The following is a 70,336-nucleotide window of genomic DNA, read 5'->3' as shown; positions in this document are numbered from 1 at the left end:
GCTTGAACTGAATTATTTGCTGAACATTTAAGATTGATGCATTGGAAGAAAATTTAAAGCCCCAGCATTCTGCAAATTGTTAAAATCCATTTTTTTTAACCATTTTTTTAAATTTACAGATGGAAAACATTATTTAATTAAATGACGTGTGAGCCTGTTTCTCTCAGGTGTGTGTGGCCAGGTGGAACAGTGAGGCTTCATCAGACTCTCTGGTCAGTCAGGACCTTGTCCAAGGTGAAGGTCAAGCTGTTGATGTTGGGGACACAGTTGAGGTGGCCTATTCTGGATGGCTTTTACAGAACCATTCTCTAGGACAGGTGAAACCATTTGCAACCTTTTAATTGTCATATTCAAATCACACTTTACATGCATTATGGTATTTTGTACAGACAAATGTCTGTTGTGATCCTAATGTCAGTGTTTCAAAAATATAAAGATTAAATAAATATTTATTTATTTATACCCCCGGTTTCACAGACAAGGCTAAAGCTAGTCCCAGACTAAAATGCATGTTTGAGCTGTTTTAACTGAAAGCAACTTGCACTGACATATCTTAAAATACGTCAGTGCCATTGTTTTGTCTCAAGATGCACACCAGTAATGTTCTTTTCTAAGGCATGTTTATAAAAGCTAATTAAATGTCCTAATTGACCTAAGGTCTAATCCTGGCTTAATCTAAGCCCTGTCTGTGAAACCGGGCCATAGTTTCTCATAATTTTGAGAATTTAATGTCTTAATAAATTAAGTGGAATCACTGCTTTTCCTTAATGTGCACATAATGGTCTTGAATTTGTAGCTGAAATTCTTTACTCATAATTGAGCACATTTAGCACAGAGCAGCTCACTCTGCACATTCTTGTTGATTAGTCACGGCTCAATAAAAGTCATGCCCCCATTGAACTAATCAACCCGCTGGTAATTTAAATGGCATGTTTGCTGGAGATCTATACATGTGAAAGTTCAGTGTCTCTGTCTGTCTTTTTCCCCCCAGATATTTGATTCTAATCTGGGAAAAGAAAAGCTGCAGCGAGTAAAGCTCGGAGCAGGCAAAGCTCTGAGGGTGAGAAGGATGACGTTTTTAATGCTGTTTATACTGTATGATTGTGTCGTGTTTTTAATATGCTTTAAGACAAACCATGTGCAAATTCATCAGTCAACACCATTGCTGAGTATTTTCTCCTTAAAACTGCTTTGTACCAAAGACAGTCTGAAAAACAAGGTTTGAAACCACCCGTTTCCTACCGTCACAAACATGTATCCAATCCCATCAACGTGTAGGGCAGGGCTTTTCTCCACTATCTTTCTATGATGTTCAAAGCGTTTCTAAGGATGCAGATTTTTAGAAGGAAGCGGTCTAAACATGGTTCGTGTAACATTAGAAACACATTTGCTATTTGATAACGTAGTCAAGATAAAGGCTAATCATATCATTTAATATTATGTGTCTGACGTTGTAGAGAGCAATACATAAAAAGCATTAGGCTACCATTGATACGTCAACTTGTAGACGACCCTGTATAGTTCACTCTTCCACTTCTTCTGAATCAGTTTCTGGTTCAAACATATATGGCTGAATAAAAAACAACATTTCCACTTGTCATCGTGTAGCATTTACTTCAGTTAACCGTGATTGAGTGGAGGCGGGGCTATATTCATGTATTCACTTATACTAAATGAAGCAAGGGTGTAGAGTTATGTTTAAATATGTCATTATCAAAGATTTAAGGCATACAATTATTGACTGCAGAGGGACCTTACAAATGATGATAAAAGAAAATGTATAATAGATTGAAACTGGTGGTTCTGTCTGCTGTTGTGCCATAGAGCTCTTACCTTGCCTTTTCTCTCAGGGATGGGAGGATGGGATGCTTGGTATGCAGAAAGGAGGTCGACGGCTCCTTATCGCCCCTCCTTGTATGGTTTCAAAGGGCGTCCCTAACCATGTGCCAGAAAACAGCACTCTGGTCTATGATGTAGAGATTCATAGAGTAAGGCACTGATGGTGTGAATGTAATTTAAGATACTAGAGCAAACTTCTCTAGTCTCTCTCACTACTTTTTAAAAATCTGTCTATTTATCTGCATGTAGGTTAAAATCTCCAAAGTGCGACATAGTGGGGGTTCATTTGACACCTTCAGTATATCTCCAGGATCCTGTCCAGACACTCTGAGTGAAGAAAACACCAGGCAAATGGTCACAACCGATACAGAGGAGTCAAAGTGTGTACAGACAGCAGAAACTATGCACTAATTGTTGATATTTTAAGTGAATCCCATTTGTGAAAAATGCAATGTAAAATAATTCTCAATTATTTAATTTTTTAAAAAATGTAAGCGTCAGTAAAACATGATAAATTGGCTTAAGAAGGAAAATTGTTAAGATAAGACATTTTCTGTATAGAATATCTTGAATTGTGTTTATTTTCTTAGGTTTTTTTTCTTAGGTTTATGCTGAGAAGAAAAAAATGAAAGAAGATTCAACTTAAACAAATTCTTAATCTTTTGCAGTTTTTTAGTTTAAAGTTCATTTATAGATATTTTGGATCTCATTAATACTTTTTTTTTTTTTGCTGTGTACATAATGAGAGGTCAAAGCAAGGATGAAGATAATGTGATAAGGGTGTTTTAATTAAGTGTCTCTGGGCACACATCCATGAGCTGATTCCTATGAATTTGTACAATTTATTGATCATTTGTTTTTAGAGAACAAGCTCCTAAGGGGAAGGTTGAATCTGTTGTTGAATACCTGACAGTGAGTAGTTTTTCCTTTAGCAACTAGACAGATGCCATAAGCCTAAAGTGGCCAAAATGCTGAAGCTTTTTTAAATGTATTTTTCTTTCTTGTAGACATCAGGTGCATCTAAGGCCAAGCTGATCTCACGTATAGCCAAGGTGGGTCAACCCATGCTTCCATTTCTCACTGGAGCCATTCCATCTCAGCCTGACCCCAGTGACTCAGAAACCGAGGTCAGGAGAATTGGAGATTTATTTTTTATTTTTATTTTTTGTTTCCTGAATGTATTATGAAGTAGAACTATAACTCGCAGATATGATTTTGTGCAGGATGCCAGTGAGTCTGAACATATCTGTGATCTCTCTCCTTCACATACACCCTCCCCAAAACCTGCACAAATGCCCTGCAGTCCTCCATCTTGTATGTGTGAAAACAATCACAAATAATCACCTAATCAGTATCAGTTTACTCTTCCTTATATTAGAGCTGACTGGTTCTTTGCTGTCATGACTGATCTTTGTTTTAGTGTTGTGCCAGCCTGATGATGTTCAGAAACAGGACGCAGTGCCACCTCATGCAGACTTGAACACTACTCAAGGCTTTCAGGTGAGATCCAATGTAAAAAAAAAAAAAGAAAAGAAAAAGATTGTGTGTGTATGTATGTATGTGTGTGTGTATATATATATATATATATATATATATATATATATATATATATATATATATATAATATTTCACAATAGTGCTGTTTTTTTTTATTGAATAAATGCAGGCTTGATGAGCATTAGAGACTTCTTTCAAAAACAGATGTTATGTTATTTACCACCGTTCAGAAGTTTGGGGTCAGTAAGATTATTTTATTTTTATTTTTATAATGTATTAATTAAGAAATTAATACTTTAATTCTGTAAACACTGATAATAAATATGTTTCTTAAGCACCAGATGAAGAATCATGACATATTAAAGAATGTTGTAATGATGCTGAAAATTCAGCTTTGCCATCTCAGGAATAAATTAGATTTTAAAATGTATTACAATGGAAAACAGCTTTTATTTTAAATTGTAATAATATTTTACAATATTACTGTTTTTATCATATTATGTTTGATCAAATAAATGCAGCCTTGGTGAGCATAAGAGACTACTTTCAAAAAATCTACTGACCCCAAATTTAGAAATTTAGTGTACATGTTTGTAAGAATTTATTTATTCATTTTTTGGGATCAACAGCCATATTCCTTTGGACAAAATCCATATGTTCCATCACAGCTAAATTCATTTCCCTCAATCTACCCATCCCACATTCCATACAAAAGTAAGACCTGAGCCATGAACTCTCTCTCTCATACAGTACTTCCATAAAGAAAATGACCTGTTTTTCACTAAATGCAAGAGTTCTGTATTAAACAATAGCTCCTGATATTACATCATTCTTGATGTCTGAGGCCCGTCAGCACAACACAGAAATCCTGCTGGCTATAGAAAAGGTGGCGCACAGGATGGACCAACTCACTTGCAAGGTATATTTGTGCAAAACAGATTTTTTTTTGTATTGGTCCTTATGGTTATTGAAGTTTATTAAAGTTTTATTAAAAATGTTTAAATTGTTTTTTAGGTGGACGAGTTGCAAAAAGATGGTCACTTCTCTTTTGGACTCTCCTCTGTCTCCTTAGAAACAAACATGATCCTACACAACATTCAGAGAATCTTTCAGGTTTGGATTGAAGGATACTTTCCATCATTTGAATTGTTTTTAGATGTAAATGGATTTAAATGACATCTGTATTTTATTGTGTAAGGAGAGCATGTGTCTGAAGAAGGAGGTTCTGGAGAAGAGTTCTCAGGTGGAGGAACAGAACCCCAAAATTGGGGAGCTGAGTGGACAGAATAAGAGGTGTCCCACCCCCCTCTTCACACTCCAATTTCCTGCTTTCCAAACAGAATAAAGGCAAAAATCCCCCCATTGACACACTACTGGTTTTCTCTGTGTGTGCAGGTCTATGGAGCAGCAACACACTCAGACTTGCCGCCTTCAGACTGAACAGGAAAAGGTGTAGCGCAGATTTGCTAAATTATGCTATGTTAGTTTATTGGCTCACTATATTATAATGTGATTTAACTTCAGACTTATTTGATTTATGTTTAATTGGTTGATGTGTTTCATTTTGGTCTTCTTGCAGGTGTGTGCTGGTGAACTTTTGTTGTGAGGCAAAGGCCTTGAATTGTTTGTTTTCTTTCTCTTCAGGTTCATTTATCTGGGGGATTGAGTTCCTCCACCACACAAGCATATCAGCTGCAGCAGGAGATGGTGAATCTCCAGCAGAGGGTGACAGAAATCCAGGCTGATCTCAGTGCAGCCCTGGAGGACAAGCACAAGCACTGTGCTCAGATCAGCCTTCTGGAGGAACAAGTGAAAGGTGATCCCGAAGTTTCATTCAAGATTTTACTCGGATTCAAATTTGGGGTACTTTTAACCATAAAAGTGGTAGTTGTATTGTAGGACAAAACGCGTAAACTAGCACACATTTTCTACAGTGGTTCTTAACCTTTTTTTGGCTCCAAGGCCCTCTGTTGTCTGCAATAATATTCAAAGGCCCCATGACTTTTCCAGTTCTTTGAAATTTACTGGATAAGGAATATATAAAGTATTTAAAAAAATATTTTTTACTCACAATTTCTACCTGTTAAAATAGAAAAATATATATTCATTATAAAAATGTTTTAGTTCTAAGATTGTATTAATTTACATCACTTATCCAGACATAGAAATCACACTTTTTAAAATTAGGCAACCTCATTTGTCCAGGTTTTTCAAGACACTGATTCTTCAAAACAAAACAAAAAAGGTTGTTGGTGGGAGTGAATTAAAATAAATAAATACATTTAATTTATTTTAATGTGTGTTTTGTCTCATGTTAAATAATTTGAGTCATATTGAAGCCCCTAACAGTTCCCTGGTTGAGGAGCACTGATCTGATCTGAAGTGTTTGGTGCAGTTTGTAGGAGTGTCTAGATAATGTGTGCTTTTAGAGCTTGTGAAGCAAGAAGAACAGTCTGAGCAGCGGTGGAGAGCAGAGAAGCAGAAGTGCAAAGAGATGGAAACAATTATACAAAACATGGATGAGGAGATGCAAGATCTGAGGGCTGAAAAGGAGAATCTGCATCAGGTGTGTATAGTTTGTAGTAGTTTGAGCTTAGCTGGAAAACGATGTGTGTTGCTGCACTGACAGGACAGAAGATGATGCTGGAAGGAACATTTACTGTACTGCAAGAACAGGCTTGTGTAAAGACGTCACACTGATGAGCAAAGATGACCAAATGTACGGGCATAAAAAAAGACAGGGCATAAAAATGTATCATAAATGATATGGTGTATTGACAATTGAATAACTTTTCCTAAAGTAATAGTTTGCCAAAAATATGTTTAGTTCTTAAAGGGATACTCCTTCCAAACATGAACATTTTCTTAATATTTACTCACCATCATCTCACCATCCCAGATGTATAGGACTTTCTGTACACTTGCATTATATGGACTAAAAATCTTTGTGTTCATCTAAAGAAAGAGTCAAATGCATCTGGGACAACATGAAGACGAGTAAATAATTAGCGAATGTTTTATTTTTGGGTAAAGCATCCCTTTAATCTCTCATTTACCTTCATTTGATATTTTTTAGTATGTGGATTTAAAGAAGACATCACAAAATAAGAAAAAGCAGTTTGAGAACCAGTTGATGGTTCAGCTGAGGGGTAAAGAGCTGTTGTTTTGCTATAGTCTAAATTTAAAACTGAGCTGTTGTATCATGTGCAGGTGAAGCGAGTGATGAATGGAGTCTTTCAGTCCCTCAGGACAGAGTTTGATCCGCAGGAGTCTTACAGTGGACACACAGTGTGCGAGATTCTCCAAAACACTATCAAGGTACTGTCCAACCTATTAGGAGAAGCCTATGGACTACAAAATACACCAATTAGATAATGGTTTCCATCTTGTTGACATCTATTTTTCCTTTGCAGTGTATCACCATGAAACGTTGGGAGATTGAATCAGGCGTAGATAAAGTGAAAGAAGAGTATCTACTAAGATCTACTGAAGAAATGTTTTCAGATAGAAAACATTCAGAAGGAAAACCATGAAATGAAGGAAAAAAGGCCAACATTAAAAAGGATGGTATTTTTGTAGATCAGGAAACCTGCAGATACTGTACATGTGGATAAAGCACCGTTGAACCACAAGCATTGCTGACCCTGAGAGGAGAATTTATACTGACCAATCACAGTTTAAGAGGCTAAATAATGTCCAATAAATGATTCTTCAGTCATTAAACTGGAAGAATCCTAATTAGTTCTGGTCCATAGCAACAGTGTCCTTCAACAGCACAACAGTGATATGACTAATAAGGTTATAAGCATGGGCTTAAAAGTAACTTTTTGCCACACTGGCCAATGACACCAAAATTGTAGATACTTGTGAAAATTCACAGTTCTATATTCCAATATTCAATACCACAGCTAAAGCTACTTGCCTAACTAATATACATTTAAAACATTATTAAAGACAAATAACAGTAGTTTTCAGGTAGAGACATTGAATTAAAGGTGCACTGTGTAATATTTAGGAGGATATGTTGACAGATATGCAATATCATATACATAACTATGTTTTCAGTAGTGTATAAAGACCTTACATAATGAACCGTTATGTTTTTATTACCTTGGAATTAGCAGTTTCTATCTACATACACCGCGGGTCCCCTTACATGTTAAGTCGCCATTTTGCGACGTCATGTTTCTACAGTAGCCCTAAATGGACAAATGCGTTCCGTCACTGTTGTTCTACGTGTGAAGAAACTAGCTAAAGTCAGAGAATAAAACACTGACTCGATGAACAAGTAACAATAATATTCACAATAACATTTTGTTTTACTGAATAATTAAAGGGATGGTTTGGAGTAAAATTAACCTAGGGTCCTTTGCACCATGACCTCGAGCCAAACACCCCCCCCAGAAGCCTTTTTTCCCTTGGTCGAACATTATTAAAGTTGGAGCTTATTTAGAGATATCAGCCTTATGGCTTAGTGCAGGCGCTAATGGATCCTAGGCTATATCTCGTAGATTATCCCACTAATAATGCCCAGAATGGTACCAAACTTCTACAGTAGTACAAATAGGTCCTGTACTCATAAAACGAGGCATTGGAAAGTGTGTAAGTACATCAGGAGTTTATTTAAATGACACTTGCCTGATGGCTAACGCTACCGCTAACCCGCACATCGAGGTCACTTCCGTGATTTGGGAAAAGCACATAAAAGTCCTGGCAGACAGTGATGCATAAGGATGTAGTGTAACGACGCCAGTTTCCAGGAATGTTGGTAGTACCAGTTTGCAACAATTATTAGTTAACACTAAGTTGTCAACCCTTAATAAGAAAAATAAGAAAATAAGAAAAAATGTTGGATATACTGGCTTTCTGCCAGGATGGCAGGATTTTACGTGCTTTTCCCTAATCACTGAAGTGACCTCGACGTACGGGTTAGCGGTAGCATTAGCCATCAGGCAAGTGTTATTTACTGATGTACTTACAAACTTTCCAATGAGTACAGAACCTATTTGTACTACTGTATAAATTTGGTACCATTCTGGGCATTATTAGTGGGGTAATCAACGAGATATAGCCTAGGATCCATTAGCGCCTGCACTAAGCCATGCAGTTGATATCTCTAAATAAGCTCCAACTTTAATAATGTTCGACCAAGGGAAAAAAGGATTCCGGGGGGGTGTTTGGCTCGAGGTCATGGTGCAAAGGACCCTAGGTTGATTTTACTCCAAACCATCCCTTTAAGTAAACATAATTTCTTACTTTAACTTTGTAAAGAAACCTCATTGCTTAACTGTCTACTCTCTGCTGTCTCAGATGACGACATCTTTTCCTATCGGCCACCGTAACTTCTGTTGGTTGCTGTTCACAACCTCACCACTAGATCACAAAATCACTAAAAATCACACACTGCATCTTTAAGTAATCAAATATAAAATAACACTGGATATTCTTTACTGTATAAATTAAACTAGATTAATCCTTATTAAAGTTACAAATGTTATTCAGCCATTTAAGAGCAGTGAGAGATTTTCTTCTCTTTATCTTTTGTTGTTTGATAAACATTAAAAACTCAGATAGCAGTAGAAATATTTGGCTTCTGTCACTGTAAGACTGATGCACATACTCATGCATTGTCTTTCTCTTCTGTTTATGTTCACTTAAGCCATAACGGACAATGTTTACTTGGACACTCTTCGAGACAGGCATTTTATGACATCATTTTGTGTGAATTTGTCCGTTACTCAATTCAGTAGTCGCACGCTGTATGAGACGTGGCTTTCTGGGCGTGCGCTTCAGATGTGTGCACACACAAAACTTCTCACATAGCGTGGGAGTAACTAATTGAGTTCCTTTTCCCGTCTTCTTGAGCTTGAATATTTAAATTGGTAAGGCTTAATATTTTGTGATGATGCAGTACTTGCCCGTCAACTGTCCCGAACGTTGTTCACGTTCATATTCTCACAACACTGCTTTGTTAGAATTCATAAAAAACTGATCGGCCAACTGGTGAGTGACGCTGTTTTATATACTCACAGATGCCTATTTTCACTTGAATTTGGCAATTGGTGTTGAAAAATGGTGTTATTTTTAGGCTCTGGTTGTAAATGTTAACTAGATGCACACAAGTGTAATATTTACTTGTGCATGTTGGAACAATTTTCTTAAAAGAACATCCTCTCATTTAGTATTTGGGTTGTATTTATAATAGAGCTGTCAAAAAAGAAAAATCTGTAATTAATCATGATTAATTGCACCTAACATTAAAACTTTCAATAATTTTAAATTGTACTAATTTCAACATAATATTTCAAATATTTTTTTTAGGGCTGTCAAAAGATTAATCGCGATTAATCGCATCCAAAATAAAAGTTTGTGTTTACATAATATATGTGTGTGTACTGTGTATAATTAAATTTGTATATATAAATACACACACATGCATGTATATATTTAAGAAATATTTGCATACATATACTGTATATATATTTATATAGTTTATTTTATATATAAATATAATTTTTTTTATATATAAATAACACATTTTTCTTAAATATATACATGCATGTGTGTGTATTTATATATACAAATTTAATTATACACAGTACACACACATATATTATTAAAAACAAACTTTTATTTTGGATGCGATTAATCGCGATTAATCTTTTGACAGCCCTAATTTTTTTATATTTTAGAATCTTTTTACAAAGTACAATGAATGAAGGCCAGCATTACCAATACTGCTACATGATGACTCTATTGAATGGAATTGTTTCTTAATTTTAGGCATTCAAAATTAAAGTATAATTGAAAGCCATAATATTTAACATTTAATACTCACTTAATAATATTGGGTTAAAAATAACCCAACTGTCACAGAATGTTTTCATTCACATCATGTGTTCCTTTGTTTAATTTTCTTGCCACTCGTTGTTTATGTTTGAGTCACTAATTCCTCCCTCACAGTCCTTCGGTGTTCGGTCTACGTTACATTTAGTGTGTTGCCCTGCCTGTCTGAGTATTATTTGTACTGTTATTAAACTTTTTATTGGAACTTTATTCTTCATCTATAGGTTTCTATAGATATAGATTCTGTAGAATTGTTTGCAGTTTCCAATACGGATAACCAAATATAATGAATACTTTTTACATTATAATTTATCTCAGCTGATAACCAAAATGTATGTGTGTGTGTGCTTGTTTATATGATTTATTAGGATAAAAATTTGAAGTATAATGACATGGGTATTACAACATAAACATGGTTTATGAACACATTTCCTGAATCCTTGTAATTAAAATGGCTTAAAAACAATGTTTTATTAAAAATATAAAAATGGTTTAGGGGTTGTATGTTGCTTTACGACTGTCCTAATGCCAGTGACAAGTAATATCTTACTTGTTCATTAAATATACATGTTAAAAAGGTACATGTACCATGTGCTATGCTAGCTGTTAGTTTTAACTCAGATAAGACTGATTCCATGTTGAAATTTGAAGTTGTCATAACTCAAAAAGATTTATGCAGACTGTTTCATTAATTTTCTGTTGAGTCTAAACAACTTTTTAGAGTTTAATATTTGACTCAATGCAAGTAATGTTACACTAACTTTGAGGCTAGAACTCTCTGCTCATGCTACATCTTTTGCATTTATCATTGTAACTCATCAGTGACAGTGTCTGTATAGCATCTAAACCCTTTTAAAAGTGTTTCATTAAAACACTCCTCATTATAGTTATCACACAAAATATGTTGTTCAAACTGTTTCCCATAAAGAGAAACATTCTTTCAGAACATCCAGTCATCATCCTCTATTTGCTTTGACCATCATAAATCAAACATTTAACGTCCCAGCTTCAACCCTTTAACCAACAAACTTTGCCTTTCTTTGCCAACATTCCCTTTACTTTCAAAACACCAACTTGAGCCTTTAGTTTAATCAGACACCTTTTTAAACACCTTCAGCTTTTCTGATGTCACTAGATTACCTGAGATCAGCTTTCTGCACTGTGAACATATTTAGCAATCAAGTATTACTGCTTCTACTTACTTGATCTTAAGACACTCTTTTAGTTGTCAAGTTCTCAATTTTGTCATTTAGCTTAACCTCTGACTGCTTCATAACTGTAGAAGAATATCATCTGACCCAGTTGCCATGCTACTCACGGTATGTACAAACAGATCACACTCACACTGCTTTGTTTATAGTCCAGCAAGGGGAAGACACCTGGAGGGAGGGTTTTCAACTTCATCCTCACGTCAGTGGCCCGAGTGACCTGGAGTCATTCCACCCTCCTGACTGTGCGAGAAACAATCCCGAGACTCTGACTGTTTGATGGGGATAACAGTTTCTGTGTTATTCCATCCTGCCAACTACGCCCAAATGTTAGATTGGATGGATTTCCACATCAGAAAATATCAGATATATTAGAACCGACCCTGGATGCCGAATCCCTACCAGAAGATATCAGTCTTCTATCAGCCTGAGAGTTTGACTATAGAAAGTCAGGGAAGAGCAGAAGCAGGAGACAAAGTGATGATAATAAAAAAAGCTGACTTTATAGAATAATAATAGTTTTAACTCTGAATGTCTCAATGCTCAGACTTAATCTGACTAGTACAAATCCAACACGTGTTATTATACCCCAGCAAAACAATGGGAAATGACTGCTTCACAACACTGTCCTGTGAAGCTAAAAACCTTGAAATGGAGATTCTCTAACTCGTGAAGAAAAGATCCCTTGAAACCACACAATCAGCATTAAACAACAGAAAACAATAAGTACTATAAAATATCAGTGACAACTAAATGAAAAAACAAAGAAAATAAAACAACACAGATGTATGGTTGCTCTTCCAAAGTAGCACACACGGGTTACCATTGAGAATCCTTAGATCCTTCAACTGTCATAGATAAGTCATGAGCTAAGATGTAAAGAATGTTCAAGGAAAGGTTCAAGCGGGACTAGGCAGTGATGTCTCCAACATAAATAGTACCAGGCAAGGATTTCTCCAGACATAGATAAGCAGCAGGACAATACACACAGCTAGATTATTTTTCCTCATAACTGAGAACTGAAAGCAGGTTTCTACTTTCTTTCTCTCTCTCACTCACTCACATATACCAGTTGGAGCTCTTTATAAAAGAGAGCTGAACACTTACAGACCTCACTGTGAGCAAATTGTTCTTGAATTGACATGGCGATGCAGAACTACCCAGCAGCTGGCGGGATCCCGATGCAGGACAATAGAGTCTACACTGCTCAGCCAGTGATACTGTCCATGCCTGAGCAAAAACTCAATGATGATATAGTTTTTTCCACATTCAATCTTCACTTCTGTAACCCATGCTGCCTTGGGTTTGTGGCCTTTTACAACTCCGTGAAGGTAAGCAATTTTAATATGTTTAATGATAAAAGTGTCCTGCTGCTTTACAAATACCTTAAGGTAATATACGTTGTATGTGTGTCAGGCCAGGGACAGCAGATTGCTTGGAGACTACGCATCGGCACGGTCTTATAGCAGGAGAGCTCGACGCCTAAATGTTGCTGCCATCATTATTTGTGCCTCTGCTATTATTATCCTCATCATCGTTGCTGTCACATTGATTAATCTCACAAGTTATCGATATTATCATTAACTCCTCCAAATAATTAATGTCTGAATGTTTGTATTGACCTGTATGTACTTCTTTTGTTTTTTATTAAAACATTGATATCTCTTGAAACTTTGCATTGTTCTTTTTTGATCATTGTTACTGACCTGGTCTTGCAACAAGAAACTGACTGCTGTGTGTAGTATAAATATAAGTGTGTGTGTATACTGTATATGTAATAATAGTAATAATAATTCGTTACATTTATGTAGCGCTTTTCTGGGTACTCAAAGCTCTTTACATGGAAAGGGGAATCTCCTCAACCGTAATGTGTGTGTGTGTGTGTGTGAGAGTGTGTATATATATGTATGTGTGTGTGTGTGTGTATGTATATGGATTATAAAAGTCATATGCAGTTGCAGTATGCAAAAATGACCTCGTAATTATCAAAGGACACTAGAACACACTGTCTAGCAGGTTTATTTTGCAGATGTGTGACAGGCGTGATAACTCACACTCTTAAAAATGAACTGGCAATATTTCAATGGATGTGATTGGTTGGGTACAATTATAAAAGCTAAAAATACATATAATAATACATTATATTATGAATATGCAGCAAAAAAAGGAAAACATGTAATGGCAGCATATATGTGGTAAATGGATGTAACATTGAGATTTAATCTCCCTTAGTCATCAAAGGTAAGGTGGCATTTGTATAGTAGAAATGACCATAAAATGTATCAGTTCTTATAAAATAAAATAAACGCAGGATGACTACAGTGCATACATAGGTTAAAAATAACCTGCCATCAGAGGGTAATTTATACAGTAACTCCTACTATTACTAAGGTCTAGAAGAGTTGTTCTTGGTACATTGTCATGAACTGATTGCACATTCTGCTAAAAATTCTAAAGCTTTCATCATATTTTTTATTTAATGACAGATGCAATTTGAGCTGCACAGCTAATAAAAGACATATTTGTCCAGTCCAGTCCATACAGCATAAACGAAGCACACAAAGCACACAGATTAAAAGTTTCTGATGTGAATTATCATGCTGATAAACACTTCAAGATCATTTCTTGAAATATAAATGAATACGAAATAAAAATGAACATTGTTTCACCAACAGGCATATACATTTTTTTTTCATTCTGCACATTTGACGAGAGAAGCCGACTTGCATATAAGAGCACTTGGATGAAGACAGACATACACAGAAGTAATTTAGGAAACACTATTGCGTGCGTGCAATACTTGAAGTTGCTGAAAATGGTTAGTTGACAGTGACTGGCAGAGCTTTTGTGAGGTTGTGTGTTTTGGTTGTTATATAACAAGTACAGTGCCTTTAGAAAGATTTCACCTTCAACCTATTATTTCCTATTCTGCTGTGTTGCCAAGTCAGTTTAAACTATTTAAATGTAGACGGCTCAATTCTGTAAATCAAAAAAACTATTTAGATTCAAATTTATACTAAAAATGTCAATCTTAAAAATGACTTTAACACCCTGGATTGGTTCTCTCTGGTGCCACTGCAGAGTAAAGGTCTGTTCACACCAAAAATGAGATGTATAAAGATAACTATAACCATAACTTAAAATCCACACCAACTAACGACAGTGTTCTGTTTATTATAAGCACGGCACACACTGCAGTTATGTCAGCTGCCACATTAAATGTTTGAGCTCTTTAATTTGGGGTGGATTCTGATTGGCTGTCAATGTTTTTTATCCTTCATCAGCTGAAAAAAAGAAATGTACTGAAAGTGATTTCAGTGATATCATTACTCTGTCGTTATAGTTACAGATGTGGTGTGGGCTTTCCTATTCTCATAGAAATAGAATGATTCAAACTTTATAGTTATTGTATTTGGTGTGAACAGCCCTTAATGGTGATGCAGTTTGGTCGACGATGACACTAAAACAACATTGTGGGCATGGGGGGACTGTGGTGTGTGGATGAAGATTTAGCTTTACTATGGAGAACATGCAGATATTTAAAATTCAGTGGGAGGGGGAAAGAGTTCACATTAAATACAGAAAAGGCACAAGTGCTTAGAGCAGGTACATCAAGGGCAATACTAAGACTCAACAAGTCAATATATTATAGTATATCTATTCTATCTATCTATTTTTAGTTAGATGAACCGTTACCAAATTCTTTCTTGCTGTTAATTTATTGGAATGTGACCACTTTATGATGAACAAATGGACAAATGTCTTGCTGTATATGTTCCTCTTTGATTAGCTATTTGTAGCAGTAGTGGGAGAGTTATAAAGTGCTTGAAGGTTCACAGACTACGATTTCATGCAGCCAATGGGAGGAAGGACCAATATGACACGTGAGGTATGATCCTGACCATGGAAAGACTCGGTGGACGTTCGTCGGCTTCAGCCATGGTAAAGGCGGACACGCTGAGATATAGAAGCACGGCACAGAGGGCAGGACAGCAGGGCATCGCTGCAGGTCTGGCAACAGCATACGTGTCCACACGGCAGGAAGATCACATGTGACTACACAGAGCAGAACAGGGGAGGAAATTTAGTTGTTTTTTTTAAGCTGCTGAAAAGCTAAACTGTAACAGCTGTATTCATTACAAACCATACTAATAAGTTAATATTTCTTATAATAATCTAATAGTTAGTTTAGTTAGGTAGGTTAGTAGGTTAATGTTTTATTTGATTAAAAATATTTACACTACCTTTCAATTGTTTCGGTCAGTAACTCTTTTTAAATAAATTCATAGTTTAATACACAATACATAAACAATAAAGACTACATTGTTAAAAAAAAATCCACTTTAAATAAATACTTTCTATTAACGCAAAATTAGATATTAAAAAATCGAAAACAGTATTTTAAATTGTTATATTTCATATTACTGTTTTTACTGTATTTTTATAAAATACAGACTTTGTGATTATGAGATTTCTTGCAAAAACAAACAAAAATAGTACAAATTAATTATTTAATGTCTTCACTTCTAAATATTTATTTGAATACTTTAGTCACTGTTTTAATTCAAATTGTTACTATTTGCATTAATAATTAAGCTTTAAAATGAAGGGAAGGCATTACCTCATGTTCCATGCACACCACACACTCGGAACTGCTGAATCTATCAGGACCTGGGGCAGTGGGGGTGAGGGGGGTGTTGGGGGTGTTCGGGGTCAGTGGAGGAGTGAGCTGCTGTTGAGTTGGGGCACTTGGAGTGGATGGATCAGCTTCCTGTATCTCTTTCGCTGATTTAGGCAATGCTGAAGGGACAAAAATGTTATGATACTGCAATCACTGAAAAACAAAAACACTGAGCAGAATTCACAAATTTCACTAAAGTAAAAATAGTACTGTATGTCCTCAAGGGAATATGTTTGCTCTTACGGTCAGACAGAGTGCGTTCTCTGGCCCAGTGGAGAAGAGCTTTCTGCACGCCAACCTCACTGATCCCCAACTGTAAAAAAAAAACAGAAAAGAAGTTGATGAAAGAACATTTTAATGGACATAAATCTCTGATGACAAATTCCTAAACACACACAATTTCAAAAATGTGTTGAAACACAAAGGGAAAGATAGCAGACCTTTCTAAGGTCCTTTGTGGTCATGTGTCGCAAGGCCTCAGCGGTGATTCGGTGGTGAGCTATGATTGGCAGATAGTGTTGAGCAGAGAGTTTACACAGAATATTCCCCAGATCCCTATCCACAGCCGCTTCCTGAGGAGAAAGGAAAGGACAGCAAAGTGTCAGTGATTTTGTGATTTGAACACAGGATCTCAAGGCCTGTAGAAGAGCTGCTCTGACCTGCATACGCAAAGACAGCGGTTTAGCATCCAGGAGCCTCTGATATTGAATCATCCAGTAGTTCTGCTGATTGGATTCGCTCTTCTGCTCCAGCTCCATCTAAAGAGCAAAGAAAAAACACCCTTAGTGTCATTTCTGATACATTTAGTAAAAGTCCTAAGCAAATATAAACACTATGAATTATCATGTCATTATTAGAAATACATTTTTCCATGGGGTTTTCAAATTCTGTATTTTTTTCCTACACAGAATAACAAATATACACACAGAATAACAAATATGCAGACAACAGAAACATTTGCATCAAATGAAAATTCTAGAGTACTATTTCCCAAATTAACAAAGCTCCAACAAAGGATAGATAGAGAGATGATAGACAGATTCGATTCGATTCAATATTGATTATTTTGGAAATCAGGTATAATACATGGCAAATTTTCTCAAGGAAAACAAATCTCTTAACTAATGCTGTGAACTATGGGAGTCAGTTGTAGACTACGCGGCTTCATTAGCCTACTATAATATTGAAGGTAAAAATTAACTGATTTGTATACACTTAAATTACACTTTTATTTATTTTTATAATAATAAAGTTATATGAAATATAAACATTTAAATGGTGGCTGTCATAAAAACTTGCCAGATTTATTCAAACATGCATTAAATATTGAAGAACATTAAAAATTATAATGAATATGTAATATGGTGCATATACTGTATTTAGCAAAATGCTCCTCTCTAGAGTTAATTTTTCTAGCTGACTAACGAGTTTATGGTCACTGGATATGGTTTTTCTGAGGTAAATGTGACGTTACATGACATTGTTTACAAGCTGTTTTACTGGCGTCTTTCCATGGTTGAAACACTGATTGAGCGATTCCATGTGACATGATACGGATTTCGAGAAGTTGTACTCTTATCTTTTAACACACTTTCAGATGCTCATTCATGTTTATTTCGCACTGTAACTGGTATTATTAAGGCGGAAGAGAAGATCATGTGCGCTCCGTGCTGCTGCTTCACTTGAGCTGAGCTGCGCCAGAGCGATCTCACGCCACAGCGCCAAAACGGTATTTATGTTTTTGAATTTCGTAAGAAAATGGACGTAATTTGAAAGACTTTGTTTCATATCAGTAGTAACAAAGCCCAAAGATTATTGTGGTTTATTGGATGGGATGCATGCTATAATGTTCCATTCATTCATCAACTGAAAACAAGATGACTATAGCCTAATCGATTCTTGGGATTTAAGAATCGATATTGGTTCGTAAAAATGAGAATCGATTAAAATAAAAAAATCTATATTTTTTTAACCAGCCCTAATAAATAGATAGATAGATAGATAGATAGATAGATAGATAGATAGATAGATAGATAGATAGATAGATAGATAGATAGATAGATGGTCCAGAATCACTCACCAAGACCAGCTTGAGCTCCTCCTCCCTCTGGTCCTTCTGTTTGAGTAACTGTTGCAGTAGGTCACTCAAAGCGGCCCTCTGGTCAGCCAGCACCTCCTTCCACACACACAGTGAATACAGTAAATACACACACTCAAACAATACAAAATAATCATACTCCCAGAATGCTGTGATAACTCATAGAGGTATTGTGAGCATGATACTTAAATAGGAATGGGATGAAATGGCTAGGTAATCAGAGAGAGAAGGAGAGACGCAAAAACAAACAAGAAAAGTGACGTGCAGCAACAAACAGAGTGATGGTTTCTCCTCTCTACACTCCACAGCATGATGAAGCACTGGAAGGAAAGCACCACATCATCTACTGCTGCTACGTACCTGCAGGTTCTCAGTGTCCAAATTCCTCCTCTTAACCTCCAGCTTTGTCAACTGCAATAACTCTGCCTCTATGAGTTTAATCTATGGATACAAGCATACAGTGGGGGTGTGAATGGCCCCATGGAGACATGATAAAACAGCCATCTTTTGGGTTCTGCATCCAATGAGAGGTGGGATGTGAGAAGCATGGGCTGACTGAAACCAAAAAAGCTTTTAATGGCTAGAATGACTACACAAGACCATCTTACACATTATTACTTTATAGACCTTATGTAGCCCCGCCCCTTTTCAGCACTGCACTCATTGTGTTCTGATCTGTCTTCTGGTTTGTATTTTCACAGCATGAAGGTAAGATCTTACTGATAAACCGCTTGTTTAAAAGCCTTCCTGGTCTGCTGGCTGCATTTGTTATGACATCCGTTTCAAACAACAGTGCTCATGATAACTTTCATCAACTCTACAATAAGAAACTGAAGAAACATATGACACTGAAGACTGGAGTAATAAATAATGATAAATGACATTGGTCACAGTCTTGTCACGTTTAGTTTTTTTAGCTTCAGTTTAATTTGTAGTCTTGGTTTTCCTTGTCACTGTCTTACCTGTGTTTAGTTATCATTTTTAGTTGTCATGGTTTCTGATTAGTTCCCACCTGGTTTTAGGTCTTGCATTAAAGTAAAATGTTACGGTCATAGTCTTATTTCCCAGAGTGTTTATTAAAGTTTATGTGTATTATTATTCATCAATCTGTGTCACACATCTTTTCCTTTGGACTGTTTGATATTTTCAAATATACTGTATTAGAAAACAGTTATTTTAAATTGTAGTAATATTTTACAATAGTACTGTTCTTATTGTAGTTTTGATTAACTAACTGCAACCTTGGTGAGGATAAGAGACTTCTTTAAAATACATTAAATCCCATAATCTGTAAGGCTCTTATTGGCTCTTGGATCTTAAGGGAAACCTCAATCTTCATACCTGATTACGAATATAAGCATGCACACTGTCCTTCTGAAGCTGGAGGGCTTCAAAGGCGGCCTTCTGCATTTCCTCCTGCAGACAAAGAGCCAATAAGGGTTAGTTCATCATTTTAGAGCAATGCACCACCTGTAATATTTATAGTAGTTCATTCATTAATTACGTATTTTGCCTGTGGAGTGAATGGGTGGATGGAGTGCAGACTACTTTTTAATACAGAATACAGATCATGTACATTGTAAGTTAGTAAATTGAATAGTTACCTCTTGAAGGATCTGACTAATGGCTTTGCTTTTGTCTAGCTGCTGCAGGGACAACACTTGGTCAAACTTCTTATCCAAACTGTCCAAACTAAATGAGGAAAAAGAGAGACAGAAGGACAATCAAGCATTACAGTTTAATATTCTTTATGAACAAGCAGAACATTGACATAGTAAGTGATGGATGTAATCTCAAAATCAGAGAATGTGTCTTTGAAATCTGTTCACATGTGGTCACAAGCGATACTTTTGAGATGAATGTTAATACAGCCTGACCACGTGTGATCAGATCAACAAGACGAATGTTGATACCAGGTGTAAACAGGGTCTGGACAGAGTTCAAAACCATATGTATTGGTAGGAAGTGAAGCACCTCCTGCAGGTCTCAGACACCAGCATCTGCGTCTTGGCTTCCCTGGCCTCCTGCAGTAACCTTAAAGACAAGCTCTCTGACAGCATCCTCTGCATGGCACCTGTGAACATGTATATATAGACTTACATAGACAGTAGAGGAGTTTAAAAAAATACTGGGGGAAAGACTGGGACATGCTGCAGGTCTGATTCAAACTACAAGTACTAAACATGTCTGAAGCATGTCACAGCTCTGAGAAATAACAAAGATTTATAATGACTTGCAAACTAAATATTTAATTATGGAACAATATGGTAATTTTAGTGATAAATTAATTTTCAAAAACTCACCTGCCACTTCCTTCTTCCTAAGAGAGTTGGCTTCTTCCTGTGTGATGGCTGCAAGGTGTTCCATTCGAACGCTAAAAACAACAACAAAATATTCAGAACTGTATCTCTATTAAAATAAAAACAACATCAGGGTAAGTTTAAGATATCACCATTTGCTGTGTGTGAAACTTCTATATACACTACTGTTCAAAAGTTTGGGATCAGTAAGATTCTTTTTATAGAAATTATTACTCTTATTCAGGAAAGAATGCATTACATAGATTAAAAATGACAGGCAAGGCAAGGCAGTTCTTCTGAACTTTATCTCTACTTTGTTTTCACACACACAAAAAAATAAAAAATTAAGCAGCACAACTGAAGAAATGTCACTTAAGCAGCAAGTCAGCATATTAGAAGGGTTTCTGAAAAAATCATGTGACACTGAAGACTGAAGTAATGATGCTGAAAATTCAGCTTTACCATCACAGGAATAAATTACATTTATTATACATTCATATATTAAATAGAAAAAAGTTATTTCAAATTGTAATAATATTTCACAATACTACTTTTTTTACCGTATTTTTTTATCAAACAACTGTAGCTTTGGTGAGCATAAGAGACTTCTTTCAAAAACGTAAAAAATATTACTAACACCAAACTTTTAGTCTGTATAAACAACCGATTCTGATACAGAACTAACGCCTGCAGTTTGTGATACTTACTTAAAGTAACGATTAAAGTAATGCCAGGTCTATCTGACCCGTGGTGCATTTCCTGTACAATGACGTTACTCACTGCTTAACTACCATAGTATGATCAAAGTCCCTTGAAGATATATATAAAGTCTTTTGTACGATGAATCATTGAATAAATCAAGTAGCTACTCATGACTGTTTCCCGAAACCGTACTTTCACAAATTTGACGTTCAATCACGTTGGTTAATGATGTCACGCAGGTGGTGGAATAAAAACTTATTTTAACTAATCCGTTTGATATCAAATAAATGGCAGATTTTTGCTATAAATTACGGACATGCCATCTGAGGACTACTTCATTTTTCTCAGTTATTTTGTTTTATTTCCAGGTTCAATCATAGGCTCGTTATTGCGCACTAGCGCACGTACACACATGCACACTTTAAATAAATATTTAAATCTCTTGACAAACTAAAAGATGTAAATGACATTTATTTATATTCGAAATAAAAGATATAGATTGTACTGAATGTCAGATTGCTTAATTTGCTCAAGATAGAGATTTATTAAGATCACATGTCATACAAACAAGAAACTCTGCTTCTAACCACACGTCAAGAGCTGTCGTTCCAACCACACAACTTTGCCATGCTGTTTGCGAATGTTCGTTAGAACTATGGTTCACTATGGCTGATAACAACGGAACTTGCAACCATAGTTGGCTAACAATGTTTTCAGAAAACGCACCTCTGATCTCCAAAAATACCCGTAATGTACCCGTAAACGCTGAACTAATATGGGTTTGGTCAAAAGCGTTCTGTGTGCTGTAACGGCACCACAGCAGTGGCATTGCTCAAACAGCTCAGTACTTGCAGTAACTCTGGACTCTGGATATCTAAAGTGGTGCCATTAGACAGATGGAAATTCACTTAGCAAGAGCTGCATTGATGGCAGGAGCCCACACTCCATTAGAGAGTTCGACCCATGTGTAATATCTACTCACCGGTCCATCTCAAGAGCTTGCAGAAATTCAGCACTCTTTGCCTGTCTGTAATCAAATGAGCACAAACACACAATAAATAACCACCCTTAAACTACACAATACTCATGGACTTAAAATGACAGCAATAGCTAACAGAAGAGCAGGACGTTTCAAAAATGGTTCACATTGTGCCCTCACCGTTTGTTATCAAAAAGGAGGTCAGAGACGCGGCCCATGATAACGCTCTCTGCCTGACGTACTTTATCCAGCATTTTCAGCCTAACTGCTTCCTGGGCTTTCTGCTGCTGAGACACACCTAACTCTAACCGTTCCTGCTCCTGAGAGACAGAAAAGCATAAAGAGGTGTATTTTTGTTAGCTAGATAGCTTATTCAAAGAATCCTTATGATTTCCCAAAAGAATTTAAGCAGTACAACGGTTTTCAACATTGATAATAATAAGAAATGTTACTTGAGCACAAAATCGGCATATTAGAATGATTTCTGAAGGATCATGTGACACTAAAGACTTTCAATGAGAATAGAAAATAGTTATTTTAAATTGAAATAATATTTTACAACATTAGTGTTTTATTGATTTTTAATCCAATAAATGCAGCCTTGGTGAGTACGGAAGTGTAGCTCACTCAAATGTGTTACATTTATAAACCAGATAGTTTTGACTCTAAAATCAAAATGGTTACCAATTTGACAGACAGCAGGATGTCCTCTTTACGGGAGTTGTTGAGGAGGAGGAGCTGAGTGTGTTCTCTCTGTTTCTCTTCAAGATCTTTCTCAAAGGTCAACTTTTCCAGCTGTTTCTGCTCCTAGTGGAGAAACAAAAAGTGAGATGTAAATAGGCTACTACTTCACTGGACGATCCAACAATAACAAAAAGAAATCAAACATACCTTTCTTTTCTCATAGTCCATGAATTTGCTCTGCAGTGTCAGAGTGAATGTAAGAGAACAGCAAGTCATTATTACACAGAAAAAATGCCACACCAACATTTTTTCGGCACTGTATGAAATGAGCATAAATAGTGAAGACTGACCTGCCAGGCTATCTCCTCACCGTCAACGCAATCCACCTCCTGCTTCCCTCCATCATGCTCCAGCACAGGCAGAAGATACTGGGATGGAGGGCAATAATCCAGACCCATCTCTAAACCACATCAAAATGAATTATGAACAAACCAGATGCACAGAAAGACCTTGTTCTGTCACTAATATTCAATTAGATCTTGTGCATAATCTGTACTGTATACAATCTGTATTTATTGGTCTGCATCTAACCAGGCTATAATAAAAGATCTGTACCTGAGCAGAGGTAGCGCTGCACTTCCTCTGTGCCACCCGTGCACACTGACGCAGGTGGATAGCTCATAACCTGCGCGTCCAAGATCAAGCTCTGCACACCACATATGAACATACAGACATAAGTATGTCTTTGCAGTGGTCACATTGCCTATAAGCTTGATATGATACTACACAAATATGCTCCAAAATCTTTATCTTAAGTGGGCTAGCCATTTAAGATACTTACTTCCAGAGTCCGAACACTGGCCAGTTCTTTGGGTAATTCTCTGATGCTGTTCTCACTTATGTCCAGTGTACGCAGGCTGCTCATGCGACCCACAGACACAGGAATCACAGTAAGGCAGTTCCCTGTCAGCATCGAAACATTTTGTTCATTTAAGTGGTTTAGGCTTTTATTACCATTTAGTTTGAATTAAAATGTGCCTAAAAAGCCCAAGCTACACAGAAACCACAAATGACTATCAAATTCTTACTAGCTTTTTGAAACAGGTTAACAACTGTCTGGAATCTACCACAGTGCTCTAATGAAGACATGTAAAAATTTACATTAATGAATACATATTTTTTTTAAACATACGCAAAAAAAGCACTAAACAAACCTTTCACATTAAGTGTCTGTAGATGTTGTAGATCCCCTACAGAGTCTGGCAGCTGTTTTATGTGGTTCTTCTCTACATTCAGAACCTTAGAGAAGCAATACATATAAAGGACACTAATGATCAATTAAGCCCTAGAAGATATACACTACTGTTCAAAAGTTTGGGGTTGGTACAATTGTTTTAATGTTTATTAAAGAAGTCTCTTATGCTCACTAAGGCTGGATTTAATTGTTCAAAAATACAGTAAAAACAGTAATATTGTGAAATATTATTATTATTACAATTTAAAATAACTGTTTTCTATTTAAACACATTTTAAGATTTAGCCCTGTGATAGCAAAGCTGAATTTTCAGCAGCTATTACTCCTGTCTGCAGTGTCACATGATCCTTCAGAAATTAATCTAATATGCTGATTTGCTGCTCAAGAAACATTTATGATTATTATCAATGTTGAGAACAGTTGTGCTGCTTTTTGTAGAAACCGTGATACATCCCCCCAACCCCCACCAAACTTTACTGTCTTTTACTGAAAGGATTTGTGTCCTTGCTGAAAAAAATTTATTTGAAAGAAAAAAAAAACCAATGCAGTAACCCCAATCTTTTGAAAATGAGTGTAATCCACGACAGCAATATATATCTGTCATTATATAATGCATTTTATATGTGTATTGATCAGCATCCAGAACAGTATTTGGTTTTCAAGTGTCATATAAGAAACAATTAACATCATCAGCTTTGTTCATATACAATAAATATATACTGTACCTGCAAGGACAAAAGCTGCCCGATGTCATCAGGAAGTGATGTGAGCTTATTTTCATGCAGATCCAGCACCTTAAGAATGGACACACAGAGATGTTGGCACTGGAGAGAAGTGCAAGACGGTTATCTGCTCAATCAATGTCTCTCACCTTTAAGGTTGCTAAGGCACCAGTGCAGCAACCTTTAGGAACAAGTGACCTCAGGTCATTTCCATGAAGAATTAACACCTGCAATGAAAGTGGAAACTGCTGTCAAAAGTCTGTTCGCTCCGACCAACAACAGTTCAGAGAAAACAACCCTGCAGTAAACTGACTCACTTTCTTCTGGAGCACTTTACACATTGAGAAGGCACTGGAGGGAACCTGCAGACATGCATTTAAAATAAGTAAAAACTGTTGTGACACGGATGGAAGCAATCAGGTATCTTGCAATAATTCATCCTCTTTCTGTTTTTTAGATGAAACTTTTCCCAAAATGTGAATAATGAATGTCATTCATTAGGGTTTGTGTAATTCACCTCTGTAAGTTCACAGGCAGAAATGTCCAGAATATCATCAGCACCTGCTTCTTTGGCCTGCACAAAACATAGGCATGCGTGTTAGCAGGGATGGGCAGTATTTCAGATACATGTATTTAAAATACGTATTTGAAATAGTGTTCACCACAAGTAATAGACTACATTGTGACCAGGTCAGAAATAATAAATGGCTGCTATTTTGCATAAGTTTGTTTGTAATTGCCAGCAAGAAAGAAAGAAAGAGATGGGGTTAGGAATGAAAAGTCAGTAGGCCTATGTAGTTTCTTCATTCACTGTGACCTATACCTGCACTGGATGGCCAATTTCACATGTATTATGTGTATTTTCAAAATACAAAATACTGTATTTGTATTTAAATACATTTTTCCACACAGTATTTTGTATTTTTATTTTACATTTATGCCCATCTCTGCGTGTTAGGGTCTGAAACAATGCACTATAACAGTAGGATGTTGCTAAAAAAAAATAGGCACTGCTGATAACGTTACATGTAATCTCTAACATAAGCAAATGTGGGGTCGTTGCAATGTAAATACAACTAGAAACTCACCAAGCAAAGCTGGTACTCAAGGCGTTTCTTGGAATCCACACTGGGTTTCTTCTTTTTGGAGAACAGAAACATCCTGATTTTGTCTAATTAAAACCGCACAACATCCACTTGATGTTAGCGTGACACTTGACTGACTGTGGTGTTGACAATCCCAAAGAAACAGATTGGGACAGCATAAACAAATTCAAGTAACTTAGGACAAGAACGCAGAAATAAAAATGTGAAATTACAAATTATAATCACGCGAGATTAATAAAACCATAATACTTCGTTTTCGTTATAAATTGATGGATCATGGATATTGAAACCAGGTTCTGAAACCAAATAGAAATGAACGATATAAATAAAAGGTCATACCTTACGCGAAACGAAGAATATATGCGAATAACCGTCAGTGCGACAGCTAAATTATTTTGTCAAAACATGGGCTCCTTCAAATGTTTCAATATCGATTTATTGTCCCGTGTTACCTTGTATACTCCCTCTCTGGCAGTACACACCAGGAACAACTTCTCGGATGTTGTGAATGACGTAATGCGTCGCCGCAGTGTGAAAGGTTGCTCAGCTCTCGCGATACTTCGCGGCCTTTATATTCGTGGCGCACCAGTCCATCGGCCTTTTCCTTTTTCACTTTGGTGGTGAAGGTGCAACAATTTTCGGTCGTCCCGAATTCGGGTTCATCCGACACCCTCACCAAATTCAAAATTGAACTGAGCTCAACTTCATCTGATACACAATGCCTCCTAAATTCGACCCCACCGAGATTAAAGTCGGTATGTCTGGATTACGGTAACCCTTTGACAGATTTCTGATTGTGTGTGTGAGCGGCCATGCCTGCGTGTAGGCCTCTCGCGTGCTGATGCTAATAAATTAGCAGGGTGCAAATGCAAAGCTCTTCCTATCCATATAGTTTAGTTGAAGCATTTAAAATAAATATTTGGATGTAAGTTACAACGTGTAACTCAACTGAGAGGTGTTCATTTTAAATATGTAGCGTCTTTAGGAATACTCGCTGTAACTACCTTTTTTGAACGATTCACGATTTGTGGAAAACATTTGCGTGCTGTGGTTTGACAGCTCTCGGCATATTAAAATTCACGGGTAAGTGTTCACGTGCTGCTGAACATCACGACGCTGTAACACTCTTCTCTGGGCATACCCTGTTTGTTTAATATTGGACTGAGACTGGGCTTTTTTTTTTTCTTTTCTTTTTTTTTCTTTTTTTTAAGAATAATGGTCTGTAGTGTTTATTGTCCTGCTCTTTATATCATAAAGCAGCCTCCCGCCACTGTGCTAGTCTGTTAAAGTGTCTTTGTACAATCCAGTGGAGGCTCATATGGACCCAGCTCTAGGAAACAGGGTGGCCCCATCTAATGGGCAACTCTGTGCCGAAAGACCTGGAACAAACTGTTAGTCAACTTTATATATATATATATATATATATATATATATATATATATATATATATATATATAATATGCGCTAAAATTTTACTAGCTAAGTGAGGTAAAATTGTAGCCTTTGCAAATGTTTTTACCCATCAAGATTATGTAGATATTTGCACTAATATGGGAAGGATGAAACATTTGAAAGTTTACAACTATATAACTTATGGTTCTGGTAAAGCAGAATGACAGCGCATACCTCAGGGTTAGGCAGGAAATTTACTTTTGTTAATCACTTATCTCTGAAGCATGTTTTATTAGATTGTGTTGGGTTTAACCTTGTGAGAAACCTTTTATTCCAATAATCCGTTTGAAGATATTTTTAGCCAAGGTAAACCAAATGTAGTTTTAGTGTATGTATAGAGAAATGTAGTTCTCTTCTAGAAGCTGGCATGGTTAAAAAGAAAAATACACTACCACAGTGATGCACAATTCTAAAAGGGTGTTTCATTTAAGTTACTTTTTTACAGCTTGTGTTAATATAGGGCACACTGTTTTCTGAGAATTGTTGAATGTCGTAAATGTTTTGTGGGCAAAGTGTATTAATTCCAATTGTCTGTATTATGCATTTAAAAAGCACACTAAGGTCTTTTTTTTCCCCCTCCAGTGTACATGAGATGCACAGGTGGAGAGGTTGGTGCCACTTCCTCACTGGCCCCCAAAATCGGACCTTTGGGTCTTGTAAGTATTGCCACAAGTTTGGTCTGTAGTGTTTATCCTGCTCTTATATCATAAAGCAGCCTCCCGCCACTGTGCTAGTCTGTTAAAGTGTCTTTGTACAATCCAGTGGAGGCTCATAGTGACCCAGCTCTAGGAAACAGGGCGGCCCCAATCTAATGGGCAACTCTGTGCCGAAAGGCCTGGAACAAACTGCTTGTGTCACAGAACATTGACTCCGTTCCATGATGTATGCTTATCTTTCATTCTTGCTTTCCCTCAGTCCCCTAAAAAGGTGGGTGATGACATTGCAAAGGCCACCGGTGACTGGAAGGGCCTGCGAATCACTGTGAAGCTGACCATCCAGAACAGGCAAGCAGCGGTAAGCCCTTGGAAGTCTTTCAGCCTGTATTCTGGCTCTTGAGGTCACCTAGCCTTTAGACACTTACACATTTTGTTGTTGCTCCAGATTGAGGTGGTGCCATCAGCCTCTGCCCTCATCATCAAGGCCCTGAAGGAACCTCCCCGTGACAGGAAGAAGGTCAAGAACAGTGAGTAGCTTTTACACCACCTCAATACACTGTTGTAGGAATCGTGTCTTTGTGTGTTCTGACCTTTCGTGGTTATTGCGAGCCTCCCGCCACTGTGCAAGTCTGTAAAAGTGACTCTGTACTGTCCAGTGGAGGCTCATAGTGACCCAGCTCTAGGAAGCAGGGCTGCTCAACTCAATGGGCAACTCTGTGCCGAAAGGCCTGGAACAAGTTTTGTTGCATTTCTTGATTAAAAGTTACAGTAAAAAATTTAGTTTTGCATTTCCAAAAATAACTGCACTTATGAACTAATTATCCTAAAAAAAAAGTTATGCAGCACAACTATTTTAAGTCTGGAGAAATGATACTGAAAATTCAGTTTTGCCATTAATAACAGAATTAAGTTACATTTTAAAGTAAATTAAAATTAGACAGTAAAATTTTACTGTGTTTTTGATCAAATAAATGCATTTGTAAGCATGACTTGTGCATTAAACATTAACCCCTGGTTTAACAGACAAGGCTGAAGTCTAGTCCCAGACTAAAATGCATGTTGGAAATGTTTTAAAGGTGCATTGTGTAATATTTAGGAGATTCTGTTGACTGAAATGCAATATCATATACATAACCGTTTTCAGTGGTGTATAAACTCTTGCATAATGAACCGTTGTTTTTATTACCTTAGAATGAGCCGTTTTTACGTACGTACACGGATCCCCTTACGTTGAAATGGGCAGTCATTTTGCGCTGACATGTTGCTACAGTAGCCCTAAATGGACAAACAACTACAGAGTGCGTTTTGTCACTTGTTCTTCATGCAAAGAAACTAGCTAAAGTCAGTGAATAAAACTGACACAATGATGAACAAGTAACAATATTCGTAATAACATTGTTTTACTGAATAATTAAGTTAACATAACTTAATTGATCGCTGTAAAGAAACATTGCTTAACTGGCTACTCTCTGCTGTCTCCAACATCTTTTCCTGCTGGCCACTGTAACTTGTTGGCTGCAATTCGCAACCTCACCACTAGATGCCGCTAACAATTACACACTGCACCTTTAACTGAAAGCACCTTTAACTGAAAGCAACTTACACTGGAATATCTATGTAAGTGGCTTTTTTTGTTGTTGAGAATGTTAGTGTAGATAGGTATTAGTTTGTGACTCGCATATTCTATATCTCCTGATGTTTGCATATTTCCTCTTTTAGTTAAGCACTCTGGAAGCGTCACTTTCGATGAGATCGTCAACGTTGCCCGTGTCATGAGGCCACGATCTATTGCCAGGGAACTTTCTGGTTTGTATTTCTCCAAATTGTAACCTAATGCTTAAGCAATATTAGTCGATTAGCCTCCCGCCACTGTGCAAGTCTGTAAAAGTGACTGTGTACTGTCCAGTGGAGGCTCATAGTGACCCAGCTCTAGGAAGCAGGGCTGCTCAACTCTGGCTAACCCTGTGCCAAATGGCCTGGAACATGTTATAACTAGGCATGAATGAGTTATTTTAAACGATGGCACAAAGTGATCTTTTCCTATGCTTCTCAGGTACCATCAAGGAGATTCTTGGCACAGCTCAGTCTGTGGGCTGCACCATTGATGGTCGCCCTCCCCATGATGTCATTGATGACATCAACAGTGGCAAAGTTGAGTGCCCAACTGTAAGTATTGAATGCCATTTTATGCTTTTTAAGAATTTAAATGATTTGCCTTGTTTTAACTGGATTTCTTTTCTTTTTCTTGCAGGAGTAAAAAGATAAAAGACAAATAAAACTGTTTGATAAAAGTCCAAGTGTTGTGATTTGTCATCTCTGGCATTTGATGGACCCTTTTCACAAATTGTATGCATTTTAACTGTCATTAGCTCTGTAAATCCATTGCAAAGTTATTTTAAAAAAAGTACACTTATAAAACTTTGTATTACATTTACCTTTGCACCAAATGACAAATTTAACGCTGCTGCAAGGGTGTTTCTAATGCAGTGGGAGTGATTGAAAAGCTCACATCTTTCTCTTTCTGACTGCCATTATCAATCTTCCCTTTTTTTTGAAAGTTGTGAAGTTCTTTTGCTACTTGGGCAAATGGGAACAACGTATTTAATATCCCGTTCACTACTATTGAAGTTTACCCAACTATGATTTATGCTTCTGAGAAACCTGGAAATATGAAAAGGATCAATTATTTGTTGAATTGAGTTTGAAAAATGTTTGACTAATTTAAAACATCTGAATTTCCCCACAGTAATTAAGAAACCGAATCTTCATCATGAAACTAGTTAAAATTAATCATTTGTAGGTATAGAATTGTCATTGACCTGTTTCACAAACCTAAAACTGCATGTTAGATGTGAATATTTGGCAGGATGACAGGCACATACATTGAGGGGGGAAAATAAGCTATTAAAACCACAATTTATTTGGAAAAATGGCTACATGTTTTCAAATATCCCAGAGTTGTAGACAAAGTACAAAAGTATCTAAGCTTGGTTACATGTTGCTGCTCTAAAACAAGTTTTTCATGGGTACTTGCAGCTGCTCCCTTTTTATTTCTTAACTTAAATCATTAACATCCAAAACATTTTTCCATTTCTTGACTCCAGTAACAGTGTTTATTTGCTTAAAATACTGTGGACACTACCGTGTTGTAACTAAACTGAATTCAAATGTGCAGTTTCTCTTGAAAGATACCTTGCTGGATTCAAAGGAGCTCTGCAGGAATGTTGCCACAGTTGTTCAAATCACAAAGAGAAGCATATTCTGTGTACCATAGGTTTGTCCAGACCTCATCACCTGTCCCACTACTAAAGTGGAAACTACCATCATTTGCAATGGTTGATAGAAACCAGGACGGACTGACCAAATAAAACAATCCTGCTTTTCAGTTCTCAACATCCTCTTCCTCTCCTTCATTCTCTCCCTCCTGCTCATCATCCATGTGCTCATCTTCCTCTTCATCTCTACTCTTGTCATTTTCATCGGTGCCATTCTTCTTCTCCTTGTCCTTTCGTTTTTGCTCAGATGCCTCCTTCTTGCCTTTCTGACCTTTCTTGTATGCTGCAAAAAACAACACCACCACATCAACACAAAAACTGGTTATATACATGAATGGATCTGATGCTTTTCTGAAGTCATGCATCCCTATAGACCTGAACCCTTCTGGTCCATAGAGAATTTACCTTCAAGTGCTTCCCGCAAGGGTTGCAAGAAACGCTCAAACTCCATCTCCTCCATAGCTGACATCACATCTCCAGCGTTGAGTGTCTTCCTTTTTGCTTTCATAGCAAAATTGTTTGCACTGGTGTCAACAAAGCAGTGGAGATTACATACGAGTAGGTTGTCCGAGTGGAATTTCTCAAACAAAAGAAAACTTCAGACTAACCAAGATGTTGCGTAGAGAACGAAAACACTTGCTGCTTGAGAAATCGCTCTTCTTGCCTCCTTGGACACGTTTACTCCGTCCGGCAACTAAACAAGACGAAAGACGAGTTGACTCCATAATAACATACAATTGACTGCAGTGACAGAGACGATTTACTATGGTTATTATCACTTAAACTGCTGTTCGGCTATATAAAGATATGACTTACTGCCTCCTTTATAATCCGCGTGATGACAGCATTGGGAAGATTGAGGTCCTCTGGTCTCTCGGCCATTACACTTAATACACACTTAAATGAGATGCAACACGACAATGTAATCTGTTCGTTTTAGATGCGTGATCAGAGGTCAAACTGCACAACCGCGAAAACTTTGTGTTAGCTTAGCCGTCTAACTTATCTGAGGGTGAACTGTCACCAGATCCACTCGATTTAAGTGCGCTGAATAACAAATGTCGTTACCGTACACTTGCGTTAGATGTGTAATTAGATTATTTATCTGCAAATCAATTATCTATGGAACAGGTGAATCTGGACAAAAGCTAGTGTGCTTCACTGTTTTTCAGCCCGCTTGATCATCCAAACCCATGCGCTAACCTTTTACCTCTCACCGCTCTTCCCAGCCAACCAATACAGACGCTCAGTCATGACGTCAATTTGTAGGCTAACCCCAAAATAAACCCCAGATTTATACGTGCGGGTGACGACGCTTTGACGTTTTTTTTTTCTTCTAAAAGATAAATTAGATAGGTTACATTAAATGTGAATTTCAAAGGTGCTTTTTTTATTTATTTTTTTTTAAATATAAGTTGTTAACAGGTCACATCCTGGTAGTTGTAGTCCTGTCAGGGTGTAGTCTTTATTTAGCAACATTCGTTCCGAAACAAAAAACAAATGGCTCTTCTTAAAAATAAATAAAATAAATAAATCATAGGAAATTCTTGAGTCTTCCGGGTTTTCATTCGATTTTTATCAAAGTATATATATATATATATTTTTTTTTTTTTAAATCATTTTTGCCGTTTTAGTGTTTGATTTTATTTTGGCTTGTCGTCTGTTGTTTTTGAGCCACTCTCTAGCACTATTTATGGCAATTTAATAAACAGATGTTTATCTTGATCTCATATCGTGTGAAGTAGGCTAAAGTAAACTCTCGACTGGACCTTTGTACAAACTGAACGAGAAAAGTTTTCCCCCCTCAATTCTCTCAATTCGCTCTTATCGCAAAATAAGTCTACATGAATGATGTGTTTATTTTCATATTAGCGGGACTTTCTGAAGCATGTGCAGTGGTCACGTAGGCAGGCTATAGCAATAGGCCTACAGTGCAACTTCTCAATATACACGGAATGTATAGCATTTTGTAGTAATTTCATGGTCGTGCAAGCGCGTTTGGAGCAGTGTTGATTCATCTCCATTTAGCATATGTTTCGAATGTTTGAAAGTGTTGCTTGCGTGAGAATGAATGTGAAACAGTATACACTGCCTGCTGGACCAGAAGCAAATCATTTTAACCAACTGCTTCAAACGTTTTTTCCCCCTTTCCATAGCATAATTTTCTTGATTTACCTAAACTGAGCAAAGCTAATCTATATATTTATTACCTAAAAAAAGTGGAAACCTGTTACACATTATTAGGCCTAATGGTGAGGCTTTATATTGGAATATGAAATTATGGGTTGTTGTATAAGGGTTTATTTTGTATAAATGAGTGCAGAAATGTCCCATCTCCATGTGTGGTCCCCCCAAATAGTAGTTTAGGATTTATAACAAATTGCATGTGGATTTTTCCACAACGAATTCAATCTACACAGACCCATAAAAATGAACTGCTGGTGGGCGGGTTTTTTATTTTTTTCATCTTCTTCACGCTTTATTGTTTGCCATACAATTTTGTCAACCTCAATTGTGGTAAATGGCAAAGACTTTCCATGACCGTTTCCCCCCTCTTTCTTTGATGCTCATCAAATGTCTTGAGGTTAGCTTCATATATTAGCCCATAAAGCAATTAACATTTAACACCATGTTGTCTTTTTATAGAGATTGGTAAAGTTTCATTCTTTTTCTTCAACCTCTTTCAGATGATGTCATTCAGATGCTCACTTTAAGTTTTTAATGACATCTTTAGGTCTGAATATGACTTTAGTTTGCCACACTGATGTGAACTTAAGAACATGTTTTGATTGAATCAATTCAATCTAATAGGGAATCGTAAGCTATTTGATACAGTGCTATAGTCAACCTCAAATGAGGTAAAAGACTTATTTTTTTAATAACTCAAAAAAAAAAAAACTCATACATTTGAATTTGCCACATTATGGAAAGAGTCTGACTCTGAAGTTGTTGTTTTTTTTTTCTTGGTCATATCTCTTGTCAATGGAAAATCATTAGATAGACCCTTTTTCCCAACATAACTAAATATCTGTGATACACCTGAAAGGCATTTATTTTAGGAGTGATAAAAATTTTGGAGGTTTTTAATAGCAGCAGTGTTACATCTCTCTCTCTCTCTCTCTCTCTCTCTCTCTCTCTCTCTCTCTCTCTCTTATAATTAAGACCATATAGCCTACATTGTAGTAATAATTGTTAATAAGTAGGCTAAAATTATATATATGTATATATAATATATAATTATGTCATATATAAATATAGATAGGCTATATATAAGCTATATATTATTTATTTATTTATTTATTTATTTATTTTGCTTAGGCCTTCAGTGCAGGACTCATATGCACTCGACAGAAAAATGCTGGTTGTTAAATGACTTTTGCTCTCTTTTCACAATAATTAAAGTTGGCAAGAAACAGAAGTTGTGATAGTCTTTCTTCCCTATTGTAATATCCATGTCAAAAGTATTAAAAAAAATAATAATAAAATGTTGTAATTAAACTTAATTTTGTCCATCAGGAATTGATTGGATTGTTGGATCATTGTGGTTTGCTATTGCTGGCATCTCATGTGAGTGACAGGTTCTCCTGTCCTCGTGCCAGTAAACGCGTCATCAGAGAAAATAAATCGTTGCGAGAGGGAGGGGAAGTTATTTTGATTAAAGATTACAAGGGCATATTAATTAAATAATATTAATTTGCACAGATAAATCATTCATAAAAATACTCCATAAAATAATATTTCATAAAAAATAAGAAATATCGATTTTTATTTCTTGGTGTTTTTAAAGCAAAGTCAATGTGTGACCTCTGTAGCAACAGTCCTTCAATGTCAAGTTTGCAAACAAAACATCATCACAAATTACAACTTAAAAAAATGAATTCTAATGAACTGAACTATTTTATGTGACATGGAGACTAGTTAGATGTCCGTGTTATTTCTATTAAATATATAGATAAATTAATAGATTTATAAATATTGATGCAGAGTTCTATTTTAGTTCTTCTTTACCTGTTATTTTCATGATTAGCATTTATAGGATTATCAATTTTCTGCTTGAAACAATGCAGGGTTGAATCCATTTTGTTTCCATATGAGCTTTAAGAGCAGTCTAATCATGGGACTTGATAAAAATTCAAAAGCAAAAGATATTTCTCAACTATTCAACTGTAATTTCTAACTTCATGTAGAGTGTTTGTGTAGTGGAAGGAATGTACTATAAGGAGTGATTTTAAAGGGTGATGTCTAACTGTTGCCGTTGCTTTTAACAAGTTGATCATGACTTCATTTAAGAGTCTTTAGGAGTTTCATAAAATTGGTAAATATAAATTATAATATTTCCATTTTAGAATCAGGATTCCGCAATGGAACCCATTGTCCCATAATTCAAATGACTACACAGTGATATTACAGTGACAAAAATAGGGAAGTGTATAAGCTTGGTCAGATGTAGACATAAGTCAGAATTTGAGACCACAAAATGGTTTTAATTAAACAGACATTTTCCAACAAGAAAATAAAAGTTGATGACAAGTATTGTTGAGCTGTACTAAAACATATGTAGTCCAATCAATTTAAATTCATTACTTCTAAAAACACCCACTACTGAGATCCTTAAATGTTTTCTTGAAAAGTGTCGAACACCTTTACAAAAAAAAAAAAAAAAAAAAATTAGCTTCCACTATGTCCAAAGGCCATCACTTATTTTGATAATAACGCCTAGTCACATGCTTCAACAGTTCCTAAGGAAGGATAGGAGGTCTGAGTTGCCCAGTCTCATTTGTTTCCTCTCAAGGTTCAACCAAGACTTTTTGAATAGAAACAGGAAGGTCCAATCCACCATCCCATTCCAATACATGTTCTCAGGAAAGGCCACAACCAAAAGAACACATAAATACTGCCGTCACCGTCTGGACATTTGTCTGTTTCTGCTTGAAGATCGACAAACATCTCTCAAAATGTCACCCAAAGGCTCGTGGTCTGCATTGAATTTGTCTTTCAAGTTTCAACACATTTTTAGTATTTACTTTCAAGTATCAATGCGGTGTACTTTGAATCTTCATATATGATTGAAATATATGGCATGTAACCTCATCCTTTCATCTTAAATGAATTTGACCTTGAATAGCACCATTTTGTTAATCAAGTAAGTAAAATGACAAACATGTCCCTATTACAGGCAGGTAGCCAAATCGGTTTACTTTCAAAATACTTTGAGGGATTAGATGGACAAGTAAACTCCTTTGAAAATTATTTGTGCATTTTGTGCTTGTGTAATTCGCTCGTCTTACTCACTGTTTGTTTTGACCAATGATTTATTATGCTTTTCCCTCAGCCAGCTGTTTCGGATTTGTTTTTATCTGTTCTTTATTTGACAAAGAACACATTACAAAACATTTCTCTTGACCAAAGCAATTGCTTTTATTGAGTCTGTAATCAATGAAAATACATGAAAACTGGTGACCTTAAAAAGATCATAAACATTTGCGTTTTTATTATATTACAAAAATCTGCATTCTTTTATGCACCCTAACTTTTCCATTGGGGAAAACTTTTCCAGTGTTTTCAACAATCTTGGAAAGAGTGGAAACAATCTTTTCATGATTACAATTGGACTTTTTGCATACCTTACAAACTGTAAATAGCATAAAAGCATAAAAGACACAACTGCATGAAAGTCTGTAGACAAGTTGTAATCCATAACTGTGATAACCTCCATTTGTATTGCTTTCTGATATTTTTGCGGGTATGCTATGCAATGTACACTCCTTAAGTCAGTCATTTTTCCTCATTTACGTTTTACACAAAGAAATGAACAGCATTTATCAGTGGCCTAATAAAAAAAAGTAATCATGGCTGACTGCTAAAAGCACAAGTATATAATGGAATCTTTAAACAAAATCTTAAGTTTTTTTTTTTTTTGCAGTCTGAGTTTTGTGCTGTCATAACAACATATTTAGCTTCCAATAGCAGAACCAAAACATTGCCTGAGAGTTGCCATCAACAGTTACCTAAACCTTGCCTCTAATCCTCAAGCAGAGACCTCATCTTCACCCATGCATCAGTTACACCTCATATCTACTGCACACCTGGAGATCTTGTCTTTCACAGAGGACAGTTGTGTTGTTGAAGGTTTGGGCAGTGTATGAGTGGAGGAGGGTGGTTCTGCTCGCCCTACGGCTGTCAACACTTCGATTTTGAAAGAGTGAAGGAACTCAAACTGAATGAATAACAGACTCACGTGAGTGATGAGAAGTGAATGTCTGAATGAACCTCATTGAAACACACCTGTGGAGAACACCACCTTCACCTGTTTGAACTTCTGACCTATTTAGGAGGTTAAGGGGCCACATGCTGCAATGCAAGGGACAAGAAGCTCCATGCTGTAAGCTAAAACATATTCAATCCAGCTGACACACAGACATCTTATGAAACACTGACATCTTATGAAACAAATATCTCTCCACATGAAAGCTTTCAAACATATGCACTATTATTCTTGGTATTAAAAAGCTTTCTGGAATACTTGATTCTGATTGGTCAGTCACGCCAATTAGCAGTCTGATTTTATCCATGGCATCGCTGCAATCAAGCAGCCTTGATTCTAGTCACTTTGTTCAGAGCAAGATGACAGTGTAGAACCTTCTATTTATTAACTACAAAAAAATACAGCAAGATTTTTAATTCTTCTTCTTCAAGAAGACGAACATACAATGTGCTGTAAGGCGGTGTGGTAACCAAAGTGCACATTTTCATTTAAATAAACAAAATATCCAGGAGATCGCTGGAGAGTAAATAACAGGAGCTTAGGAGATCACATTCCACACATGAACAAACGATAACTTACAAGGAGTAACTGAAACACAAGGCTTTATATACACAGGGCAAACAAAGGAAACTAGACAAGACACAGGTGAAACTAATCAGTAACCATACAAATAACTAGGGAGTAATCAGGGACTAAACTGAAAGGGAATACAAGAAACAGACGCACAAGAACAAAATGACAACTAAACTGAACATAACTCTTACATAACTCCCCCCTCCTGGAAGGCACTGTAACAGAGAGTTCAACAGTGGACAGAGGGAGGAGGTTTAGGTGTGGGACCTGACAGAGGAAAACACCACAGAGAGGACAAAGCCATGGAGGAGATGACAGAGGGAGGAGCCAGAGAGTGACCCTGAGCTAAATCATTAGGATGAAGGCAGACAGCGCAACCGATGGAGGGAAAAGCCAGGGTGGAGCCAGTAATCCGACCGACAGAGGTGGAGCCAGGAGAGGTGGAGACCCAGGCAGATCTGAGGAGATGAACACCCCAGGTGACACTGCTGGACTGGAGGGCCAAGGGGGAACTGCAGGCTCGCAGGACGAGGTGGAGGCGTGGGCTCGGAAGACTGAGACTGAGACTGAGGAAAACTGTGGGGAGGAGGAGCCCGGTGGGGCCAAAGGGGTGGAGGGACAAGGCGTAGCCGAAAGTCCATGGTGCAATCAGGGTGACACCTGACCAAGGCGTATCCCCAGAGACGTGGGAGCCCAGTGAAGCCTGAGGCATGACAGACCACGGTGGAGCCGAGGGAGCGTAGAGCCATGGGGGGAGCCAAAGAGTCGGAAGGCAGAGGTAGAGTACAGGGCTCAGAGGCCCAAAGTGGAGATGGGGGAGCTGGGCAAGACCAGCGTGACAAAGGAGACTTGGAGCTGGGTGGGACCAGCGGCGACGAAGGAGTCTCTTTTATCACATCGCAACCTTGCGTTTATTCATTTCATACAAATGCAACTTCTGCCCTCTAGTGTCTCAGTGAAAATTACCTCAGAGGACTTTGATAGTGATATTACTGTAATATATTTAGCGATAATGAACAACTAACTGCATATTATCCAACTTATTTAGTCATCAGTGCTTATTTAACAAATCCTTTATGCTTTCATAGACTACTCAAGGCAGCTTGACCCCAGAAATGTACCTTGGCTCAGAAATGTTGTGATCAATGTGGCAGTTTTGAAATGAAATGAAGCATTCTGAACAGACGTCATTTGAGAGATGTCTTTTTGCACAGCACTGGCAGTGGAAAAAGTGGGGATGCTCTGTACACATTGGGCACAGGGCTCATCAGAGGCAAACAAACAGAGGCAGCTCTGTGATGATGCATTAGCCTGTCAGAGAGCGCCCGGCACTGAATACAGACCAGCCAGTGTAGGGTCAGACGGAACCTGAACTTCTCTATCCATCACAAGCAGGTTACCACACATACACACTGAATCTCGTGTATGTGCATATGCTCAGACATACAAACACTCGATAAACTGACCTTCACACTCTGAGTGCTGCAAGTGGAAATTGAAGGAATCTCCAAATATTCAGACAAGAATGTGCACACACAAACACATACACGTATGCAAACACAAAGGGTTGTTTGAGTTCCTGTTGAGTCTACTCGTTCTAGACCTAACATAGCTACTGTAACCCTTGCAAAATCTCAACTGCAAAAATTATTTATATCCACCGGTCTACGATTTCCCCCCGTGTGATTTATGAGCGCTGTGCATTCTTCGCGAATCGTCAAATCCTGCAAACCGTCCCATGAATAACCCTGAGGTATCCTTGGTATCTGCTAGCAGTGTTTCTCACCATGCCTGGTATTTCATGCCAGTATTTTGAACCTCTTCAGTTTTTTTGACTCATCCAGGGGTGAAACGTCTGTTTGATTATGTTGGCCTGAAAGTGGCATATTTCAGCTGCCCTCTGAACAATATCATAAAAGAGGTGTTATTGATACAAGGCAAGTTTGTGTTGAAAAACGGATGTATAGAGGAGAAAGATACATATTTGGGGAGTTAATATTGGCATTTGTGGTTTAGCTTTTTCCATCTCAGGTGTGTGCGTGTAGGGAATTATTTCCAAGAATGTAGCTTTTAAAGACGATGCTGCATTAAACAGCATTAGGGGCACAAATACACTCCGGTTCCCAGCAGATTCTCTCTCACTCACTTACCAGCTACAACTCTTAGTCACTTACTAAATAGAAATTTCATGTTCAATTTAACAATCTCATAGGTGTCAAGTTCACATTTTATATTTATTTAAAAGAAAAAAAGTCTACTATTAGGACCCTTAAGATTGTTTGCATTAACATCATCATTACCTCAGCTCATTTTACTCCCATTCTCATGTGAAATGTGACCTGGACATTTCTTGAGATCACACTTATTTTTCCACATTGTAAAAGCTTGTGTAAAAGCTTGTCTTTAGATGGATTTTCCCCCCAATGATTTGTGATTTATACTGTTTTGAGATTGTTTTGATTTCAGCAGATGAAGTTTCCATTGTTTTGCAGTGTGTGGCAACTCAAAGTGTTACCATGGTATTAGTTTATTAGTTAGTTCAATCTCTTTTTCTTTTTACTTCTATTTTTAGGCAAGACTTTTATAATTCTGTCCCCAGGCAGACAGATATATACACACTGATTTCCCACTGAGCAGTTTTGACATGCTTCTCTTGCTAATGTGCAGAGCTGCTGATACTTGACTGCTTCCATGGCAAAGCAATACAGATGTTCCAGACATTGCTTGGCAGAAGGTCAACATACAGAAATTTACGTTTTTATCTTTATTTTTTTCAGGATGGCCATCTGTGTGTAGGATTAAGGTAGGCTATTCTGTGATATTGTAGGCCTATCAGAAACCTAATATCTGATGTGTTGGCTATATTAGTTCCCAGTTGGGTGATCGTGTACCGGTAATTGAGGTCTCATTTGTTTTGTCTTAAGTATGCTTACAATCCAGTTAATTGCAGAAAAAGGTTTTTAAATTTTTTTTTTTTTTTGCACCGATGCCATAAGAGCCAAGGTTCTAGATCCAGTCACTGTTCTCCACCGGATTGGCTCCCGTCAGTTTTGTGTTCTAGCGCGTGTTTACATTTAAGCTTCTGTCGACCTAATGAAGATTTGACGCAAGAAGTCCTCAAAAAGACTTTTCAGTTGCATGGACGTCGCCATCTTCTGGTAAGAGAATACAGGCTTGAATCTACAGTAGGCCTACGTTCGTACAGACATTGGAGACGTTGCTGAACGGGACATTTCGAGACTCTCACACACACACACACACACACCTGTAAGTAAATGCGGTGGTCAATCCCAATAATTGACAGTGTGAATGTAGCATAAAGTGTGAAGAACATTTTAATTATCTAAAGAACCTCTTTCCATAAAGAAACTTTTGTGCAATGGAAAGGTTCCATTGATGTTAAAGGTTCTCCATGGAACCATTGATGCTAGTAAATACGTTTTATTTTTAAGAGTGTATTTGCACTCTTTGTAAATATATTGTTATGTCTGTATGTGAACTTACCGTATTCTCACATTAATTTGAGTAAAGCACTTTATTACTGACTTACATTGGACCAGAGAATGAGACAAATCTAAAAATATTAAAGGGATAATTTAAAATGTCATTTCCACCAAAGAACAGCTAAAGGGATAGATCACCTAAAAATGAAAATAATTGACTCGCATTCACATCATTCCAAACTTATTTGACTTTCTTTCCACTGAGAAACACAAAAGAAGATATTTTGAAGTGTCTGAACTGTCAATACAATAAAAGTAGCCTAAATGGGGTCCAAAACCCCATTTTTGAGTGAACTATCCCTTTAAGAGAAGAGCATGTGCCATGGATTTATTAAATTTATTCATGCCATCTACCACAGAACTATTATGTTATTAGCCTAGGAAATCTCAAAAGCTCTCAAGATTGGGTGTGACCAATATTAATTTTAAACTTCCTTAAATGGTTTTCTAACCATTTGTTGGTCTCATAATTAATTGCGTATAAAGTTCGAGCATTTGCGTCATGGTGCCACAAATATGTCCTTACATTATGTGTCCTAACTAAGATTCACCTGTTCAGTGTCTCATTGCACTTGTTTAAATTCATGTGGTGTGGCTCTATTATCAGTCATTACATCCATTTGCTGCATACGCAGTGACTAATCTCCATCAGACTTCACCTCTGACCCAGTAGATGTCACATCAGTGCATCATCATGGGAATGTCATTCCAGCTGCTCTCTTCTCCTCAAAAGAAATGAATGAAAAGCTCCACACAGTGATATTTCCACACCGCCTACTCAGATGATTTTCCTCTCTTACTCAGATTTTGTGAGTGGATGCAGTACGTCACTGAGCGGGCAGGCAGCTATGTGCCATGTGTGTGTGATGTCTCGCCGCCACTGCGGTGAGAGCAAGTGCCGTCTACATACTGTCTGTGCTGTTTGCAGGGGAGGTGAGAGGGATTGCAGTGTGTGTGTGTGTGTCTTACTGGACTCTCCTCTGACCAAAATGTACTAGACTACCTTTCCTGTATTTCATAACAGCCCATTAGTTCCTGAAATCAGACACAAACACCTTTCAATATTTTTTAGTAGTTTCTCCACCTCTACACTTTTAGAGAAAAAGTTCAGTGGGTTCTATATAGAATATTATGCCGCGTTCCAGGCAACCTGTAACCCGTGTTTTTCCAACTCGTAACTGGGAGTACATCGATCTAGTACGAGTTCACGGGTGGGAAGTCACGGGTTTGACTGCCGTTCCAGTGCACTTTCACGGGTATAAGGTTGGAAAAACACGGGTTACAGGTTGCCTGGAACGCTACAAAGTCGTGAGTCGTGGTTTGAAGTCGTGATTTACGTGCTCAAAAACCTGCCTGGAATGCAGCATTAGACTCAATTTTAAAAAACCCTTTATGCCTAAAAGGTTCTATATAAGGAGATATGTCTTAAAGGAGTAGTTCACTTCAAAATGAAAATTCTGTCATCATTTACTCACCCTCAAGTTGTGTCAAACCTGTATGAATGTCTTTCTTCTGCTGAACACAAAGGAAGATATTTTGAAGACTGTCGGTAACCAGACAGTATATGTACTCCATTGACTTCCATAGTAGGAAAAAAAAATACTATGGAAGTCAACGGGACCCATCAACTGTTTGGTTACCGACAGTCTTCAGCAGAAAAAAGAAATTCATACAGGTTTGAAACAACTTGAGGGTGAGGAAATGATGACAGAATTTTCATTTTGAAGTGAACTAATCCTAGTTTAAATGATACTTTCATGTTTAAAAGGTTATTTAATTTTTAATAACATTTAAAATGAATTGAATAAAAATGAATTAACTAAATCTACATTCATAAAATTATCCCATGATGGGAAAAGTCCTATGTAGAAACTTTTCTAAGAGTGCAGTTTTTATTTGCCAAAAGTATAGAAATGGTAAAAGAATATATAGAAACACCTAAAGATTTCATTCTAACCATTAATAAAGGCAGTATGCACCAAAGCATTTCAGATGTATATCTTTTTGTGTGTATGTCTAAATTGGCCTGTCAGATCTCTCTCTCTTTCTGTGTGTGTGTGTGTGTGTGTGTGTGTAAGAGAGAGTGATGTCAGAGGGGAGGGGGCTGTGCTAAGCTGTCTATAAAAGTGGCAGTCACTAAGGGAATCGAGTGGAGAAGAGCTTTACAGTTTTATACATTTAGCAATTCTTAAACAGACTTTAAGGGGTGAGTGCAGATTGACAACCAACTAAATTCTTTTTGGACTGACAGATGCAGAGGAACGCAAACATTTTGGATAAAACCATGTCACCTCTAAGGAGCATACTAAGGCAAGGACATTTTTTCACACTGGTCCTGCTGTCATGGGCCGCTGTGGAGGTGAGTTTTTGTGCTCTGTTTGATGGTTTGAACCTGAGACTGTACCATTATATGCTCACTATCTGACATCCAGGTTGCCTTTAATAATATAATTCTGACTTTACCTTTAAGAGTACATTAAAAAAATAAGTGTTACTGCTTTTCCATAAACAGATTTTTCTGATATTTTTTTTTATTTTTAAAAAGACATTTAATCCTTTATTAATTTGCACTTTGCTCTATAAAAATTGCTTAATCATAATGTCAGTTTTCGGTTGCAGATAAAAGCGTTCTGTTTCTTAAGCATTTTAGTATAGGGAGTTACAGGGCACTGAAATTCACTTTTTTTTTTGCCCGATTTGCATCAGGTTTTTGCTCACAAAGCCAGTATTATTCTTGTATGTGGTCTAATATAGAGGCTGCATGAATTTGTAATAACTTTGTGGTGGTTAAAGAAGATACTGCAATAAACCATCTGCTTCATTGCATAACTATAGCATTCTTTCTTAAATTCTTAAGTGAAAGCAACTTATTATCTCTTGATTTATGGAATGTAAGAGGGGAAAACATCTCATAAAAGCTAGTGTTTTCTAAAATCTGTTCTTGTTTCCTTCTGTGCTTTCTTAGGTGCAGGGTGTCTGTCCACTGAAATGCTCTTGTCCCTCATCGTCCCCCTCGTGTCCTGCTGGTATCAGTTCGGTTCTTGACCCATGTGGGTGCTGTCGGGTCTGTGCCAGGCAGTTTAACCAAGACTGCAGCCCTACTGAGCCCTGCGACCACATCAAAGGACTGCGCTGCCACCTAGGGGCCCAAGGAGACCCCGACAAAGGCTTGTGTAGAGGTGAGAGGAACAAGTAAATCTTAGACAGTGTTGTGATTGGTAACTATATTTTTTAACTATTTGAAATAAAGCTTGAAGAAAATGAAAAGTTAGATGAAAAAACTACAGGTAAAAACTACAACAACTGAATTAAATATGTTTAAGCTGATGTACTTAAATTACTAAAACAGAAACTGAAATAAATAAAAGCTAAAAAACATATAAAAAATACAAAAAATACTAATAAAAATATTACTATAAGATACTCAAATTCAAAATATTAATAAATACTATAATAGTATGTAAATAAATAACACTGACTTAATATTTGGATCTTATATTACAGTATAGTAATATTTAATATTTAGATTTTGAATTTAAAAAATGTTTTTTTTTTTTTACATTGTACTGAAAAAAAATCTTAGAAGAGCCTAAACTGGTTTACTGGTCTTAGCTGGTTTAAACCTGGCCAAGCTGAAAATTACCCATAAACCCCTCTAAAACCAGACCAGGCTGGGAGAAACAGCATACCATTTTAGGCTGGTTTTAGATGATTTATGAATCCATTATTGTATAATAATAAACGGGAAAATTTATTAAAGAGGAATATGGCACTCACTCATCATTGTCATGTTAATCAAGCAATATTATTGTTATTTCTGACATCTAGCTGAGGCTCAAGGTCGCCCATGTGAGCTGGATGGACGGGTCTATCAGCACGGCGAGGACTTTCAGCCAACTTGCGAGCATCAGTGCACGTGTGTTGATGGAGTAGTCGGCTGCATCCCTCTGTGCCCACACCGCATTTCTCTACCCGACTGGCCCTGTTCCCGCCGCCGCCTCACCAAACTGCCTGGCCGCTGCTGCCAGGAGTGGGTGTGTGATGATGACAACCGCATTGCTGAAGTGGATCCGTTGCCTGATGCACATCCACAAAAGCACACTTACCTCACAGGCAATGAGTTACTTGTAGTAGCTCCATCTACTTCTTGGGACAGTAGTGCAGGAGCCCCTTATCAAGGTAGATGAATAACAGTTATAAACTTAAAAAAAAACAAATTATATAAACAACAGGGTTGAAAATGGTTATAAACACTGGTTATTATTCATGGTTATCAACATATGTATATTTTACCCTCTGTCGCTTTTTTTTTAGAGTGGATTTCATCTTCTAAGTCCCATGCCATCCTTCCATCTACCTGCTTACTGCAGGTCACTGATTGGTCCCCGTGCTCAACCACCTGTGGAATAGGCGTGTCCAGCCGTGTAACCAATAGTAATCCTGAATGTCGGCTCGTCAGCGAAACTAGGCTCTGTCAGATACGAGAGTGTGGCATCAACCTTCCACCATCACAGAAGGTAAGTGGCGGATCTGCAAAATGACATAAATAATATAATATATAAAAGTATAAAAAGGATCTGGAACTACTAAGTAATAAATAATATGAAATTTAAACCATATAAAATTATTAAAAAAAATACATATACATACATATATATATATATATACATCTGCTTATATTCTTATAATTTTATATTATTTTAATTTTACTACTACTACTAATCATTTTAATATTTTGATTTCTGGTCAATGGCTTCTGCTTTGTTATTGAAGTAGATTTGCATTACAGTCATATCTAAATGTCTTCTCCTTCTTCCTCTTTTTTCCTTTACTCAGAAAGGAAAGAAGTGTCAGAGGACCACACGACCACAGAAACCCATGCAGATCGAATTTGCAGGATGCTTTACTGCTCGCCGTTACCGGCCACGTACATGTGGATCCTGCTCTGATGGTCGCTTCTGTGTTCCCTCTGTGACGCGTACGGTCCGTCTACACTTTCACTGTCCTGAGCCAGAACGAGACGACTTTACCCGCAACGTCATGTGGATACAGCGCTGCAGCTGCAGTCAAAGAAACGGCCGAGAAGGCCTGTCATCACAAGCAGAGTTCCTCAATCTGCCAAACGACATTCACACATACACACACTGACATTAACTCAAGAACAAGTTCAAAAGCATTTTCTCACATTTCTATGGAAACATTTAGCTCAGCATCCAACAATATTCTCAATATATCAATAATATGTATATAACTTATAAATAAGATTGCTGTTTTATTATCCCCTGTTTATATACAGGGGATATATGGTCATTATATGTAAGTAAGAGGTAAATTATGACTGTAAAGCTTGTTACGCACACACACACACACTCACACACGTTTCCATGTTGGTCCAGTCCATGGGGACTTTCCATATATGTAATGATTTTATACTATACAAACTGCATATTCGATCCCCTTACACTAACCCTAAACCTACGCATCAAAGGAAATGATCTGCATTTTTACATTTAAAAAAAAACATCACTTAATATGATTTATTAGCTGTTTTCGTCATGGGGAGGAAACATGAGGAAAAGATTCCTCCCCACAAGGACGCCATCTTTGTGGGGACATTTTGTCCCCATAATGTAGGCTTTACCAGGATTCCCCCTCCCCACACACACATTCAAATGTTTACCATTTTACTATCATTTAATATTCATATCCCATTTTTTTTTACTGTATATAGTGTAAATATGTTTCAGTACCACTGTACATATCTAAAATGTTTGTTTTTATTTTATAATATTTAACAGACTTCAATTCTGAAGTGTCATATTCAAACTTCAATTTTTTGAGGTGAATGGCAAATAACAAATATGGAGCAAAGACATTTTATGCATATTTTAGTAGTTTCATTTTGTAAAATAAAATGTATTACAATTTATGTTTTGACTTTGTGTATGGCAAACATTGAAAAAATAACAGTGAATAGAATAGATTAGAACACACACTGGGCAATAATAATAATGCAATAATGCTGTTTTGGTGTTATTTAATTATCATGGGAAAGCACCGGCCAGGATCATATTTATAAAGGACTTTTGGGTTGCCACTATTATATTTCTCTCCCTCAGTTCTCTCTCTCTCTCTCTCTCTCTCTCTCTCTCTCTCTCTCTCTCTCTCTCTCTCACAGACAGCTGAGACTTTCAGCACGCCATGACGAGTGAACAAGAAATGTCTAAATGTGTTGAGAATGTGCAGGATGAAATATGCGATGACTGAACAATCTCACAGTACAGAACATTTGAGCCACACACACTGAACATTTGTCACTCTTTGATTAGTCAGCATATGTTTTGTCCGTGTGTTGTGTGACACAACAACAACAACTGTATTAAATGAGTGCAGTCTTCCAAAGGAATGCTTTGTGTAGTTAAATCCAGACTTAAGTGCTCTTATTTCAACAAAAAAATGTGCTATTTAAAAAAGTTTCTTTATTTAAATAACGCAAATAAATAAAATGAGGGAGATGGATAAATACAGATGTTTCATAATTCTGTATCTATATTCCAGGTTAAATGTGCACATTAGCGCCCTCTAGAATTAGAAACAACAAAACATTTTTATTAAACGCCTATATCCTTGCATTGCATAAAACATGGCTAAAGCTCCATTTTATTGTGTGATTAGAATCGAGTTTGAATGGTACAATATTATACTGTTGTGTATAACAAATTATTCTTCACCATTCCAGTGGAACATGAATATTTGTTTCTGATGGGTTTGACTTATGAATGGGCATGATATGGAATTCCCCCCCTCCCCTAACAATGACAGATGTAGATTATTTCCATCATATTTCTTTGATTAAATAAGAACAATTCAAGATACTGACCATTACATAATTTAACCTTCTTGTCTAATTTCATAATCTAACCCATTTTATAGCCAACATACTGTAGAAGATGCCAAAATAATCCCTTTTCTTATGTTGTTAATTGCAGCATATTCATGTGAGTATATTTAGTTTTCTTTCTTTCTTTTTCTAGATATCCATTCAAATATATTCTAAGCATAGGAGCATCAAAAGAATTTCCACAATGACGACTGGTGCCCCAGTGTCCTCTGATTTTCCAAATGTATTCTTTTTTTCTCTCGTCCTGTCATCCTCTTTATCTCTTTCCCTCCTTGTCTTAGATATTTTCTCACCCGCACTGCTGTGCTCTGTTCATCTTTCTTGGGCTTCTGTTGGTCTATTTCCTTTCTCTATCTCATGCAAAGTGTTGAGTTTCTATGAAACAATGGGGACACCAGGGAGATTGGTACCAGGGGGTTTGGGGGAAGGAGGGGTGGATACATTTACCTTTGTAAGAGTAGCAAGGGACTCCACAGTGTCTCATCAAAGACCAGTCTGCTCAGGTGATCCCCAAGGCAGAGTGTGTGTGCCTAAGAGCTGCTTGCTTTAAAGTCTTTGTATGCAGAGCCTGGATTTGAATAGAATCGCACTACTGCTCCTTTTTTAAACAAATGACATTGCCTTACATCAGAATAGAGCCGGTAGATCCTTCTATGACCCATCTTTGACCCCTCAATTTTAATTAATTGTGTTCTTATGATACTAACAGGATAAATTATATCAGTGTTTCACATTTTGCTAAGAAATATGTGGAGAAATGCACAAGCAAATACAGAAGTAGAAAGCTTAATTTAGTGTATTCTAATTTTACAGTGTGAAAATAATCATCGTCCAAATTTACTAATGTTGTTTTCTGTTCTTTTCTTTTTGCTGCTGCTTCTAGTTCTAGCCTCACATGCAAACAAAATAGCTCACACAATCCTCCACTAGATGCCGCCAGACCCTTATTTCCGGAGCAGAAAATCGCTAACTCTTCTATTAAAGGGATAGTTCACCCAAAAATAAAAAAAATTTCATTACTTACTCCTCACCCTCAAATTGTTCCAAACCTTTATGAGTTTCTTTATTTTGTTCAACACAAAAGAAGATATTTTGAAGAATGTTGGTAACCAGACAGTTGACAGCACCTATTGACTTCCATAGTAGAAAAAAAAAACAAAAAAAAACAACTATGGGTGCCATCGACTGTCTGGTTACCAACATTCTTCAAAATATCTTATTTTGAGTTCAACAAAATAAAGAAACTCATACAGGTTTGAAACAACATAAGGGCGAGTAAATAATAACAAAATCTAAATTTTTGGGTGAACTATCCCTTTAAATACTGGGCCCCACTGCTTTGACTAGCAAGCAAGACATGAGAATGAATGTATACATCTCCTATGTGAATATTTTCTTAAAAAGTGTTGTTTGTGAACTTTGCATAGGGCCTTTTACATACTTTGAACTTTTCTGTCTGAATAAATGTAGTGTAGCCTACCCTAAATTCTCATTTTGATTTCTTTTAGTGTCAGAGACGGTCAATCAATTATTGTTTGACCTAAAATTATTTTTTGTAAAAACAAAAAAGAAGTACAATATTAAATTCAACCAAAGCACAAGTGAAGTTAAATTTGGCTAAATGTTTCATTGTCCTTACTACATGAAATTTTTTTTTCTATTATTATATCTATTATTTAATGGTTCTGCATACTATAGGCCAGGTTTAAAATGCAACACTCAATTTTATACGACATAGCAGGGCATCCTTGCTTATAAGGACTGCTTTGTGCATCTCTTAAATAATGAACAAAGTAGTTAGAGAACAGAAAACAAAGTTATTTATAAGACTGTGTTAGGCTACAGTTGTCATATTATGCATTGCCATTAACAGTTTAGAGATTTTTACTGCCCCGCGGGTGTGTTTAGTAGTTGACATCATAAGCCACAACATTTCTTAGTGTTAGCACTGCCTGTAAGAGAGAGGCCAAGGCTAGTTCATTTAAGCCTGTAATGGTAAATCAAGGTAAATTGGACAGTATTGCATTGGTTAAATAAAGATTTACGGCGCCAGAGGTAATTGGCTTTCCGTCTTGGCCAGATGTTCGCAGCTTCGATCGCGCCGAGAGACGCAACAAATATAAGGTGAGAGCACGTGCTAGTGTTCAATTTAACAGATGCCTGCTTTCCTCTCGCGTGAGCACATCTGTTATTTGGACTGTGTTTTTGCATCTATTGTCGGTTTATTTATAGATTGATGCTGTGTAGACTGTCCGTTTGTGTAAGCGCATAGGTGAATAATGAGCACAACTAATGTACATTGCAGCAGGTTTAAATGTTGTGGATAAAGACGGCTTTTAAGTCCTTTCAGCATAACTCAGCCGTGGTGATAATGGGCAATTTAAATTAGTTTCAAATAATCTGAAGTTGCCCAAACAGCCATCCATCATTCTGTCAAATGCCACGCCCCCTCACCGTTTATTGGCTGCGGGGGTAGCACCTATGGCACGTCACCAGAGGAGTGACTTTAAAAATTTCTCCCTGTTCGTTCATGAGTATTTTCAGCGTAAACTGGCGCCAGAAATAAGACTTTGCATCTCATAGGCGGTTTAAGGCACTAAGAAAGCGAGTTATAATAAATACTAGTTTTAAGAAAGCGCCACGTGCAGGATCATGTGCAATAGCTCAGCATTAACATGAATGTGACGGTTGTGGCGGAGCGCTTCTAACCACAGGGACGATTTTGAAGTTTGTTGGAACACGCGACGCTCGGATTATCAAAATCGCATTTTGTTCAACGATTTTTGGGTGGACGAAAGCAGAACACAAGGACAGCCACTCTCTCACTGCTTAATACCGCGCAGTAACTTTGAGAGATATCCCACCACCTTTGACTTCTTTCCAGACTACGTACAAATTACGGTGAGTAAAAATCTAGTAAACATTTAATCACTTAACGTTTGTTAAACAGATTGTGAACTTGTAGGGTTAGAGAGTCTGTTTTAACAGTTTCCAGTCAGTTCTGATCACGCACATCACAACTTCTGATCATAACAAGATGTCATTTTGTTGCATTTCATCACAACTTTAGTTAGTTTATGTGTAATTTAGCAGACACCAAATTTACTCTACATTTTGATGTCAACAGCGTTGCAAGTGTCATACTTTACCAGCTGAGTTATAGATCAATTTAGAGTTATATATGTGTTATTTAAAAAAAAAAAAAATCAATTATGCATAAACTTTACATTGGTGCGTCTTGGCTGCTACCTCCCCGTGCAATAACTCTAACTCAATGGCTGTATCACAAATCACAGTGAGCTGCCAACCTAGACATCTGGGCTGAGTTGGTGTCTAGGTAAAATGCTGTCTAGGTAGGCAGCACATTAGGTTTTGAGACGCAGGCTTTATGTGTGCTGTCACTGGAGCGGAGAATTGTGCACAATGGGGAGTTGTGCGCGGAGTGTTAATTAAAAAGAGACCCGTTTTAATGAAACGGCGAAGCGTGTAGTTATATGGCCCCAGAGCGCATTATTAAAAGAGAAGGATATACTGCTAATCTGCGGTGGTGCCAACCAGGGTTTGGTCATTTGCTTACTGGACTCGCTACTATTTTTAGATCCTATGGTGTTACGCTCATTTATTTTAATTATCACTGACTCGCACTGGGTTTGTGCGCAGTTATTTGTTCTCCTAACCGACGTGTTTTGACACTAAAAATTCACATTTACAAGTGAAATTGTATTAAAAAGGCGAAATATACGGGCGTTCTCGCGTTAGTGAGTTTCTATGGAGACCGTGCGGTTCGTTTTCAACAGACGTTCAGCCCCACTAAAGGAAAAGTTGTGGCACAACCATAAAACATAATAGTGTGTTCTTAAGACTTCTACACCATTAGGCTAGTAATTGATGATATGTGATTTGTCTAATAGTGTAGACCCATCATTTGCTCCGTCAAGCCGACACCAATCCATCAGTCTGCGCTCGGACAGCGACGGTATTGTGTTTCTCTTCATTAGCTTCTGTTTTTGCCTCTTATTTCATCAATCAGCCCGTTAGTCGAGTGGAACTGAACGAGCCTCCCCTCGCTGACCTTTCTGATGACAGCGTTTAAATAACGAGAAAGAAAGAGAAGAGTTTGGTCTGTTTCCAAAGTAACGTTAGCTCCTCACTTCCAAACTAGCAGTGACTTGGTTGAATAGGTTCAGTTTATTCATGCGTTTGGGAAAACAGGATGAATTCTCGACTTGAAGACCTTGAGGTAGCCTACAAGCTTTTTATTAATCTAATGTTGCTCCATTAACCTGGTATAAGATATAATTTACAAAGAAGACCCTCTTTAATAAGTAAAAAAAAAAAAAAAAGTTAACGTGGGTCTGTAGAGCTTTTAGACATTCTCCACTCGTTTATCTCATAATCTGCACATTTACAGTATCTACAACCATTTGCCCATAAATCACCTATATGCCCAGATTTGCCTGTTTTAAATTAGCAGCGACCTTTAAACAAACTTTCCACTCGTATGTAGGCTATGCCATATTTTGCTAGCCTTCTAAGTAGCCTACAGTAAGTTAAGGAATTGGTCACAACACAATGCAGACTTCCAAAGGTATAGGCCTATAGCGTCACGACTCCTGCTACCCTGTGATAAGAAACTACATTAAGCCTCATAGCTTAAGAAATGTTGTCGCCAAACGTTGTGAAGGATTAACTTACCTAAGTTATTAGAGGGATAATGTAATTGTTCAGTATTGAAACAGCCAAGCCTCAAAGCGTGTGATATTCCTCCAGGGTCCCATTCAACAGCATTGTCTCTCTAGCTCTCAGGTCTGCAGGAAAAGGATAATTAAAAAATGGGGGATTTGCATTTTCATGAAATTAACTGTTGCAAAGTTATTTGGCAACCTGCTTTGCAACGGCAATTCTGCAGGTGTGCGGGAAAGACAATGTACGGTGCTTGTTACTGGTGTCAGTTATGGAGAAAAGGTCCTGAGGCAAAATCTGTTTGTGTAGAAGCGCTGAATAAATTTACTTTTGGTTCAGGTTTATAATCTCGTACAGATGGTCCCAATGCATTTAATAAGATATCAGGCTCATAGTTTGTGTAAGGCTTACAAAATGCCCAACTTTGACATGACAATGAAAAGATTAGAGCCAAGGGTGTCAGAAATTGGTTTAAACTGGTGCCTGGCAAATTCTCCAATAAGAATTCAGGCATGTATGTTCATGTCAGTTTCGGGATGTCACTCTGTTTGTAGGGGAAATGCTTATACAGCTCTATACAGTGTTATGTTGGACCTGTTTGTCCAGTTTTATCAGGTAAGGTGAGGGAATGTAAACCATGTGCACAAGATCTTGCAAGGCTATTTTTCTGCAGATTGCTAATTCTTAGCTTTAGGATTTCTCCATTTTCATGTTGAAAGATCTATTTCATGATTCCACTACTGCATAAACTGTGCAAGGTGCTTTACCAAAAACATGTTTCATTCCCTGTGTCATCCAAAGTTTAATCGGATAGTTCCCCCCCAAAATGAAAATTCGGTCATAATCTACTCACCCTCATGTCGTTCCAAACCTGTAGGCTATGACTTACTTTTTCAGTAACACAAAAGAAGAGGGGCTATTTTAAAAATATGGACAGAAAAAAATAACACTATGAATTTTTTCCTGATATGCTTCTTTTTGTGTGTCTCACAGATGGCACAAGGGTGAGTAAGTGATGACAGAATTTTCATTTTTGGGGGAACTGTCCCCTTAGGAGAGCCTATAGTACCCATTGGCACTGTTCAGGCTCCTGTTTGTGGGAAAGCACGTGGCGGTTGATATCTTATGTCCGGCACAAGGCTGGGAAGACAGATAGGACCTGAGGAAAGCATTCCCAGTCCTTTGGAGCAAAGCACAAAGATCCTTCCTGTTGCTTTCCTCTCCTCTTTTGACCCCTGGTCGACCCTACCAATCAACAGGGCTCAGTTGTGACCTCTAACCTGGCCTCCGTCTCCAGTGTGCTGCCGACTGACCTCTCCTTTAGAACAACAGAGGGAGGAAATAACAAGTGATATAGCCTCAGCCAGATGTCCAAAGCCTCTTCCTCACATTGCTGCAGCCTCTCCAAAAGGAGAAAACTGCACAGACTGGTCCTCACAGGATTTTGCTGAGGTTTTCCAAATGCAGCATAGAAGCTTGCTTTGTGTCTGTTCAGAAAACAATGCAGAGATACAAAGTTATTTTTAGAAATAAAATGTGCAAGCATTTCCTAATATGTCTGAGGCTGAGTGTATGTATGGTGCCTCGAGTCTGAATGTCTTTTGCTTAGTTGGATGGTCTGACCTTCTCAAACCACAATCTTCGTGTTTATTTTATATAATGTTAGAGAAGGTAATATGTTGGCCTGTAGCTAGACATACTAAAACTGTACTAGTGTGTGTGTGTGTGGTGAGGATGGTTGGTGGTTAGACTGAATTCATCCTTCTGGAACTGCATAAGGCTGTTTATTGAGAGAGGGAATAGTTTGCTTGCTCGCAGGGAAACGGCTGGTGAACAGTAACTCATCAAGGGAATACATTCGACATAAGTGAAAACATACTCAAACTAAAATCGTCAGACAGGGAATGACAAATCAGCTGCACTTTCATTAGGAAAACATCATTAACAGTGGTTGGTGTTGTGATTGAGTTCTCGTGTCGGTTGAAGGCTGTTTACCGCAAGGCATTCCAACTGCAAACTAGGACATATTAAAAATCTTGGAAAAAGTTTTTGGAGTTACGCCTCTGAATTATTTTTGTTTACATGGTACTGTGAGAACCGTGAACTGTGGTAAATCAAGGTGATGTTTGTAAAGTCTCATATCTCGGATAAGGATAGCTAGATTTCTAGATTAGTGCTCTCATTTGGAGATGTCATACTGATATGACCCCTGTTCTCGGATCAGCATTCACACTCTTGAGATAACGTATTCTGAAAGGGAACAGACTTTACTTTTGGTCCTTATGGTTTCAGTTACTGCCATTTGAAAGCTGCACTGCCTCCAGCTGGGTTTGATCTCCACTCATATTTGCAATGAAAGTTCTGGAAATGAGCTGTAGATGTAAACTGATAATGTTAAGGCAGATATAAAAATCTGTGGACTACATCATTTCCATAGAATTGCCTGCAGCATGAGATTTATTTTAGTTCCGTGGCAATGACGTTGCACTATAAATTTGTGCACTTTTTTTTTTTTTAAACTGTAACTTTTCTTGAGGTACTTTGAATGGATTTAATTATAAAAACCGATATGACGTGTTGTTCGTAATGTTAACTCACTATTGTTAATAAAATATCACATCACATTATAATATTATGGGGCTCGGTTGTTTAGTAGTGCCTATATGACTCTGTCCATTATGCAGTCATTTTAGAAGCACCTGGTTCTCGTGCAAGAGCAGGTTGTTTTCTAGACAGACTTGTGTACCTCTTCATTGGTGAAACTCTGCCAAGACATACATTGAGCAAAGTTTCATTAACCGTTTACAGTTCTGCTATATTAGCCAACCACATTTTTTCTCTAATTGCTCTGCATTGTGGGATAAATTTATTGTAAATAGTGAAGTCACAGTTATGATTGTTTCCTAGAAACCTTATTTACTTAATTAATTTGCTCTTAGCCAGTATAAAAATGTTACAAAATATGCTAAACACCATAATTGGCCCTTATACTGTATGTAATCGTAACTTAACGAAAATGGAAAATATATAATATCTCAATGCTTTAAAAGATCTCTGCAGTTGAGGGCTTGCAATACTGTTGTTGTGAGCTGACTGGTTGCTACTCAGGTATAATTTTGAGTATGAATATTCCTCACTCAGAATACAAAAGAATGGTGATATAAACAACAAAGAATTTTAGATGTGATAAAACCCTGAACTTTACAAAGCAAGAACCTAAAGGTGAGCACAGACACATAGAAATAATAAACATTATGCAACCACATTATGTATTCAACTTGCAGTGCATTTTAGGAACCTAAGCACCAGCAGAGTACTGTAAACATATCCTATTACACTTAATCTGTAAATCTATCAGAGGATACTGTACTGCTACATCAGTCATTTTCCTGGCCCGGTTTACTGTTATTTTCTGTAATAAATTGTAGGAAAATACTGTAATTTTTCCTTATTATAATCCCAATTGGTCAGTCAGTTTTATGGGATCGGGATGTTGAAAATTAAATCAGCAATAAGGCAAGAAATATATCTTTCCCATTATTCTGCTATGATGTTTTCTTAGGATCATAAGAATGAATGTATTATGGTGATTTGTTTGAAGAGGTTTGTGGGAGCATCTCTAATGGCTGATCTTCTGATACTGGTGGAACTATCTGGCGTCTGGATAACACAGGCCAGATATGCTGATTTACGAGCTTCTCCGCTTTGTCCCGCAGGCAGGCGATGGTGAACAGCCGTGTGGAATCCACCGCCGTGGCGGTAACAGGAGGTAGTGGTGGGGCAGTGCGCTCCTGTGCAGGATGCGGAGGTCGGATCTCGGATCGCTTCCTGCTCTTCTCCATGGATCGGTATTGGCACACGCGCTGCCTTAAGTGCTCCTGCTGCCAGGCTCAACTGGGAGAGATCGGCAGCACCTGCTTCAGCAAAGGAGGAATGATCCTCTGCAGGAACGATTACATCAGGTACTAAATGAAATGGGCAGTCAGGGATTTGGTGGGACTGAGATAGAAATGTTGAATAAGACCAAATAAATGATGTTCCTGGTCATGGCATCAGTCGTAATGTGTTGGATGAGGAGGACTTGAAACAAATCAACAAAATGTCATTGATTTGTGAACTTGATCATTGTTTTATATCAGTTGACATATCCATATCTCCTTTCCATATTTAGTAGTGCTTCAAGGCTATGTTCACACTGTCAGTCCAAATCCGATTAGTTGTGTATCCAATTGGAATCTGATCTAAAATTGACTGTCCACATTGTGTAAAGCAGGGGTGCCCAATCCTGCTCCTGCCGATCTCCAACCCTAATCAAACACACCTGCCTTTAATTTTCAAGTGATCCTGAAGACCTTAATTGGTTGCTTCAGGTGTGTTTGATTAGGATTGGAGATGAACTGTGCAGGACAGTCGATCGGCAGGAGCAGGATTGGGCACCCCTGGTGTAAAGGAACTGTTCAGATCCAATTTGTATGTCCATGCCACTCTTTCATTTTCTGGAATATCTGCACTGGTTTCTATGGCAATGGAGTTGCGTTGGTGGGTATACGCCAAAAACAACAACAACCGTAACATGGAGGGGTTTGCAATAGAGATGTTGTTTTCTTTACAACATGACAATATGTGGCCGCCGCACTGGACTACTGTCTTCTGAGGCAGCGGCAGAACCGTAGGAGGCTAGTTTGAGTGGCTTTATTCCGTGCTGTCGTCTCTGCCGGTTTCAAAACCTGTCTCTGATATATTGCCATTTTCTGCTCGTCCGGCACTTTAAAGCTACACTGTGTGATTTTTACCCCCATCTAGTGGTGAAATTGTATATGACTACCCAATGAATATTTGTTTCTGTTCCTCTCAATTCCGAGGGCGTTTTAACTCCTACGGTGGCCGTATTATTCCAAGATTAACATGGCTTCCAGTTATCGACTTCGTCCATGACAATAATAAACAATACGTCTAAAATGAATAAAACTACAGGACAGATGTCAGGAGGTAAACGTCACCCTTGGAATCGGCTATCCCAGCATAATCAGATTAGGCTAACGTTACAATGTAGTAAAAGCAATTAAAAATAACTAAAATTTACAGTGTCCTTTTTTTTTATATAGCTTAAAAAATTGCGCCTTTAAAACTATTCATCACCTGTGATCCGTCGCAGCACAGATTTATGTTACAAGGTAAACAATACTTTTTCACCATTGACGCGAGGATGAAGTTATACTAGAGGTCGATCTGGCGTTATGCAGAACCATGCTATGGTTAGACAAGCAACTATAAAACTTCGAATTTACACAAATGAATTACAACAGGCTGAATTACCTGTCGAGAAGAAAGCAGGCAACCTCGGCGTCCGTTTTAAAATCTTTTCTCCTCATGAGCTGTTTCCATCTGGGAAAAGTTACTCCAATATTGACTATGGTCTTTCTGATTTGTCTGTCGCGTTGACGTTTTAATTCTCTCTTTCAAATGTGAGTACGCACGCACACACATACACACACACACACCACACTATCTTTCAAATCTGCCGGCAGTCGCGAGTAATCTCCCCCTCGCATTCGTCACGGTGTCACTGAGTGAAAAACGCAAAAGGCGAAGCTTGAATTTACAGGTATGTCCCTCTTTGGCTAATGTAGTTTCAAGATGGAGGGGCAACATGGCGACCGGCATTCGAACCCCTCACCCGTATGTACTTTCAATGGCAGATTATAAACTTAAGAGAATACTTTATTACTTGAAAGAAGTAAATATACATTAATGAGCACATATATTTTTGAAAAAACGAAGTGTTTTTTGCTAAGAATCAACTAAAAAAGTTACACAGTGTAGCTTTAAAACAACACAACCTTGTTTCTGCAGCGACTTTCAGCATGTTTCCTTTAACAACGTCTGACGTTTACGTTTTACGTGGCGTGAGAAAGTCACATGAACCACGCGAAATCCGATCAGAGCAGACAGAAACGGATTTCAAGAAATGCCATTTGAATAGGATTTCAAACCACATATGAATGTAGCTTAAACCTGGTTTGTAAATATCGCATTTCACATGATTTTTTTGCCGTTCACACTTGCTAAATCTGATCGGATTTCAATAGAATATACACAAAAATCGGATTTGGACTGACGGTCTGAATGTAGCCTAAGTTCAGGTGAATGGTCTGAAAGGCTCAGGATATTTAGACGGGCTCCCACAGACTTGTTGTAAATTTGTGCTTCATATTTAAACACAAGAAAACCAATAAAACCCTCCACACTACCATATCTTGCTACCACTTCATGCATAATCAAACAGCCATTTTTTTTTCTTTTTATGACGTTAGTTATCTTGTGCAACTTTTGGCTGTGCAAGGTTTTTCTATTTATTGTTTAATACTTTTGTCCAAGATCAAAATGTAAAGTTTAACACACATTTAAATGAGTAAACAACATGTTAATTCATCTATTTGTGAAAATCATTTTCAGATTTTTAATGCAATGTCTGTCATGCTTATTTTAGACATCTTTTCTGTGGCAACTGCGTGAACTGTAACAGGCAAGAAAAAAATCCCCAATTATGACAGGAAGTGTGTGGGTGCATGTAACATGGCATCTGGAGCAGCCAAGACTCCCCACATGTTTTTCATGTGCTGTACACTGCTTTAGATTCAAACTGTATTGTTTAACCACACAGTCAGTGATCAAATTAGAACTCTACGCAGAATTGTCATTTTTTTCATGAATTTGGACTAGTCTGCAAAACAACCGTAACCTTGATTTGCAAACCCTAACAATTGATCGTTTATTTTTATGGCAGTTTTAGCTGAGGTCTATGATTGCATATGTGCTATATGATGATTAGATTACATAACTCTTTGATTGAATTTGCCCTCTATTCCCTTGTATATTTTGATCTGAAGGCTCCAGAGGTGAGGAGATTAGATTGGTTTATAATCGCTGAGGCTTTGAAATTGACCTCTGTGTGTTTGGATGTGTGCAGTGATGCAGTGGCCCATGACGGCACGGCATTGTTGCCTGTTAGACCCACTCTGGTTTGTTTGGACCTCAACCAGGGATGTCTGACTATTTGGCATTGCCATGCAGATGTTGTTTTTTTGTGCCTGTGATTGCTGTAGTAGTGCCAGAGATGCCTGCTCAAAAGTCACACAATCTCTCTGACCCCAAAATCAAAAAGAAACTGTGCAGTCCTGCCATATTTGAAACCAATATCACTGATGCAAAATATCTGTCATAGTTGATTCTTATAGCAATTGACAAACAGTATTTTTTGTTTTTAAATTATTTTGAATTGCTCCCACATTTACTATTTTTAAATGTGTATTATGTATATTAATATAATTGATTAATATTAGCTATTATTTTATATTAATGTATTTGATATGCATTTTATACTGATATGAAATAATTATTAATTCAGATTTATTAATGTATTCATATTCATTTTATTATTGATGCACATTACTTTATTAATATACCTATATAATATAAATGGGTTTGAACGTGCATGGGACTGACTCAGATTAAAAATAACATAAAATCTAATTTTATATAATTAATAAATTATAATTGTATATTAGATTCCTATCTATTATTATTATTATTATTATTATTAATAATAATTTATAATTATTTTTTGTACATTTAGATTTATTATTATTAGTTGATGTAATATTCATATTTATTTTATTATTATTATTATTATTATTATACCTAGGCTATATAATATTAAAAATAGTTTGATGTGGGACTGACTGAACTGGTGAAAAATAATTAAAAATAAATAAATAACATTTTTATTATTATATTATTGATTTATATTAATTCAGTGTATATAGTGTATATTATGCCTATTTTATATATTTTTTCACCAGTTAAGGTCTCCTTTGAGCTACTGCACAATGACTCACAACCTATCAGTACTTGTTTCATGACAAGTTTGGGTTAACAACTCAAGTGAGAAAGAAAATACTTTTTTTCCCTTGCAAAGGACATCTCTTACAGCACTATAATTCAGCAAGCATGTTATAAGTGTCAAGAGTGGTCTTGTGGATATTCCCTTTAATAGTGAATGTAAGGTGTACTCAATCTGCAGTGTATTAAATATGTATAATACAGCTAATCAAAAGGGCAGAGCTTCATTACCAAATGGCACCGCATGGAGCCTTAGGTCTGATAAAAGTAGGGTGCATTAATTAGGGAGAACAGAGCTCCTTTCTGCTGTCTCTTATTAAATTACTGTTTGGATTAAGATCAAAAATTCATTACTGCGAGCAGTCAGAGCTGGGACAGTGATAGCGGAGGAGGGGTTGAGAGAGAGGGTAGGGGGAAGAGGAGAAAGTGAGGTGGTGAGAATTAGCTGCCAAACTGGTCTGGTTACCGTCACAATAAAGACCCCTGAGAGGGAGCGGAAGAAATGTTTCCTACTGAAACATGACTGTGACATGGTGGCTCCAGGTGTTCTGAATGAAAACAAGTTGTATGTGTGCGAGTGGAATGCTTGTATGTTGCGTGTTGTTTGTGTGCATCTGGGTTTTATCTCTACGACCGAGTGTGTGTGTATGTATATGTGTGTGTGTGTGTGTGTGTGTGTGTGTGTGTGTGTGTGTGTAGATGCCTTTTTTTCTTTTTCTTTTAGCTCATCAAGAGCACGACTTGAACTCATTTGAGTGTTCTCCTAAAATTGCCCATAACAACCTCAAGCACAGGCAGCAGAGTAATCAAGTGCACCCTAATTAGGAGCCAAGGGTGGATCAGAGGCTCCTATAGCCACCCCCCACCCATTGCCACCAATTACACTGCCTCTCCAGATTAGCTGATAGGCTGCAGTCTAAGGACTATAGGGGCTTTGGTGCCCTGCCATCCAAGGCACGCACGCACAAACACACACATTGCAAAGCACTCAAACTTCAAGCTATGGGCGTAAAAGTGAATTTCCCCATGTGTGGAATGAAAAGAAGTGAATTAAGAACTTATAGAAGTTTTATTTTCAGGGTGGTTTGTGTCATTTTGCAATATGGTAAACAGTTTTTATCCCTCAAGTGAGAATGTCAATTAAAGAAACATGTATTTTTGATGTTAAAATGTATCAATATTGACTTGGTTTCAGCTGATCTCTTGTCATTCTTTTAAAATATTCTTGTTAGTATTGATTGCTGTTTTCCCCCCACTGTGCAGGTTGTTTGGTCACAGTGGAGCCTGCAGTGCATGTGGACAGTCTATCCCTGCCAGTGAGATGGTGATGAGGGCCCAGGGTAACGTCTACCATCTAAAGGTGAGGCATAGTCTGTGGTCAGCAAATTCTCATCTTTATCTGATTCATCTGTGCAGGTTTCATTTTTTTTAATCTTTTTTATGAGCTCCTCATTTTTAAACAAAATATAACTTGATCTGCTGGTGACATGTCAAACCTTACTATACTTTCAATATATCCAAGAACAAAATGTTAGTTTAGTTCTCTTTATCTTGTTTGTATTAAGTAATGAATGCAAAATCGTGTTTGTAACAAAAACAAACAAACAAAAAATTACAAAATCAGAATATAAAAATGGTCAAATAAATTTAATTATACACTGAAGTGGTACTCCGTTTGTTGTATTTATTATATATATATATAGACACACACACACACACACACACACAGTGGGGAGAACAAGTATTTGATACACTGCCAATTTTTCAGTTTTTCCCACTTACAAAGCATGTAGAAGTCTGTAATTTTTATCATAGGTACTCTTCAACTGTGAGTGACTGAATCTAAAACAAAAATCCAGAAAATCACATTGTATGATTTTTAAGTAATTAATTTGCATTTTATTGCATGACATAAGTATTTGATACATCAGAAAAGCAGAACTTAATATTTGGTACAGAAACCTTTGTTTGCAATTACAGAGATCATACGTTTCCTGTAGTTCTTGACCAGGTTTGCACACACTGCAGCAGGGATTTTGCACCACTCCTCCATACAGACCTTCTCCAGGTCCTTCAGGTTTCGGGGCTGTCGCTGGGCAATACGGACTTTCAGCTCCCTCCAAAGATTTTCTATTAGGTTCAGGTTTGGAGACTGGCTAGGCCACTCCAGGACCTTGAGATGCTTCTTACTAGTTCACTCCTTAGTTGCCCTGGCTGTGTGTTTCGGGTCGTTGTCATGCTGGAAGACCCAGCCACGACCCATCTTCAATGCTCTTACTGAGGGAAGGAGGTTTTTGGCCAAGATCTCGCGATACATGGCCCCATCCATCCTCCCCTCAATACGGTGCAGTCGTCCTGTCCCTTGCAGAAAAGCATCCCCAAAGAATGATGTTTCCACCTCCATGCTTCACAGTTGGGATGATGTTCTTGGGGTTGTACTCATCCTTCTTCCTCCAAACACAGTGAGTGGAGTTTAGACCAAAAAGCTCTATTTTTGTCTCATCAGACCACATGACCTTCTCCCATTCCTCCTCTGGATCATCCAGATGGTCATTGGCAAACTTGACATGCGCTGGCTTGAGCAGGGGGACCTTGCGTGCGCTGCAGGTTTTTAATCCATGACGGCGTAGTGTGTTACTAATGGTTTTCTTTGAGACTGTGGTCCCAGCTCTCTTCAGGTCATTGACCAGGTCCTGCCGTGTAGTTCTGGGCTGATCCCTCACCTTCCTCATGATCATTGATGCCCCACGAGGTGAGATCTTGCATGGTGCCCCAGACCGAGGGAGATTGACCGTCATCTTGAACTTCTTCCATTTTCTAATAATTACGTCAACAGCTGTTGCCTTCTCACCAAGCTGCTTGCCTATTGTCCTGTAGCCCATCCCAGCCTTGTGCAGGTCTACAATTTTGTCCCTGATGTCCTTACACAGCTCTCTGGTCTTGGCCATTGTGGAGAGGTTGGAGTCTGCTTGATTGAGTGTGTGGACAGGTGTCTTTTATACAGGTAACGAGTTCAAACAGGTGCAGTTAATACAGGTAATGAGTGGATTGGGCTTCTTGAAGAAAAACTAACAGGTCTATGAGAGCTGGAATTCTTACTGGTTGGTAGGTGATCAAATACTTATGTCATGTAATAAAATGCAAATTAATTATTTAAAAATCATACAATGTGATTTTTCTGGATTTTTGTTTTAGATTCCGTCTCTCACAGTTGAAGTGTACCTATGATAAAAATTACAGACCTCTAAAAGCTTTGTAACTAGGAAAACCTGCAAAATCGGCAGTGTATCAATTACTTGTTCTCCCCACTGTATATATTCATTACTGCGAGCAGTCAGAGCTTCAAGTCTTTAGTGGTGATTATCGACTGATAGCAATCTGTACGCACGGCAATGTATGGATGGGTAGTAATTTGTCATAGACTCTAATTTAAATTATTTACAATAGTCATCAGACTTAACTCCTTTTACAGACTTGTTAAATGTATGATTAAACCTGCTCATTTTTGATCAGACTAGCTGATGCCTAGACACCTTCCAGTATGGGGAAGAAAAAATTGCCATTTGCAGAATTACTTATGCAACATCCTTGTACACTTGAATGGTTACAATTTCCGAACCAGTCCCAAACATAAGGGAATTTGTTTTGTACATTGCAATTACCTAATTCCCTTTGACATTGGCATGTAAGCCAGCAGGAATTGCTCAACATAAGCTCGAGACAATGTTTAATAGTTAGATTTATGAAATGTTATTTCTTTTCGAGTATTGTATTGCAACTCCCTTAAGACTGGAAGTTGAAAGACTGAAATGCGTAATTCTTTCAAAACAATGACTTGGACCCACACAGCCATATTTCTAGAGTGAGAATTAGAGGCATTATTGAATTAACGTATGTGTTTATGCTTTTCATTTTTTGGTTGGAATGGAAACATCTGTAAAGGCCTAAAGTAGTTTTTTGGGAAATATGTTTCTCTTTGAATTGTCAGCTGAAGTCTCGCTTTTACTGAAGACGGATAGCAGGATAGTCTCGAGACACCTGCCGAAACTCATCAAATAACCATTTTCCCAACTGCGCCACACATTCCTCCTTAATTATAGTGGTGTAGGTGTCAACCTGTCTTAATAATATTTGATTGGAAAAGGAAACCATTCCCTGATTAAGCGGAGTGGTTCAGTTTGGTTTCCCAGTGGTCCTTGTTTGCATAAGTTTTCAAAATTGGGTAACTACATCCTGACAAAATTTCTAATTTGTGAGTGTCTGAAGAAATGTGAGCTTGGAGTGTAATAGATTTTTTCAAACAATGCAAATGTACCATATGTGTAGGTACTCTGGTCTCGCTCATTTCCCTATTTCTATCAGTAGTGGAAAACTACTGTTTATTTATAGGACTTCCCCCACTCATATTGGTGGTTCAATTTCAGTCTATTTAAAGTGAGATAATGAAATATAATGAAAATTCACAGTCGCTGTGTCAAAATAGGCCTACTTCCATGCTATATAGTAGGCGAAAAACAGTATATGAGCCGAGTAGTATGTCCAAATTCATAGTATTCATAAAACAGTAGGCTAAAAGTACCCGGATGACCTACTACTTCCACCAAGTTTTTGAATTGTGCATTCGATAGACACTTTACTATCCCATGAGGCCACAGGAGAGGATTTGTGAATGGAGGTGAAGCGACGCAATAGGTCACATGACAATGACAACATGGCGGATGTAGTACGTCCGAATTTCATTCATATTATATAGAACATATTTTTTATTTTAATGGTCAAGTTCCAAACCAAATATAGTACCTACTATACAGTATACAATTTCGGCACCCATCTATTTTGCAAATGTATCTCATTGATCTTGTAAACTATTTATGCTATCTATTTTTTTTTTACCTTGTAATTTTTAATCAAAATGTCATGACTCGATCTTTCGCTTAAACGTCCCCTTTCTTACAGTCGCCTGTAAGCTCGCATTCAGCCAATCTGCCTCTTATCCAATCAACAATTGATTGATTGAATCAGGTTGCTACACTTCTTTTTTTATTTCTTTTTATGTAATTTATTTCAGTCAGATGTGTCACATTATGGAACTTCCGTTTCACTCGCCTTTAATACTTTTTTTGTGGTAAAATTGACTTGTTTTATTAAGAGATGCGAGAGTGCCAGTGAAAAAAAAAAAAATGTTGCTTGTTTTTTTCTCTTCCACAGTGTTTCACTTGTGCCACATGTCGAAATCGCTTGGTGCCTGGTGACCGATTTCACTATGTCAACGGCACCATCTTTTGTGAGCATGACCGGCCAGGTGGAGCTTTGCTCAGTAGTCACCTGACACCCCTGCAGAGCAACACCCTCCTACCTGACCAAAAGGTATGATGAAAACACATTTTGTAAATGTACATTTCTGGTACCAGAAGATAGAAAAACATGTTTAAAAAATGAGAGAGATGACTAGATTGCATTATTCTTCCTAGTTGGAAAACAAACTGATTGGCTACTTGGTTCTTTTGACACAGGTTTGCTGAGGAAACATGGATGGATAATTTGCGGTGTGCCTTTTCTTCATATTTTTCCTCACCTCTTCCCTCCAATCTATCATTGTGAATGTCCACGCCACTTTTGTGCATTCAGCCACCTTAGAAGGATTCAGAACCAAGCAAGTACTGTGAGTCACTTGCGAGACAATCACCCCATCGAGGGAAACGTAATCAAGTCGAAGAAAGACACAGAAGCTAAAAATGATCATGTGCACTCATATGTGGTCTGTCTGGTTATGGCTGGGATAGCCTGACCCTGAGAGCCTTAGACTCCATAAAAGGGCAGCTCTATAATGCTGGGGTGATGCTCAACATGATTTTGTTCCCCTTTGAGAAATTTCTCAAGGAATGTTGTGGACGTTACCTGGCATTTTGGACTGTGGGGTTCTATGGATGATGATTGATATCACTTCTTGTCCATAAAACAACATCCATATATAAAAAGACTGTTAAAAATTACCATTTGATGCAGTGGTGGTTGTCTTTTGTTTACAAGCCAAGTTTTATCTTTCTTTTTTGAAAATGTTCTGTCGTCTTTGGTGCCTAAAACATTTTTATGTCCAGTTTTCCCTCCTTTGTCATTAACTTCCTATTAGCAAGTAATCATACACATGCACAGTACAGATACGTGAACATGTATTGTTACGTCTACTCAAGTTTGACGTTATGAAGCGCTCTTTTTGAAAGGGTCGTAGTCTCCAGATGAAACGGCATGTTTTTTTTTCCCCCAATGGTTTGGTAGAATAAATTATATGTCTGTATGCATATTCTCTAAGAGAGACTGTTATTCAGTGTCTGCCAAGACATTTGTTGTGAAAGTGAGGGAGATTGAGAGTAAAATTGTGTATATTTCATGTGCTGTTGTATCGTGTTCAATGGTTGACCTGTTTCCTTGTGTCCTCTGTTTAAATCGAGGAACCATTAAAAAATAAGATTATCTGTAAAAGGAAAAAAAAAAGTACTTAATTAAATAATTATAACCATCAAAAATGCTGTCTTGACATCTCTGCTCAGTGTACATCAACATTTGATGGTTTTGGCTTGGTGTGTTGGACACTCATTAGATGTCGAGACGGCTCTCCAATAGTCCCTGGCCAAAAACATGGTTCATTACCCTCCAGATTTCAACACAAACTCTTGCGTCTGCATCATTACAGAGAGTAATGAAAGGCATTTGAGTTGGCACTTTCTTTCTCCTGCCGTGATTTCAATCCGTGGGTCTTGCTAAAAGGAGGTCTCGTGCATCTTTGTGAACGTCGCTACAGAAATAAACGTTGCGCTCCCCGCCCTTTCATCTGGCCCTCCTCTCAAGATTTAATTTACTTCTAAATCTGCCTTTTTCTGATCAGATTTGCAGAGGTATGAGAAGTTTTCTCATTATGACATTTCTGGTAATTGCTTTTTGGCATTAAACTCCCCAATATCTTGTTTATTTAATTAGCTAATTAAACCCATCTCTCTTTTTTTCAACCAACTACAGCCTGCACTCACAAGGTGTTCCTTTCCAATTTACTTTTACGATTAATAAAAAAAAAAAAAAATCCTTTCCCTAGTGTTTCTTATAAGAAAAATAGAAGCCAAGCATACCTCATTATGGCTGTTGGTGGGTGTGTATGTGTTGGGTAGGGGGTGTAAAAGCCAGCTGTGACTTTTGACATTGAAGCATTCTGTGTGTTTGTGGGATCTTAAAAGTCCGGAGGTTCGATCATACTGAAAAAATAATGTTCAGTGTATTTCCTTTTATATTATGAAATGTTTATTACTTTTAAATAGACATGTATTGGTGACAGCCAGATGTTATTTTTTAATGTCGTCACAGTGCAAAACACTTTTACAATTTTTTTCAACAGAATAAAATCATTGTGATTTAATCTCATTACTCTTTTTTTTTTTTTTTTTTTTAAATGTTGAATATAAACTTTATATGTAAAATTTGTAGCTTTTTTTTAATTATTATTATTATTTTATTTTTTTATACAGTTAGTATACAGAGTACCCTGGTGGTGTGCATAAAGGGTCAACTTGGTAAAAATACTTTTTTTTTTTTTTTTTTTTTATGGTATAAGTGGTCCTTTCTACATTATAAAATATATGCAGCTGTATATTTTAACGTAAGCCCCTCGCATTAGTATCATATTTGGGGGTCAGTAGCATCAATAAGTAAAGAAAAAAAAATTTGATCACATATCATTGTCAGAGCAAACATGAATCAGAAAAAAAACGTCTTGAAATGAAAGCTGCTTTGTGGTAAATGCATTATGGTGTAAGCTTACAGTATTGGGTCCATGTACTGTACTGTACTTAAGATTCAGTGATCCATAAATATTCTGTGGCCTGAGATCGTTAAGGAAAGTTAGGAAAAAATTCATTAACCTATGCAAATGATCCTAATTGCAATTATCTCCAAATCTTGTTAAGCGAGAGGAGGGGTTATTTTATTTTTTGAGATTCACTAAGAACTCCCATGGCCATTCGAGTAGCTCTTTGCATTCAAACCGATCATGCTTCAACTGTGCATTTCTAATTAGTCTGACATGTTCAAAAGCCAATTAACGGTTTCTCAAATCAGAGCTCTACCACAAGGTTTTACCAACTTGTAAAGGAAGAGAAACTTTATTTTTAAGTGTACTGATTTAAAGAAGCCCTTGTCTGTGAGGACATGCACGCAGTTTTCCCCCTTCTTTCTTCAATTCTCTAATTAATCCAATTAACACATGCAAATTGGTGTAATTACATTGTTTCCTCACCTCATGTTGTGTGAAGATGGGGAAAAAGCAGAACAGATGAAGAAGGGATATTTTTTTATCAGACAGTGAGGGATGCACAGACCGTAGACTTCTACATTACTCCTCAACACAACTACCAAATCACGGCAATAGGCTAGAACTGCTACTACAGGTCAATGGGTCGACCACATTGTGATAACCTACAACATAAAGACTATAACAATGGATCATGTATCGTTCCTTGTGCAGTTTATTCTATAAAAATATACAAACAATAAAGGCTCAAAACTGAATTAACTAATACAAATGAATACCTTGAATGCAATGAAAGTCGCTTTGAATGAATGTATCTGCCTAGTGCATACATATATAAAATTCTAAAGTTGTGGGAGCAGCTTAAATAGTTCTTTGTGCATCATTTAATAATTCATTAACTCCCACAAGTGGATGAGAGCACTGACACATTGTAAGACGCCCAATATATCCCCCTGTGTAATTAAATGTGTGCTAACCGCAGCCACAGTAACTAACTCTAATAACACAGAGATGTCCCACAAAGGCACACAAATCTGAAAATCTAATCCAATGCTCAGTCATTTAATATAATAAGTCATAGGAGAAGGCTTTTGGTTTAATACCCTGCTTGTGCTACTTCAGTGACCTGAAACTCTTGTGCACCGCTATCTTTTGTTTCAGCAGCCAATGGAGTCAGATCCTGTTGCCTGCCTCTGATATATATGGCTATGACCAGGCCTCCTTACTTGTCTCTGATCTGTTTTTAAGCTGCCAGCATCATAACTCCACAGCTGTTTGGCTTCGGTGGTAGAGAAGCAGTGGAGAAGAGTGCCAAACCGCATTCTGGACAGAAAGAAATGGGGAGAGAGGCTGAAGACGTGTAAGGAAACTTTACAATCAGTTTAGATTCCCTGAATGTGTGTCTTCTTCAAGG

At 37.4% G+C, this 70,336-nt stretch overlaps 6 protein-coding genes across 13 annotated transcripts in view; 4 read left to right on the top strand and 2 right to left on the bottom strand.

Moving 5' to 3' along the window:
- The window catches only part of fkbp15a (FKBP prolyl isomerase family member 15a), a gene marked incomplete at its 5' end in the record, with an annotated part of 10,046 nt that extends 2,967 nt beyond the window's left edge, over positions 1 to 7,079 (top strand). The window contains 17 exons of the mRNA XM_079870923.1: positions 168 to 317; positions 992 to 1,060; positions 1,851 to 1,988; positions 2,089 to 2,219; positions 2,703 to 2,751; positions 2,847 to 2,966; positions 3,063 to 3,153; positions 3,260 to 3,339; positions 3,966 to 4,050; positions 4,149 to 4,255; positions 4,351 to 4,449; positions 4,535 to 4,629; positions 4,732 to 4,786; positions 4,981 to 5,152; positions 5,766 to 5,902; positions 6,547 to 6,654; positions 6,750 to 7,079. Coding sequence (XP_079727049.1) covers positions 168 to 317; positions 992 to 1,060; positions 1,851 to 1,988; positions 2,089 to 2,219; positions 2,703 to 2,751; positions 2,847 to 2,966; positions 3,063 to 3,153; positions 3,260 to 3,339; positions 3,966 to 4,050; positions 4,149 to 4,255; positions 4,351 to 4,449; positions 4,535 to 4,629; positions 4,732 to 4,786; positions 4,981 to 5,152; positions 5,766 to 5,902; positions 6,547 to 6,654; positions 6,750 to 6,869 — 1,806 coding nt within the window. The 3' untranslated portion in view covers positions 6,870 to 7,079. The remainder of the gene's footprint in view (positions 1 to 167; positions 318 to 991; positions 1,061 to 1,850; positions 1,989 to 2,088; positions 2,220 to 2,702; positions 2,752 to 2,846; positions 2,967 to 3,062; positions 3,154 to 3,259; positions 3,340 to 3,965; positions 4,051 to 4,148; positions 4,256 to 4,350; positions 4,450 to 4,534; positions 4,630 to 4,731; positions 4,787 to 4,980; positions 5,153 to 5,765; positions 5,903 to 6,546; positions 6,655 to 6,749) is intronic.
- A 6,666-nt stretch (positions 7,080 to 13,745) lies between these two features.
- On the bottom strand, positions 13,746 to 26,431 carry lrsam1 (leucine rich repeat and sterile alpha motif containing 1). 5 transcript variants are annotated; one of them, XM_079870938.1, is made up of 25 exons: positions 26,370 to 26,431; positions 25,900 to 25,982; positions 25,329 to 25,385; positions 25,129 to 25,173; positions 24,961 to 25,038; positions 24,815 to 24,883; positions 24,049 to 24,133; positions 23,676 to 23,797; positions 23,450 to 23,540; positions 23,185 to 23,294; positions 23,042 to 23,071; positions 22,835 to 22,957; positions 22,331 to 22,470; positions 22,154 to 22,198; positions 20,473 to 20,543; positions 20,144 to 20,243; positions 19,774 to 19,861; positions 19,511 to 19,585; positions 18,530 to 18,610; positions 18,152 to 18,247; positions 16,731 to 16,829; positions 16,512 to 16,643; positions 16,315 to 16,384; positions 16,012 to 16,190; positions 13,746 to 15,446 (listed from the first exon to the last, which is right to left on the bottom strand). In XM_079870938.1, exons 2-25 carry the CDS (start codon positions 25,969 to 25,971, stop codon positions 15,324 to 15,326), a joined length of 2,181 nt encoding a protein of 726 aa, XP_079727064.1. In that variant the 5' UTR covers positions 25,972 to 25,982; positions 26,370 to 26,431; the 3' UTR covers positions 13,746 to 15,323. The 5 variants fall into 5 exon arrangements, with proteins under 5 accessions (XP_079727064.1, XP_079727062.1, XP_079727063.1 ...); XM_079870936.1 differs by having other exon boundaries at positions 25,900 to 26,033; positions 26,257 to 26,410; XM_079870937.1 differs by having other exon boundaries at positions 26,257 to 26,406.
- A 56-nt stretch (positions 26,432 to 26,487) lies between these two features.
- Positions 26,488 to 30,322, top strand: rpl12 (ribosomal protein L12). Its single transcript, XM_079870941.1, has 7 exons — positions 26,488 to 26,672; positions 27,952 to 28,025; positions 28,285 to 28,383; positions 28,471 to 28,552; positions 29,745 to 29,831; positions 30,079 to 30,191; positions 30,277 to 30,322. Exons 1-7 carry the CDS (start codon positions 26,636 to 26,638, stop codon positions 30,280 to 30,282), a joined length of 498 nt encoding a protein of 165 aa, XP_079727067.1. The 5' UTR covers positions 26,488 to 26,635; the 3' UTR covers positions 30,283 to 30,322.
- Positions 30,323 to 30,439: 117 nt separating this feature from the next.
- Positions 30,440 to 32,527, bottom strand: pole3 (polymerase (DNA directed), epsilon 3 (p17 subunit)). Its single transcript, XM_079870942.1, has 4 exons — positions 32,117 to 32,527; positions 31,909 to 31,994; positions 31,706 to 31,824; positions 30,440 to 31,583 (listed from the first exon to the last, which is right to left on the bottom strand). The coding sequence occupies exons 1-4, from the start codon at positions 32,180 to 32,182 to the stop codon at positions 31,408 to 31,410; spliced, it is 447 nt and encodes a 148-aa protein (XP_079727068.1). The 5' UTR covers positions 32,183 to 32,527; the 3' UTR covers positions 30,440 to 31,407.
- Positions 32,528 to 42,509: 9,982 nt separating this feature from the next.
- ccn1l1 (cellular communication network factor 1, like 1) lies at positions 42,510 to 47,750 on the top strand. The gene is made up of 6 exons (XM_079872051.1): positions 42,510 to 42,574; positions 43,893 to 44,000; positions 44,607 to 44,820; positions 45,470 to 45,820; positions 45,956 to 46,158; positions 46,478 to 47,750. The coding sequence occupies exons 2-6, from the start codon at positions 43,893 to 43,895 to the stop codon at positions 46,787 to 46,789; spliced, it is 1,188 nt and encodes a 395-aa protein (XP_079728177.1). The 5' UTR covers positions 42,510 to 42,574; the 3' UTR covers positions 46,790 to 47,750.
- Positions 47,751 to 50,583: 2,833 nt separating this feature from the next.
- On the top strand, positions 50,584 to 68,536 carry lmo4a (LIM domain only 4a; the record flags this gene model as incomplete). 4 transcript variants are annotated; one of them, XM_079872052.1, is made up of 5 exons in its annotated part: positions 50,597 to 50,666; positions 56,942 to 57,187; positions 62,391 to 62,487; positions 66,336 to 66,494; positions 66,641 to 68,536. In XM_079872052.1, the coding sequence occupies exons 1-5, from the start codon at positions 50,623 to 50,625 to the stop codon at positions 66,647 to 66,649; spliced, it is 555 nt and encodes a 184-aa protein (XP_079728178.1). In that variant the 5' UTR covers positions 50,597 to 50,622. The 4 variants fall into 4 exon arrangements, with proteins under 4 accessions (XP_079728179.1, XP_079728178.1, XP_079728180.1 ...); XM_079872054.1 differs by lacking the exon at positions 50,597 to 50,666 and adding an exon at positions 51,045 to 51,443; XM_079872055.1 differs by lacking the exon at positions 50,597 to 50,666 and adding an exon at positions 51,976 to 52,518.
- Between the last annotated feature and the right edge of the window lie 1,800 nt (positions 68,537 to 70,336).

This window comes from Squalius cephalus, assembly GCF_949319135.1.
Source record: "Squalius cephalus genome assembly, chromosome: 5".
NCBI lineage: Eukaryota > Metazoa > Chordata > Actinopteri > Cypriniformes > Leuciscidae > Squalius > Squalius cephalus.
This window is presented reverse-complemented; position numbering and strand designations above follow the sequence as displayed.

Bases quoted from the DNA above. Each gene is read 5' to 3' on its own strand.
- lrsam1 (XM_079870938.1), bottom strand. From the start codon at position 25,971: ATGTTTCTGTTCTCCAAAAAGAAGAAACCCAGTGTGGATTCCAAGAAA. The intron at 22,958-23,041 runs GTATGTTTGATT...TTTCTCCACTAG, and splicing joins TGGACTATGAGAAAAGAAAG to GAGCAGAAACAGCTGGAAAA. The intron at 16,644-16,730 runs GTCAGAGCAGCT...CTTTCTCCTCAG, and splicing joins CGCTGTCTTTGCGTATGCAG to GAAGCGGCTGTGGATAGGGA.
- rpl12 (XM_079870941.1), top strand. From the start codon at position 26,636: ATGCCTCCTAAATTCGACCCCACCGAGATTAAAGTCG. The intron at 26,673-27,951 runs GTATGTCTGGAT...TTCCCCCTCCAG, and splicing joins CCCCACCGAGATTAAAGTCG to TGTACATGAGATGCACAGGT. The intron at 28,026-28,284 runs GTAAGTATTGCC...GCTTTCCCTCAG, and splicing joins AAATCGGACCTTTGGGTCTT to TCCCCTAAAAAGGTGGGTGA.
- pole3 (XM_079870942.1), bottom strand. From the start codon at position 32,182: ATGGCCGAGAGACCAGAGGACCTCAATCTTCCCAATGCTGTCATCACG. The intron at 31,995-32,116 runs GTAAGTCATATC...CGTCTTGTTTAG, and splicing joins CGCGGATTATAAAGGAGGCA to TTGCCGGACGGAGTAAACGT. The intron at 31,825-31,908 runs GTTAGTCTGAAG...TGTTGACACCAG, and splicing joins GTTCTCTACGCAACATCTTG to TGCAAACAATTTTGCTATGA.
- ccn1l1 (XM_079872051.1), top strand. From the start codon at position 43,893: ATGCAGAGGAACGCAAACATTTTGGATAAAACCATGTCACCTCTAAGG. The intron at 44,001-44,606 runs GTGAGTTTTTGT...GTGCTTTCTTAG, and splicing joins TGTCATGGGCCGCTGTGGAG to GTGCAGGGTGTCTGTCCACT. The intron at 45,821-45,955 runs GTAGATGAATAA...CTTTTTTTTTAG, and splicing joins TGCAGGAGCCCCTTATCAAG to AGTGGATTTCATCTTCTAAG.